This window comes from Camellia sinensis, chromosome 7 (genome assembly GCF_055761805.1).
Source record: "Camellia sinensis isolate YWXY chromosome 7, ASM5576180v1, whole genome shotgun sequence".
Lineage (NCBI taxonomy): Eukaryota > Viridiplantae > Streptophyta > Magnoliopsida > Ericales > Theaceae > Camellia > Camellia sinensis.
In genome coordinates, this window is record NC_138967.1 from 28055554 (window position 1) to 28127642 (window position 72089).

Consider the following 72089-nt stretch of genomic DNA (forward strand, 5'->3'; position numbering starts at 1 on the left):
AATCAGAGAAGTTCATTATCCAAAGTGGATTTCAAACATTGTGGTTGTACCAAAAAAGAATGGCAAATGGCGTGTTTACGAGGATTTTAAAACAGTCAACAAGGCGTGCCCAAAGGATAACTTGCCTTTACCAAGGATTGATTATTTGGTGGACCTAATTGCAGGTCATAACTGACTTTGCTTTCTAGATGCATATCGTGGATATCATCAGATCACTATGTATGAATCGGACTGGGAGATTACATCCTTCACAATTTCAAAGGGGTTGTACTGTTACAAGTCCATGCACTTTGGCCTAAAGAATGCAAGGGTAACATTTTAGCGAATGGTCACCAAGATGTTTGCGCCATTGTTAGGCAGAACAATGGAAGTCTACATCGATGACATGGAAATCAAGAGCAAGGATGAGTCAGACCATCTCAATGACCTAGCAGAGATGTTCCAAATTTTGAAGACTCACAAGCTGCGACTAAATGCTTCTAAGTGCGTGTTTGGCATGGAATCAGGCAAATTTTTGGACTTTTTGGTGACCAAGCACGGAATAGATGTAGATACTTCCTAAATTAAGGTCATTGGATTGGAAAGCTTGAAGGAATACTTGTCTTCTCCACTACTTTTGGCAACTCCAGGGCTTAGAGAAGAGCTCTACTTATACCTTGCAGTTTTTTAGCACGTTGTTAGTGGTGTTGGTGCGTGTAGAAAGAATACAACACTTGCCCATCTCTTATGTGAGCAAGACAATGTTGGGCGCTGAAACAGGATACCTTCCATTAGAGAAGGTTGCCTTAACTCTAATGATGGCATCTAGGAAGTTGTCGCACTACTTCCATGCGCATACAGTGGTAGTATTGACCGCATTTCTATTGAAGGCCCTATTTGAAATGGCGGACTTTTCTAGAAGGATACTAAAGTGGATAGTGGAGTTGGGACAATTTGACATCAAGTTCCAACCTAGAACAAGGCCCAAGTGTTAGCAGACTTTGTAGCAAAGTTCGCTCCAGGAAGTCATTATGTTTGCCCGGTTGACCTGACCGAGGAAATTGAACGAAGGGAGGGAGAGTCATGACAATAGTGTAACCCCCTACTACCCAGCAATAAGCTGACTTACTACCTCAAGCAGAGGAACCACGCAATGCGCTATTGAGCCTAATAATGGTTACATTGCCCATTGAGGTCAACAATACATTGCAAGGGGGAGATAAAGTAAGCCGTGCAACGATGAGCACAATTTGTGATGACGTACCTAAAAGGTAAATGGTAGGGCAACTAAGTAAAGAGATGGACAAACAAGCGATGGACAAAGACTTGGAAAATATAGTTGAAGTACTAGACCCCAAGACATATTCAGACCTATCTACTTGTTGGAAGTTGTTCGTGGGAGAGATGTGGAAGCTTTTCATGGATGGAGCTTCTAATAGACATAGAGTTAGACGAGGAATAGTCATTATCTCGCCAGATGGCCTAAGTATTAAGAAAACAATCAAACTTGGATTTCTAGTATCTAATAATGAAGCGTAGTATGAAGCACTCTTGGTAGGTCTGAAATTTTCCTTTAAGAGACTACCGAGCTAATGGTATATAACGACTGCTAATTGGTGGTTAACCAAATATCTAGCGAGTATGAGGTAAAAGATGATAGAATGACCAAGTATCAAGAGCTAGTCAAAACAGAGATCAAGAAGCATGAAGTCATTAGGATAAAACAAATCGGCTGAGATGAAAATAGCAAGGCAGATGAGTTGACCGGTTTTGCCTCAATGTCAGACAATTCCATTCCAAACCCTTTGTTGATTGACTTCCTGCCAAGGCCAAGTATTGAAGAACCTGAGGTGGCAGAAGTATTGGGCGCTGAGCTAGGACCTTCTTGGATAGACCCCATCATCACTTTCTTGAAAGACAAAATCTTGCCAGAAGACAAGAAGGAGGCGAACAAAATTCAAACGAAGTCATAGCGGTTTTAGTTGTCCCTATCTCTGGCTCTGTATAAAAAGTCATTCACAGGGCCATACTTGAAGTGTGTGCACCCCAGCAAGGTTAAGGCTTTCCTATTTGAAATTCACGAAGGAATATGTGGAAGTCATCAAGGGGGAGATCATTGGTCTACCGAGCTATTTCGCAAAGATATTGGTGGTCGTACATGCAGGCAGACACAGAGAAATATGTTAGAAAATGCAAAAAGTGTCAGAAGTTTGCGCATCAAATCCATTAACCATCCAGAGAACTCTTACCTCTGACCAGCCTGAGAACTCTTACCTCTGACCAACCTTTGGCCTTTTGCAATGTGGGGCTTAAACATAGTGGGACCACTTCCGATCGTACCAGGCAATAGGAAGTTCTTCATTGCGACAACTAACTACTTCACAAAGTGGATTGCAGCAGAGGCATTTGCTTCCATCAAGGAAAAAGACGACAAAAAGTTTGTCTGGCAGAATATCATAACTCAGTTTGGAATTCCCAAGGCTTTGATATCAGAAAACAACACTCAGTTTAATGGAAGAATCTTTAGAGGCTTTTGTAAAGAGCATAAGACAGAGTTCTATAACTCTACCCCAGCATACCCCCAGCCCAATGGCCAAGTTGAAGCATCGAACAAAATTTTCTTGGATGACTTAAAGAAACGATTGAAGAAAGCAAAAGGAAAATGGGTTGAAGAACTCCCCCATGTTTTATAGGCTTACCGAACAACCACGACGTGTTCAACAGGGGAAACGCCATTCGTATTGGCTTACAACATGGAGGTCGTTATCCCTCTAGAAGTTAGCCTTCCCACCATCAGAAGCGAGATTTTTGGCCCAAACTTGAACGGAGAAGCAATTACCTTGGAGCTCGACCTTGCAGAAGAACGAAAAGAGAGAGTCTTGATTCACATTGTTTCATATCAGCAAGAGCTGTCCAAAAAGTATAACAAAGTAGTTTATCCAAGGTAGTTCAAGATAGGAGATTGGATTCTGTGCAAGGTGAAGGGGAACACTTTGGTGCCTGGTGATGGCAAATTGGGACCCAATTGGGAGGGACTAGACAAAGTTATTGGTCTAACAGGAAAATGAGCTTACCATTTGGAAGATATGGATGGCAAAGCTGTTCCAAGACCATGGAACACAACCAACTTAAAATTACTTTATTTTTAGTCTCAGTACTTGTAATTTTTTCTTTCTTTTTGCTCAGCATTAATAAAATAAGTAGACATTTGTTTTTAGAGTTTGCCTTGTTGTAATTCTGTTATGTTCTTGTATTACTTCGATCTAGACTTTGGAAAATATTTACCTGGTTGGTTAGAACAACAAAGTAGGTTGGCAGGATTGACCAACTTTGGAAAATCATTGCCCGGCTAGCTAGCTCGGCAAAACGGGTTAGCAGGATTGACCAACTTTCTGGCAATCTTTGCCAAGTTGGTTGGCTCAGCAAAATAGGTTGGCAAGACTGACCAACTTTTTGGCAATCTTTGCCGAGCTGGTTAGCTCGACAAAGTAGGTTGGCAGGATTGACCAACTTTGAAAAATCTTTACCCAGCTGGTTAGCTCAACAAAGTAGGTTGGCAGGATTGACTAACTTTGGAAAATCTTTGCCCGGTTGGTTTGCTCAGCAAAGTAGGTTGGCATGATTGACCAACTTTTTAAAAAATTTTGTCTAGCTAGTTAACTTGGCAAAGTAGGTTGGCAAGATTCATCAACTTTGGAAAATCTTTGCCCGGCTGGTTAGCTCGACAAAGTAGGTTGGCAAGATTAACCAACTTTGGAAAATCTTTGCCCAACTAATTAGCTCGACAAAGTAGGTTGGCAAGATTGACTAATTTTTTGGAAATCTTTGCCCAGGTGGTTAGCTCGGCAAAGTAGGTTGGTAAGATTGACCAACCTTTTGGCAATCTTTGCCGAGCTGGTTAGCCCAGCAAAGTAACTTTGCAGGATTGACCAACTTTTTGAAAATCATTAACCGAACTAGTTATCTTGGCAAAGTTGGCATTCAAGAATAATTGAAACATAAAAATAATCAGGCGTGCAAAAAGTTGTAATTTTCATTAGTGCAAAAGTTGATTACAAAAGAAGGGCAAGTAGCCCAATTACAAAAAAAGAAGAAAAGCAAAAATAAAAGCAAGTCAATCTTTGGTCAAATTACAAGATCATTCAGTTCGGTTGAGGCACCGGTTTCACGTTAAGTCATCACAGCGCCAACACCATCTTCAACAGTTAAATCGACAATATGTTTTTTGGTGGCAGTGTTTGGTTGAGTTTGGCTAGTAGTCTCTTACCGAACTAAAACATCTAGTTGCCACGATGGGGCAGAAACTGCAAGGCTGGAGTAGCATTAAGCATCGGGCTATCTTCTCCATCCTTCACAAGTAATTTTTATTGCACGGTGCTGGCATATGCTGCCATGTAACTTGGAATGAAATGAGGAGGTGGATTCAAAAAGACATCTGAATTAAGGGCTTGGCCGAGCTTCCTGCTGCCACTTTCCAGCCACACTTGAAGAAGATGTCTTTAGTGACTTTACACTACTGAACATAAGCCCTCTCACCATCAGCATAACCTCGGTCCTCGGCATCCTCAACTTATTTTTCCAGCATCTTTATCTCGGCATCCTTGGCATCCTTAAGCTTCTTCAGCTCACACAGATATCGGGTCTTTTTGTCCGCTAAGGCCTTCTACAGGATTTTGTTGGCCATGCGAACTTGTTCGACTAACTGGTCTCACTCGATATTTATCTCGGCCAACTATGCCTTCAGTTCTTTCAACTCGGCATCCTTTGCATTGTTAACAGCAATGGTTGTTTTGGGAGTCTTCCTCAAGTCAAGCACGTTAATGCGCCACTTGATTCTTTGCACAGCCTACAAGACATAGTGGACATTAGGAAGACTGAGCAAATAGTTGAGAGAAAAAAGAGAGCGATTGGAGATTTATCACCTACCAAAACCAGAGACTTCGTGGTTGACCTGATGGCTTGCAGGTCAGTGAGTTACTCATGCCTCTCCATGTTGGCAGGAAGACAGAGGCCTTGTTTTGTTTTCTTTTGAGAAACAAATGTTGGAGAAAATTTTTAAAAATTTTGTTTGGTTTAGTAATTTTGGAAAAAAAAAATTCCAAAATCACTCTCTCTCTCCTACACATCAATCAATCACTTTTTCTCTCTCTTCTCTCCTTCTCAATCACTTTTTCCCTCACACACATCTACTCAATTACAACAAAACATCAAATCATCCCAAACTCCCATACTCCAAAACTATTTCCAAAATATACAACCAAATAAACCAAAAAAATTTCTAAACTCTCTCCCCAAAATCTTTTTTGAAAATTTATCTCCCAAAACCAAACCAACACACCTAGAGACTCTTGGCCAGGTTAAAGACCAACTGGTGGTCCTTGTTAGCACAGACCAAATCAGATGTGGTCACAACTCGGCCCTTGTAGGTCAAGACCGGTGCCCACACCAAGGATGGTGGAAGAGTTAGCTTTCTCAATCCGGCTTTCCTCTAGAGGTGTTTCCAAGTCAAAGTGATTGGTAGTTTGTTGCTTGGCTCTTCTTCATCCACCAGACATCATTTGGTGAGCGCAATTTGGGCCTTTTTGCTACGCCAAGATGAAGAAGCCCTAGCATCAGCAGGCATTGCAAAAGTTTCCTCAGTAATGAGGGCTCGAAGTGCTACAACAAGTTAGGTCTTGAATGACGAATTTTTTTTGTCTCTAAAGAGTTAATTTTGTCACTATAGATATTTGTGAGGAAATATTTTCGTCACTGGTTTCGTCATTGAATGTTTGTCACTAAAAACCATTGTGACGAAAAATAATTTTGTCACCAATGAAATTACTTCAGTGACGAAATTTTTTGTCACCAATAAAACATTTTGTCGCCAAAAATTCTCATTTTTGTCACCAAATAGTTATTCAGTACTATATTTATAACTTTAGTTGACGAATAAATTTGTCACAGATGTTGATCATTGATGAGGAAATAGTTTCGTCACAGTAAGATGTAAAGGTGACGAAATTTTTCATCTCCAAAAGTCATACATGGGTGATGAAATATATTTCGTCACAAATATATATATATATATATATGTGACGAAATTTTTAGTCACCAAACAACAAAATCAATGAAAACTTTCATATATAAGCTGCAACAAATTTTGTCACAAAAAATATTTATTAACGACGAATAATCACTTTGTCATAATAACAAGTACAAATAATGAAACAAATTCGTCACTAAACTTGTTCCATATTTTATATTTCAATTTAAATTATTGTTTCACAAATATCCCTGCTCATATCACAATTGCCTTTTAAATGTAACAAGAAACCCATTAGTTATTATACACCACTACACAAAAAAATTCAGTAAACAATTTATATTATAAATGAAAATATATCCATCAAACAAATTTAATAATGATCCATTAAGTTTAATAAAAAAAACCATCATAGCAAATTCAAAAATGAACTAATGTGAAATCCTCAAAAAAATAAAAATAAATAAATAACACTTGACTAGGTTTAAAACTAGAACTATGTATTAGTTCAGGAAAAGAAATTCAACAATTGATCTTGATTTGCAAGTATACTTCCAAACGTCATCAAAAACTAATCTGCAAAGAAAATTAACAAGGAAGACATTAATATATTATGAATTACATCTAAACACATATAAATAATTTTATTTTATAAACTAGTTTAGTAGAAATGCATATAACAATCCAAAACTTTAAAGAGTTGAGGTGATCCTTGATGATAAAGCAACACGGATAATAGAAAATGCCAAAAGATTGCAGAAATGCCATATATTACTATCACTAATGCCTGAATATATTTAATAGCTCAAAAATATAATATAGCATTGAGATACATTTGATTCGCGACAATGGGTCGATGACTTCTTCAATGAGGTAAATTTGATCAATGGAATTAAACACAAGAACCTTGTAAGATTTTTGGGTTGTACCATTGAATGTCCAGACTGCCTTCTTGTTTATGAGTTTGTACCTAACAAACAAAATGCAAGTTATTTGTTAATCTCTAAATCACGTAAGCTCTAGCTAAGCTTCATGTTTCCATTTTATTATTCTCTAAACTCAGGAAGTACAACTATATGTATAACTACACCAAACATATAGAGAGATAGAGAAAATGATAAAAACATACCTGAAAATAGTTCTCTGGAAAAACCCAAATGGACTTTGTCACTTGCCATTGCAACCACAAGAACCAATTTTGCCTTCGAAAATGCCATCTGAATTGTATCAGCCAAAGCTTTGGCAAATTCCTTGGTATCTGCTGGAAAACATAAATCATATAAGCTATAACCCTTAAATTTTGTTTATAAAAGATTGAGGCTGCGTTTGGATCTTTGATATTAGCCTCTAACCAACCCTTACAAATTTCGTTTATAAAAGATTGAGACTGTGTTTTTGGATCTTTGATTTGAGGAGGGATTTGTGAAGGGGAAAAAAAAAAGGCAGGGAAAAGTGGAAAAAAAATAATGTTATATTCCTTTTTCTTTTTGTTCTATAAATTCCTCCGCAAATCCAAGATCCAAACATATTCTGAAAGACAAAAAAAGTTTATATGGGCACATTCCCTTGATGCTCGTTCATACCACTATTTTACTTGACAAAAAAGAGAGTAAAAAAAGAGTGCAACTTGACAAATTTTTCATGAGTAGCATGCACAGTACACAAAATTTAGGTACACCACATAGACATCTCCATAAGGGGAAATCAAACCAGATCTAAACAATACATAGAAGAAAAAAAAATGAAAATGAAGGTGTAGACACCCCATTTTTGACCGTCCTCAAGACTTGGACGTCACCGTTTGAACACTCGGTGATCATCCATGTTTGTGTTCGTTTGGAGTTCCCGGAGGTCTCGGCAACGCGCCTTGCCTCAGGATCTCCGAACTCGACCGTTTAGTGTCTGGTTTTGCACCAAACACTTGCATTTTGCCTTGGAAGGGCAGGGAATGCCTTGTGAGGCATCCCCACACACCACCGGCAGTGGCTAGAGGCCACCGGCACTTTTTAGTGCCGGTCGGCACTCAATTTTGCCAAAATGGCATTTTTGGCCGGCCGACTACTGTGCATCTGCTTTTGCAGATATTTTAAGACAGCTGTCTTGCTTTTTCTCCCCTCCATACACGTGTATGGAGGGATCTCCCTCTTATGAAGCTTGTCTTGTAAGCTTTACAAGACAAAAAAAGCTCCATATAAGAGAGCCTTCTCTCTTGGCCTTAGGGTTAGAGACTTGAAACACTTGAGAGAGCTTAGACAGCCATTGTTAGGGTTTTTGCGTTCTAGGGTTAGAATCCATACACCTTCTATCTCTATATCTCCCTCTTGTGTGTGTTTTAGTGTGTTTAGTCCATACTATTGCACACAAACACCTAGTGTTTCACCTTCACTTAGCTACTGAGGTTCTAGGGGACTGATTTTGAAGTTTTGGTGTTGGATTCAAGCCAAGGAGGGCCATTGGAGCATCATTTGTGAAGGGGTCTTCAAGGGTGAGAATCTAGTCGAAATATCCCCCATTTTTGCATTGTATTTCTACCTATCTTAAAATCGTTTTTGAGCTTAGTGTATAATACAAAAAAGTTCTATTTTTAGACCCTCTTGATTGTTTATTAAGAGTGTTTTGTGGTTTGGAGGTGTTTGATCCCTCTTAGGCCTTGAAAGGCCCCTTTTTGTGATATTTTGTGCAAGTTTCGAGACTTTGGTGTTTGGGCCTCTTCACCACTGAAATCTTGAGGGATTTTAGTGGTAAAGATGGTGCCTTGAAGTCTCCAAAAGGGGAGGGCCACCCCCTTCCCTTGTTGTCCTTGAAATGGACCGTTTTTGGCCTCTTGAGAGAGCATCATGTTAAAGTCTGTATTGGCCATGTCTTGGCTGCTTTCCATGCTTCATATGTTGTAATATACCTCTATTTTTTGTTGGTTTTGGTACACCATGCATGCTTAGCATACCTACCATGTAATGCCATGATTTGCCTCAATACATGCATAGCATTTAGACTACCATGCTTTTGTGTTTTGGTCAAGCTTTGTGAAGCTTATATGCATGTTTTGATATGCTAAGGGACTGTTTTAAGTCATTTGAGTTGTTCATGCTTTGCTTTGTATAGCTACCATGTAATCCCTCTTGTATGCCTTAAGCCTTGGCCCTTCTAGCATGCCATCCTTGCTTTATTTCGGTGGTTTGGAACCATTTGACATGTTATTTCAGACCTCATGATGTGCTTATAAGCTTGCATTTGATGTCCCTTTAATGCCTTGTAAGGTTGTCATCTCATGCTCTATGTTTGTGCCTTCATGCATGCCACCATGTTTAGGCCCCTAGGATGTCATGTCATTGTGTTCTTAGCTTTGTTTTAACATGCTAAACCTCTGATTTTGGTCCTTCCTTTCATGCCATGTTCGATTCTGTTAAGTGTGGTCCAATATCCCCTTTAACTTGCCTTGAGTTTTGATCATGCTAGCATGCATTGCTTGTGTTAATTAGTTGGTTTGGCACCTCTAATTCATGCATTTTCAGAGCTTATGTTGCATGTTAATTGTCCATGATATCCCTTTTCAAGTGTGCTTGAGAGTCCCGCATTTGTGCCTAAGTGTTGGCCCTTAATCATATGTATGTGTGCATGTGTATTTAGTCCCTTGTTTTGGTCATTTTAGCCACTGTTTTGGGCCTATTTTGAGCTGCCCAAATCATGTTCAAGACCACCTTTTCATTGGTTGGCATTACCTCGTGTTTGCTTGTATGGTTGCATAAATGTCTTGCCATGCCATGTTGCACCCTTAGCTTGTATGCCTAGGTTGCATTGCATCTTGCATGCATGCCTTGTTCCTTGACATAATGATAGGAATTGGGCCTTGTTTTGCTTGATTGGTTTGCATTTCATTTGACATGAAAATTGCACACTTGGTTCTTTGGGCCATCATGCATGGAAATGCGTGATTGGTGGTCCGAGAATCGAGACACATGCCCCTTCGAGTCATTACTATGATAAGGGACATGATTGTTGCATATATGCCTTGAATTGTGCTGCCATGCTTTGTCTTGCCCTCTGTTGCTGTCATTTGCAGATTCTGCAGGAACACTCTGCCGACCGGCAGTGTAAAGTGCCGACCGGCAATACTTTCACTGCCGACAGCTTCATTTTGTGCCGGTGGCCACATCCCACTGCTGCTGGCAATTCCATGCAGCCGGTGATGTCTCCCAGGATCCAAGGAAGCAGTCCTGAGGTTTTGGCAGCCTCCAGAGGAGTGAAGGAAGGAAAACAGAGGCAGCCTATGCATGGCGGTGCATTTCCCGAGGCGATTTCCTGCTTTCTTAGCTTAAGTTAATTTGCTTAGTTGATTAGGCAATTTGTAATATTTAATTAGCTTGCGTAGTTAATTATTTGTAATATTTATTTAGTCCCTCCGAGTGAGGGCAAATCTGTAATAAGTGTATGTGAGTGGTGTATATGTCTTCCAATCCCCACTTCTTTCTTCCCTTATACTTACCTGCTTTGATGGTTAGTATTAGGGCATGTTTAATTTAGCATACCTTATGCTATGCCTGCGTGCATTCATGCATTTGTATTGCATGCATTTGGCTCGGTACATCGCGCTAACTGTATTTGTACTTCAATTCAAAATTGAATACGTGCATCAATTAGTTGATCGCATTTCATATGCCATGTTTAGGTTAGCCGAGCCTATTTAATTGCATCCTGTATGTGTTGCATTAGACAATTTAACATGAACTAGGACACACATGTTTTGCTAACTAGTTTACTGTTTTGGCACGGAGTACGATGTAAGTATTTATGTTTTAGCATCCCGTATGCGTGTGAGTGTTGCCATGACAGTATGCTTGCCATGCGGCTAAATGCTTATGTGCTAAATTGCTTGAATGCCTGTGGGTGAAGGTTGGATTGTTTGAGTTGGAAAAACTCGTTGAAATCTGTGTTTTAGCCTACTTGCGAGTAGCAAATTCCAAAAGTGCTTTTCAAAACAAACGGATATTCAATGCTTATTTCCAAATTAGGCAATCTAGTCTATACTTGTTTGCTGTGCGCATAACATAGTAATTCTAGGCTAATAACTGGAATAAGAACACATAACGTTTTCAAAAACGGATATCACAGTTAGTAGAGGCCGGTCTTCGGACCGGGCGAAAGGGGTTGCTCATAGCTGACCTTCCCCGATCGTACCTAAGCTCCCGAGCCGAGACAACTCTGGTGATGACGAACATGTGGCCTTCGGCACTGAGTCAGGGTTTCCTAAATTCTCCCATTAAAAATATTTAGGTGGCGACTCTGTATCTGGCAAAGCAGTCCATGTTTGGCACTACTTTTTCAAAAATCTGTTTCTCAAAACGATTTGCCAGATTTGGACTCTTTGGTTCAAGATTAAGAACCGTGACACAAATCGAGTCCGAGCTGTGGCACGTAAGGCCCCCTTCGCGGGCGAGTCTACAGTTTCTGGTGACTCTGCTGGGGATTTAGAGGGCTTGACTTGAACTCGTGATATCCTGTTTTGATTTCGCTTATGTGTTTCTTTGCATTGCATGTGCATTGGTGCGCCTTGGAACACAGTGTTTGCCATCTGCCATTCCTGAACGGTTTGCCGGAGGCTTGTCTTGTCAAGGCATGACCATAAGGCTGACCGGCTATGGGCTCTGACAGTATGGGAACACAAACCTCGGTTTTACCAGGGCACCCTTTTTGACCATTCGACCTAGTACATATTCGGATCCATAGTGGCCATTCCAAGCTAGGACAGGTTGCTTACCCGATGTTAGGTTGTTTGAAAACCGCTGCGTGCGTAGTGAAACCCTAGCTCCTGACAAAATAGGACAGGGAAACCCTACCCCAACATAGGGGTGTTTTGGCTCTCTTTATTTGCTATGTGCTTTTAGAATGTATTTCTACAGGGAAAGTACATACCAGTTTGCAAAGGTTGGGTATCGGGCTCGAGGGCACCAGTATCAGTGTTGTTGAGAATCGATTATATCTGCGGGTATCAGATTCAGATTTGGGGACAGTGATTCCGGGGGAATAGTGATCAGCAGTAGAGTGCAGTTATCTGGCTATACCCGTGTTTGATCAGTTTGGGCTAAAATGCTGTCTTTTTTTTTCCTTTCAGTTCAGAGGGTCAGAGAGTTGATACAGAATAGCCAGTGTTCCCCCTTGCCGAGGCAGGACTTATGACGACACAGGATTCAGAAGAGTTCATGGCTATGACGACTGCATTAGATCAAGGGATCACTCTGCAAAGTGAGACCAACATGGATATGCCACGTCCACCCAGGTCGCCTGTCGTGCACTCGGTCTGGGCCCCCCAGTTGTACCAGGCTCGTGAGCCCACCACCTTTGAACTAATGGGGATGATAGGTGATCTCCAGAGGTCTGTGGCAGATCTCGCCTACGGAATGTCAGCTTCACCTCCAGCCGCACCATATGCCGGGAGTTTTGTACCCCAGGAGCCCCTGCTGTTGGGGCGAATTGTGATCGAACTCAGTCAACCGGAGATGGCCTCCAGCTACGGCAATGACATGCCAGCATCAATTCAAACCCTCGATCAGGCTGAGGCCAGAGGAAAAGACAAAGCAAAGGTAGACGCCGATCCCATCGAACAACTGCTGTGGGCAATCGAGGCTTTGAAAGCCGGGGGGATGAATAAGCAACAGATATCCGCAATTATGGCAAAAACTATGGAGGATGCTTTCCCCACTCTACCTGAGAGTAGTTCAAGTCAGTCAGAAAATCGGGTTGGGCCCCGTCATGCCAGAACAGTTCCTCCTATTCCCAAACCTGCACTTGGGAAAGATTAGAAAGCTAAGGTGGCGCCTGCCGACCCTTTTGTTCGTGCGGCTAGTAAGACCGCTCAGGCTCTAAAGTACCTGCCCCGAGGGCGCAGAGCCTTTCATGCTCTCTACATGCCTCTGTCCAAGGCACTCCAGATCCTTGCCGAGAAGGGGCACCTTAAACCCTTGGAGCCTCGGCCACTCCCAAAGAATCTCCCAGCCACGCATGATGCTGCTCAGTACTGCGCGTACCACCAGCAGACAGGCCATCCAACTGACAATTGCTCCCGCCTCCGTCATGAGGTGCAAGATTTGATTGACAACGAGGTCCGCCCACCTCAGCCAAGTCTGTTACCACTCAGTTGTTGGATTTTGAGGATGCAGATACTACAAGTATGTAAAGTGAACCACCTGCGGGCGGCATTCAGTATATTTTGGATGTAGCGTCTGGCACGTATTTTTGAGCATCGGTGAAATCGAGTTTTGTAAATCCTGGCTTGGGTATCGAGTCAGTCTTTGTTTTGAGTCTGTCTCTTTGTTTTGAGTCAGTCTTTTTGCTTAAGGGTCTGTCTTGTTGTATCGAGTCAGTCCCCTTTGTATAGAATACCAGGTGATTCTGGGGTTGTTGTCCCGAACACCGTTTTTTCTTGTAATTATCTGTTTTTGTTTTTAGTCTGTTTCTGCCGAGGGGCCAGTTATACTAGCAAATCTAAATGAAACAGCTATTGCTATCTCACTTTCGTGCTTGCTTTCAGTACAAGTGCCAGAGGACTTGAATGGACTGACAGTACGTCTTGCCTGCTCTCCTGCGCGCCAAACTCATTGCATTAGCCTAAGTTTTTCAAAAACCCCTTTTAACGCTGCGGTGATAGAAACGAAGAGAAAGGAATTCCTCGGGTTTTGCAAAATTTTGATCACTTTGAGAGAAAGAGAAGCATGCTAAGTTTTTTTTTTAATGAAATCATGCTTGTTGGCGTGAGTACTGGGAAGGACCCTGGCTTGATCCAGATTGGTTCCACACTATCTTCGGCACGAGCGATTCGTCGTTTTCTTAAAAACTTTCAAAAACAAATGTTTTACACGGCCCTGTGAAGACCTGTGTGGAACCGTTCTTGAGATTGTGCAGCCTAAGATCGCTCTCAGCCTCAAGATTCAACCCATCCGTTTCAAACCTTGAACCCATTCAGAAAGTTCAACGGTCAAACGCCATGCAAGGTCTGTATGGCCAGTTTTGAAGCAGCCCTCGAGCAAGGGGCACCAAAGCCGAATCAGAAGAAGTAGATCCCGCCAGAAAAAGCTCGTGGAGCAACCGGGAAGGATTCTTCTGCAAATCATTGCAACAGTCGTTCTCCTAGACACAGAGAGGCTTCAACTCCAAAAACCATTTGGCATGGGCTTCCTACACTTTTACCCTTTGAGAGGCTCGCTGGGTCGAAAACCCGGAAGGGCGACCCAGGCAAAAGTTAGAGCAAAAGAAAAATACAAAAAATACAAAAAGAAAAGAAAAGAAAAGAAAAAATACAAAAAAAGAAAAGAGAAAAAAGAAAATAAAAGAAAAAATATATACAAAAAGAGAAGAAGAAAAGAAAAGAAAAAGAAATGAACGAAAGAAAATGAAAAGAAGCTCGCAAGGTCGACAACCCGCATCGGGCACCTTGGCAAAAGTTAGAGCCTGAAAAGTGAAGGTTAAAATACCCGAGTGTACCTTAACCGGAACTACGTAAGGCTTGATTCCCATGTTTGGGATACGTAGGCAACTTCATCCTGAAGTCCATCCCCCAACGCTTTCATAGCGTCTCAGTCCATGCTATGGTTTTGATTTCATCCAAAAGTCTGGTCGCCAACACCTTCTAAGGTGACTGTGTCCATATATTTGTAGTGACCGTCTTTGTCAGCTCTGTGTCCAAGAGTTCGGCCACCGCCAATGAAGACTGTCTGCGGATTGCTGCGGCACCATCCAAACAAGGGGCAACTTTCCGTTGCCACCAGTCGTCGCCAGCCACCATTCAAACTAGGGGCAACTTTCCGTTGCCGTGCGATGTTCTTCAAACTAGGGGCAATTTTCCGTTGCCTCCGATCCGAGGTTGCGCATCTCTAAGAGTAAGTTCCATGCTCGTTGAGCATTAGCCGTTTGCAAAAATAGTTTTTGAAAATTTTTACTGAGGTTGACTATTTTCTCGAAAACTATCCCATTTTCCAAAACTGGACCATTTTTCTTGGACCCAAAAAGGAAAATTTCCAGTGCTTACAGCCTGACTCGCATGGCTTTCAAATCAAAAATCGAACAAGTGCGTTAATCCGACTCTCATCTTGATCAAAACTGTTTTTAGTAGAAAGCAAAAACGAAAAAATGGTCAAAATGATGAACTAGGGGCACAGTTGAGTCAGGCATCCTGTCTTTTCCCCGTCGTCAATGTACTTGCCGGAAGGGCACTCTACCCACCAGAAGAAACAGCTGTGAGCTAATGGCATTGGGCATGAACCCACACCTTCCTATTCATTCATTAATCACCCTGGGGAGGGACAAAAATGAGAGAATAAAGAATAGAGAGGTGTAAGTTGAGAGAAAAAGTGAGCCAAAGGGTTTTGAGAGAAAAGCCGAGCCTGAAGGCCGAGTGATGCGAGAATCACAAATCAGAAAGGGTGGGAAACAATACCCAGAGAAACTGGTTCCTCGTGATCTGAGGTCCCCCGTCGTTGTTAACGCGTCTGTGTGTCGTGTCGTTTGTTGTGCTTACTTCAACCTTTGTTTTAGGTCTCTTCCGAGCGTGTCTCGCTATGTTTAGGTCGTGTACCCTTTTTGAGTCCTCCCCGCTGTGTTCAGTTGTAGGCTCGATACCCCGGTTTGAAAAACCTTTATTTAATTTCAAAAATCGTTTACGCTCAGAATGTTGTGCCATTCTCTATATTTGATTGTGTTTCAGCTTCAGTTGGTCTCACCTCCGTAGTCTGTCTTGTCAGATTGGGCTGTTTGTTCGGGAGTTGCTATGTGCAGAATGAACCGAATGCTGTGTTATGGGCTGTATGCAGATTAATCCCCAGTAGAGTGAGGGCTGTGTGTCCAGAATCAGGCAGTGGGTTGCTTGGGTTATTTTGCTGTGGGCTGTTTAGTTATCTGATTATTACAGTGCAAGTGTTCAATTTTCAGAAAACCAATCAATTTCGTTTACATTGAGGTGTAATATGGTGTGATGCGATGCAAAGTATGAAAGGTAAAGTTATACGAATGTAAACACATTTTCAGATAAAAAGCCTGTTTCATTTCATCGTCTTTGCAAATGTACAAGTTTTGGAAACAAAAATCTGCCTGCGGCAGTACAAGGTAATCTAACTACCTACAAAAAGAGAAAAGTACAAGAAAAAAAAGAAGAAGAATAACAAAAATCTGCATCCATGTCGAGCACTCCGGAAGGGGCCATCAGTCCGTCCTAGTCCTCTTCCTGGACGAGGGTCCAGGAGCATCATCAGTGTCGTCGCCAGAGCCCGAGCTAGTGCCGCCTCCGGTCTCCTCCTCTGATGACTCTGACTCCGCCTCTGCCCCCGCCTCTGACTCCTCGTCATCATCATCGTCTGGGACTGGAGCTCGCGAGCTACTCCCGACATGAGTGCGCCCCGCCTTCGTGCGGGGGAATGCTCTACCCTCCTCATCTCTCCCTCGAGCCGGGACGGAAGGTCCAGCTGGAGCACCTCCTGCCATGGGAATCTAGAAAGGAGGCTGAAAAAGTACACAAAAGGGAAAGGCATCAGTATACTATGAACAGTTCAACAGTACAGAATACAGTGTATGAGTACAGTGTGAGAATGCTGTGAGCAGTTTATCAGTGCAGTATATGAGTACAGTGTATGAATGCCGTGAGCAGTTTATCAGTGCAGAATGCAGTGTATGAGTACAGTGTGTGAATGCCGTGAGCAGTTTATCAGTGTAGAGTACAGTGCAGAATGCAGTGTATGCAGTGTATCAGATACTGTGAGATCAGTGTGTCAGGTGTCATGCCGTGCATCAGATTATGTGAAGCAGGGTATGAATGGTTTGAGGCCAGTGTCAGAAGAACATACCGGAATGCTATAGAGGGCCAGGAGATCAAAAGTCCGCTGAAGCATCCCTATCATCGAGGCATTCATCGCCAACGACTGACGGGTGTACCCAGAAGAAGCCTGCAAAAATATCAGATGCATCAATATTCTGTGGAATATCAAATAAGCTGAAATGAATGACTGTACAAAATGTAGTAATACATACCGGAGGCAAGTCGGGGACATCGATGAACTCATGATCAGCCGGCGGAGGGGCGAAGGGGATCTGATAGGTCGCCCCACCCTGCCCCCGGAAAGTCAGTGCAGCAGGCAGGGCGGGCCAGCCAGCTCCCCGTCCTCCCTGAACTCCGCCTTTGCCACGGACTCGGGCCCTCCTCGCAGCTCCTGCTCCAACTCCCGCTCCAGCCCTAGCCGCTGGCGCCACGGGCCTGGATCCCTCTGCTCGATGGCCGCCGCTCAGAGGTCGCATCAGATACGTCTGCACGTACTCTCGATAGTCGCCGACGCCTCTGAAGCGGGCCTCCTCCCAGCCAATGGTGTAATCATCCATCTGCTCGGTCGTGAGCCTCTCGGTCTCCCTCATGTCCGCAAGAGGGTGAACCGGAACTATCTGCTCAGGTAACCCCAGGGTCTGGCGTAGGAAACGCTCACCCAGGTACCAAGCCCGACAGACCGGGCCCTCCAACAAGATCCAGAAACGCGAGGTCTCCTCCGCGCCGGCAAATCGGTCCCGCGTCACCGCCGGCAACGGAGCCCACGGCCGCCAAGTGATCTGAAAGTGACATACAGTTTGTTATCTACTGTTTTTGAGATATACAGTGAAAAAGCAAAGCTTAAATGAACTGCAAGTAAAACATACCTCGGCGGGGGTAATGGTGTCGAAGTATCAGCGGAAAAAGTCGAATGTCTCTCGTGGCCTCCGGGTGCATCTCCCGTCAAAACGCCGTAAGAAGGGGACGACCAGAGGAGTCTCTGTGACTGGTACAGGGGCGAGCCTAGGAAAGTAGGCATAAACCCACAACTGCAAGATAAATATCAGTGCATTTCTCAGATGAAGCAGAATACAGAATAAAGCAGAAATGGCAGAGCCGTGTGTTGTGTAGTGTATTGTGTACAATGTACAGTGTGAGCAGTGTACAGTCGGTGTAAAGTAGAATGTATGTGTGTGCCGTGTGTACATTATACAGCAAGTATGAAGCAGACTACAGTGTGTGCAGTGTACAGAGTGCAGAAAATATAGGGCAGAAATGAAAAACGGAGAAGAAATGTACCTCCCAAGCCCGCCAATAGCCTCCAAGCAACTGGCCGCTGCCGCGGGAAGTTGAGCTCATATATCCATAGAGGGTGGCCAGAGCGGCGCCACCCCAATCATAATGCAGGATGTCCCGAACGTCCACCAGTGCGCTGAGAAGACAGAGAGGCACGGTGTTCGCCCGGTCGGCGAAGATGGTCGTCCGGAACAGGAACATGAGGAAGCCGCGAGCATACCTCTCCACGTCCTCCTGAGTCATCTGCGCCTCCTCCTCCAACACGAGCTGGACCCTAAACTGGACCTCGAACCAGGAGTACCGCACAAAACCTAGACGAGCTAGAGGTGGCGCCTCACCCAGTAAATGGACCTGAGCGGCGGTCCACTCATCCATGTCGATATCAAAGGGGATCGAATCACCCCCTACCCCGATGCCTGTGAGCATCGAGAAATCGTAAGGGGTCATCGTCATGTCCCCTGCAGTGGAGAAGTGAAATGAATTGGTGGTGTCCCACCACCTCACCGCCAGAGCGGCAAGGAGAGGTCTGCAGGTAGAAAGCCTGGAGAGTCCTCGGCAAGAGGCGCCAAAGCCCGCTCGATCTACTATACGCCGGACTGCATCAGGGAGCTCGTCGTACCACTCCCGCGCACTAGTGTTCCCATACCCGCGGATGGTATGGGAATCCTCCTGTAAACAGAAAATAACAATTGCAAGACAACATTCAAAATGCAGTTTTGAGAAACATACAGATATAGCATGCGTGCAAGTTTAACAGGTTTAAACAAATACCGGGTGCCGGTGTGCTTACAGTGGACTACAACGTGTGATGAGTCAGCGTGTTTGGGTGGTTCAGAGCAGATATAGCATGCGTGCAAGTTTGACAGCTTTAAACAAATACCGGGTGCCGGTGTGCATACAGTGAACTACGGTGCGTGATGCGTCAGCGTGTTAGGGTGATTCAGAACAGATATGGCATGCGTGCAAGTTTAACAGATGGAAACAAATACCAGGTGCCGGTGTGCTTACAGTGAACTACAGCATGTGATGTGTCAACGTGTTTGGGTGGTTCAGAACAGATATAGCATGTGTGCAAATTTGACAGGTTTGAACAGCTATCGGGCATCGGTGTGTTTGCAGTGAAATACAGTGTGCGCCGTGTGTTTGAGTGATTCGGGGCTAGTGCAGTGTGTGTGCATGTGCCAGTCTCAAGCAGATATCAGTTGTGTGTATGTTTACAGTCAACTATGGTATACAGTATATCAGAGCTAAAGCAGTTAAAGAATACAACTAGCTATGACAGTTTTTGTATCCTACATTGCGAAAAGTAAAGCAGAAGAAAGAGAGTTACCTCGGAAGCGCCGAAGGAAAGATGGGAGGTAGGCTCGCGCAGCAATAACTCGGGTGGCACATGCCTCTCGAAGCTCCAAAACTGGCGCAGGCCGTCGGGAGGCAGAACATGGATCGCCGGTCGGTAGGTCGCCGAGTCGAACGGGCGCTCGCTCAAAGGTAGGTGCTCGACCCCGGGATCTATCTCATGGTCCGAGGGAGTCCCGCCACGTGGAATGTCGTCCGCCATGTCAAGAGTGGTGAGAAAATAGCCAAAAGAAAGAAAACCGGGCCGGAATGCGAAGAGTCAACCGAAAAGTCAACTCCGGGAAAGTCAAAAATGGCCGGGAAGGCCGGAATGTGAAAAGGCACGGAAAGCAAGAGGAAAGCGAGGGGAACAAACCCCGAAAAGGTGGGAACGCCAAATGAGGCACCGAAACAAAGTTTTGTTCGGTTGAAAATGTCCGAAACGCGAAGAAAATCGCGAATCCGACGACGAAACGGGCGTAGAATGCGAAGAAACGGAGAAACGGGGAGAGAAAAACGCTCTAGAGAGAGAGAGTAAGGGATTTCGGCAGAGGGGAAGTGAGGAAATAGGGTTTGAAACCCTATTTTAAAACACCCGAAGTGAAAAGTCGAAACTGCCCCGAATCAGTAACTTTTTGCCGGTCGGCAATATTTTGTGCTGGCCGGCAGTATTTTGTGCCGATGGAGTTATTTTGCAGCCGGTGGCCTCCCCTTCCAGCCGGTGGTGTTCCCACAACCTTGTTTAGGCCATATGAGAAGTTTTTGGTCTTCATAGCTCAAGAAAGTGCAAGAAAGTGCATCTCCGATGCTCAACCGGCCTCCGTTTTGACTTCGGACCGCGTCTGCCGTGCGTAGCACTTCAACTCTTGCAAGGTTGTATCCTTTAGTATCCTTTTTGCCTCTTACGAGATCCAAAAGTTGCCCCGTGTGCGTTGCACGCGTTCATCGCACTATCTTGGTGCATCACATCGCGCTGTCACGCGCCTCATAGTTGCATTGTTATGCATACACTACATGCGTTGTAACACGCACCCCTTGCATTGTCATGCACATCTCTCATGCATTGTCATTGCATTTTTATTCTTTGCATTGTCATGCATTTTGAAACACGTGCGTTGCTACGCATTTAAGTCGTTTTACATTTCGTGTGGCATGCGTGTCGCACTTAGCATCGTTTTACATTCCGTGTGGCATACATGTCGCACTGAGCATCATTTTGCATCTTATAAGGCACACGTGTCTCATTTGCTACATTTTACATCTTGAGAGGCATGCGTGTCTCATTTATATCATTTGGCATCCTATGGGGCATACGTGTTTCATTTTGTGTCATTCTCATTGGCCTGTGCGCCTCATTTGCATAGAACATGCATTCACTCGCACTATCTTGTGCATTTACACTTTGCATCTCGATCGCACTATTTTGTGCATTGTATTTCAATCGCGCTGTTTAGCGCATCGCACTGTTTTGTGCATTTCAAACCAATCGTACTGTTTTGTGCATTGTATTTCAATCGCGCTGTTTAGCGCATCGCACTGTTTTGTGCATTGTATTTCAATCGCGCTGTTTAGCGCATCGCACTGTTTTGTGCATTTCAAACCTCGCGCTGTTCTGCGCATCGCACTGTTTTGTGCATTTCAAATATATCGCACTGTTTTGTGCATTTCAAACCTCGCGCTGTTCTGCGCATCGCACTGTCTTGTGCACTTCATGGTCTGGCGAGACCTTAAACACGTACGGTCTAGGAGACCTTAAATCCTTGTACGGTCTGGCGAGACCTTAAACACGCACGGTCTGGTGAGATCTTAAACACGCACGATCTGGCGAGACCTTAAACACGCATGGTCTGGCGAGACCTTAAATACGCACGGTCTAGGAGGCCTTAAATCCTTGGAGGGTGCAAAACCTTTGGCGCATTGATGTGCGCAGTTCGTTCGCATTGTCATGCATGTCTTAAGCCGCGTGTTGTCGCGCATTCCATGCAACATGCATTTCATGCATCATTTACATTTCAAAAAGAAAAACACAAAAAAAAAAAACATGCATTGTCATGCATACATTTTGCATCCCGGTCTAGGAGACCTTAAATCCTCTGAAGGTGCAAGTCCTTCGGTGTGTCGTGCCCGAACGACTTTCGGTGGTCTGGTAAAGCCGCCCGCCTATGTTTGCGGTGAGTTCCTAGAAGACCAACCGGGACGGTGGAAACTAGAGTTCGAATGGCTTATGCCTAGAACGCAAAGGTTCGGGAGTTCCGAGACTAGAGTCTGGTTTAAATACCCAGGGGTGTACCCTCGGCTTGAAATCTGTATGGAAGCCCCATAGATTGAGGCAGCTTGTCTGCACCTCAGTTCTGGATACTGAACCAACCTAGTATATCGCCCTGTTGGTAAGATAGGGAAAGCTGCAATCATAGTCATTGCATTACATGCATTGTCATGCATTTCCATTGTAGCTTGCATACATCCATTGCATTTTCCCCAGTAGGACGCATCATACTGCATTGTCATGCATTTTTGTAAATATCCATTCCATTGCATATTTGTAGATATTGCATTGTAGTTTGCATGCGTTCATTGCATCACCCTCCATCTATGGCTTGCGCCTTTCCAGGTTGAGCTTGGTCTGGTATGTGCCCTTACTGTTCATGTTAAAACACAGTTCTGCATGTGTATCGCGCCTATTCCACGCTGGCATGTTGGTTTAAGGGTTGCGGCACCTTTTCTGTGTTACACATGGCTCGTATGCGTACATGCCTTTCCTAGGCAAGATTTGGTTTGGCCCGCGTGCCATATCCATCGCATTGTAGATTGCATGCATTCATTGCATCACCTTCCATCTATGGCTTACACCTTTCCATGATTGAGCTTGGTCTGGTATGTGCCCATACTTCTCGTGTCGAAGCATAGTTCAGTAGACCGTTCTATGTTAAACATGGCCTGTATGCATACATGCCTTTCCTAGGCAAGATTTGGTTTGGCTCGCGTGCCATATCCATTGCCATATCCCCAACATTTTTTTTATTATTACATTGTAGTGTAATTTTTGCATCCGGCATTAGGATCATTGTCCTTTCCCCAGCGGGTCGTTTCCCCTCTTATGTCATTCCACCCAATACTTGTTCTTGCGTCTGTCTACAATGCTCATAGTTCAGTTGATCGTTCTATGGTAGACAGACTTGTTACTTCCATCAATCTATTTAACATAGGTGTGGTTTCGAACCACTCGTGATTGGATCGTGATTCAATTGCTTTGCATATAGCTTGCATTGTTTCAATTACATTGCATCTTCATTTGCATTGTTTATACATTGTTTTGTATATATTGCATATCGTTTTGCATCCATTTTGCATTGTCATGCATGTTGCTAACAATATTGTACCTGTTAAGTTTGTTTTCTTTGCAGGCACGATATTGTATGTACGGTTCATTTGAGGCTGGTGCAACCAGACGAACCGGACAGGTATTGTATCCTCCGAGTGAGACGTATCGAGAATTGCATAATTCTCTTACATCCTTTCTGCATTGTAGTGTAGTTTTGTGTATGCTAGCTTAAAATTGTCGCATGTGTGCTTCATTACAGCTTTCTTTGCATGATCATAAGTTATGCTCGGCTTCGTCCATTGTTTTGCATTTTGCCCCTACCTTCGGGCGCATACCTTGTTTGTCTTGCATGTTTGTCTAAGTCTTCGGCCTTGTCAAAAATGGGTCGTCTCTGGCTTTGACATTCACTCCCGTCATTGTTATGACTTTCGAGTTCTGTCAAAGAGGGGCAACTGTAGACACCCCATTTTTGACCGTCCTCAAGACTTGGGCGTCACCGTTTGAACACTCGGTGATCATCCATGTTTGTGTTCGTTTGGAGTTCCCGGAGGTCTCGGCTACGCGCCTTGCCTCAGGATCTCCGAACTCGACCGTTTAGTGTCTGGTTTTGCACCAAACACTTGCATTTTGCCTTGGAAGGGCAGGGAATGCCTTGTGAGGCATCCCCACACACCACCGGCAGTGGCTAGAGGCCACCGGCTGGTTTTTGCTATTGCCGGTCGGCACTTTTTAGTGCCGGTCGGCACTCAATTTTGCCAAAATGGCATTTTTGGCCGGCCGACTACTGTGCATCTGCTTTTGCAGATATTTTAAGACAGCTGTCTTGCTTTTTCTCCCCTTCATACACGTGTATGGAGGGATCTCCCTCTTATGAAGTTTGTCTTGTAAGCTTTACAAGACAAAAAAAGCTCCATATGAGAGAGCCTACTCTCTTGGCCTTAGGGTTAGAGACTTGAAACACTTGAGAGAGCTTAGACAGCCATTGTTAGGGTTTTTGAGTTCTAGGGTTAGAATCCATACACCTTCTATCTCTATATCTCCCTCTTGTGTGTGTTTTAGTGTGTTTAGTCCATACTATTGCACACAAACACCTAGTGTTTCACCTTCACTTAGCTACTGAGGTTCTAGGGGACTGATTTTGAAGTTTTGGTGTTAGATTCAAGCCAAGGAGGTCCATTGGAGCATCATTTGTGAAGGGGTCTTCAAGGATGAGAATCTAGTCCCATTATTCTCCATTTTTGCATTGTATTTCTACCTATCTTAAAATCTTTTTTGAGCTTAGTGTATAATACAAAAAAGTTCTGTTTTTAGACCTTCTTGATTGTTTATTAAGAGTGTTTTGTGGTTTGGAGGTGTTTGATCCCTCTTAGGCCTTGAAAGGCCCCTTTTTGTGCTATTTTGTGCACGTTTCGAGACTTTGGTGTTTGGGCCTCTTCACCACTGAAATCTTGAGGGATTTCAGTGGTAAAGATGGTGCCTTGAAGTCTCCAAAATGGGAGGGCCACCCCCTTCCCTTGTTGTCCTTGAAATGGACCGTTTTTGGCCTCTTGAGAGAGCATCATGTTAAAGTGTGTATTGGCCATGTCTTGGCTGCTTTCCATGCTTCATATGTTGTAATATACCTCTGTTTTTTGTTGATTTTGGTACACCATGCATGCTTAGCATACCTACCATGTAATGCCATGATTTGCCTCAATACATGCATAGCATTTACACTACCATGCTTTTGTGTTTTGGTCAAGCTTTGTGAAGCTTATATGCATGTTTTGATGTGCTAAGGGACTGTTTTAAGTCATTTGAGTCGTTCATGCTTTTCTTTGTATAGCTACCATGTAATCCCTCTTGTATGCCTTAAGCCTTGGCCCTTCTAACATGCCATCCTTGCTTTGTTTTGGTGGTTTGGAACCATTTGACATGTTATTTCAGACCTCATGATGTGCTTATAAGCTTGCATTTGATGTCCCTTTAATGCCTTGCAAGGTTGTCATCTCATGCTCTATGTTTGTGCCTTCATGCATGCCACCATGTTTAGGCCCCTAGGATGTCATGTCATTGTGTTCTTAGCTTTGTTTTAACATGCTAAACCTCTGATTTTGGTCCTTCCTTTCATGCCATGTTCGGTTCTGTTAAGTGTGGTCCAATATTCCCTTTAACTTGCCTTGAGTTTTGATCATGCTAGCATGCATTGCTTGTGTTAATTAGTTGGTTTGGCACCTCTAATTCATGTATTTTCAGAGCTTATGTTGCATGTTAATTGTCCATGATATCCCTTTTCAAGTGTGCTTGAGAGTCCCGCATTTGTGCCTAAGTGTTGGCCCTTAATGATATGTATGTGTGCATGTGTATTTAGTCCCTTGTTTTGGTCATTTTAGCCACTGTTTTGGGCCTATTTTGAGCTGCCCAAATCATGTTCAAGACCACCTTTTCATTGGTTGGCATTGCCTCGTGTTTGCTTGTATGCTTGCATAAATGTCTTGCCATGCCATGTTGCACCCTTAGCTTGTATGCCTAGGTTGCATTGCATCTTGCATGCATGCCTTGTTCCTTGACATAATAATAGGAATTGGGCCTTGTTTTGCTTGATTGGTTTGCATTTCATTTGACATGAAAATTGCACACTTGGTTCTTTGGGCCATCATGCGTGGAAATGCGTGATTGGTGGTCCGAGAATCGAGACACATGCCCCTTCGAGTCATTACTATGATAAGGGACATGATTATTGCATATATGCCATGAATTGTGCTGCCATGCTTTGCCTTGCCCTCTGTTGCTGTTATTTGCAGATTCTGCAGGAACACTCTGCCGACCGGCAGTGTAAAGTGCCGACCGGCAATACTTTCACTGCCGACAGCTTCATTTTGTGCCGGTGGCCACATCCCACTGCCGGTGGCAATTCCATGCAGCCGGTGATGTCTCCCAGCATCCAAGGAAGCAGTCCTGAGGTTTTGGCAGCCTCCAGAGGAGTGAAGGAAGGAAAACAGAGGCAGCCTATGCATGGCGGTGCATTTCCCGAGGCGATTTCCTGCTTTCTTAGCTTAAGTTAATTTGCTTAGTTGATTAGGCAATTTGTAATATTTAATTAGCTTGTGTAGTTAATTATTTGTAATATTTATTTGGTCCCTTCGAGTGAGGGCAAATCTGTAATAAGTGTGCGTGAGTGGTGTGTATGTCTTCCAATCCCCACTTCTTTCTTCCCTTTTACTTACCTGCTTTGATGGTTAGTATTAGGGCACGTTTAATTTAGCATACCTTATGCTATGCATGCGTGCATTCATGCATTTGTATTGCATGCATTAGGCTCGGTACATCACGCTAACTGCATTTGTACTTCAATTCAAAATTGAATACGTGCATCAATTAGTTGATCGCATTTCATATGTCATGTTTAGGTTAGCCGAGCCTATTTAATTGCATCCTGTATGTGTTGCATTAGACAATTTAACATGAACTAGGACACGCATGTTTTGCTAACTAGTTTACTATTTTGGCACGGAGTACGATGTAAGTATTTATGTTTTAGCATCCCGCATGCGTGTGAGTGTTGCCATGACAGTATGCTTGCCATGCGGCTAAATGCTTATGTGCTAAATTGCTTGAATGCCTATGGGTGAAGGTTGGATTGTTTGAGTTGGAAAAACTCGTTGAAATCCGTGTTTTAGCCTACTTGCGAGTAGCAAATTCCAAAAGTGCTTTTCAAAACAAACGGATATGCAATGCTTATTTCCAAATTAGGCAATCTAGTCTATACTTGTTTGTTGTGCGCATAACATAGTAATTCAAGGCTAATAACTGAAATAAGAACACATAACATTTTCAAAAACGGATATCACGGTTAGTAGAGGCCGGTCTTCGGACCGAGCGAAAGGGGGTGCTCATAGCTGACCTTCCCCGATCGTACCCAAGCTCCCGAGCCGAGACAACTCCGGTGATAACGGACATGTGGCCTTCAGCACCGAGTCAGGGTTTCCTAAATTCCCTCATTAAAAATATTTAGGTGGCGACTCTGTATCTGGCAAAGCAGTCCATGTTTGGCACTACTTTTTCAAAAATCTGTTTCTCAAAACGATTTGCCAGATTTGGACTCTTTGGTTCAAGATTAAGAACCGTGACACAAATCGAGTCCGAGCTGTGGTACGTAAGGCCCCCTTCGTGGGCGCGTCTACAGAAGGCTAAGTTTCTAATCAATAGATGGGTATGCTTTTAGTGACAAGCACAAGATATAGGTCGAGCTTATAATAAAGGCACTAAAAAGAAGGAAGACATCCAAATCAAACCTCCATCAATTAATATAGTTGCTCCAGACAGTCCTAGTGCCTCGGCTTCCTTTGATGTTAAAAACTGACTTCTCCTAAGCAAATATGTTTGCTCTAAACCAGAGCAAATGGATACATCTGAAATTGTCTAACCTGAAATTCCCAATAAATCACCCAAAAGGTTAATCAAACTCAACAATGTTTTATTCCAAGTCAATTGAGGTTGGCTACAATAAATCTTTTTTGCCATTTTCCATATCGTACTGATACCATGCGAAGGTAAAGTCATTCTCAAGAAGTGAAACCAGATTCAAAACATGGGCAACAAAGTCATCAAAATAGTAGTAACTTGGATGAGTGCATGAGTTATAACTTATAGGTAGGCAATAAGTGCATGGCACAAAGTGAAATAATTAGACAAACAAATATGCTTAGTAACAAGCAAGCAGGTGGACAACTGTAGCTTACAAGAAATATTACAACTTGAAATTATTGAAGAATGTGATATGATTCGCGTTGCATGGACATGGACACAAATCACATATTTGACACAAGTTGGATATAGCAAAATTTTGTGGTAGTATATATAGCAGTTTTACAAGTTGGATACAACAAAATTTTGTGGTAGTATATATAGCAGCTTTGTTCTAATGTTCTGGGGAAAATGGAAAATAGAAACATAAGGTCCGTGCTTTGATCACGAAGGTAGAGAGACGCACAAGTGGCAGTTGCAGCATTTTGGCATTGGTGAGATCCAAGCATTGAGAGTTTTACATCGAACAACTCAATGGCTTGCTTAATTTGATATAAAGTTCATAGTTCATATAACAACCAAATATGTCAATGAACATTAGACATATAAGAAAACAAAGCATTAAACTACTTCATGAAGTCCAAAAAATTGTGTACCTGTTGAAAGTCTTCAATTTGAATCACTATATCACAAGATTGGTAATGTTTGCCACATAAATTGCTCAAGCCCTTTATTGCACTTCTATTTCCAGGATCACATGCAGATACAACAGTCGCAGACATAGAACATGCTTTATCACGAAGAATATGCTCAATATGTGGAAGAAATGGCCCACCTAACACCACCTGAAAAGATTAACCAATAAGAAGAGCTAAGTTTGAGCACCAAGCACCAAAAAATGAGAATATGAGTCCAATACAGACATAAGATGAAGGCCAGCTAAAAAGTGTCTGCTTCAGGCATTGGTTTCCTGATGAGAATCACAGTTCCAGCATGAACAGAAAGGAACAACTCGTGACATTAGTCTTGAACTCTTCATACTAAACGCGGACCTCATTCGTGCAATGCTTTTGCTCCACCAAAATGCAATTATAATAATAATAATAATAATAATAATAATGAAAAAAAAATTCTATATTTCCTAAAATCCAAGCACCCATTGGTGAATAATAATCTTAAAGGATTTACACTCTAAACCAAGGACACTTTCTTATCTTTTTTTTTTTCTTTCTTTCTTTCTTTCTTCATCTTTTTGTATGTGTGTGTGTGTGTGTGTGTGACAAGTCTAAAAGAAGGAAGTCAAGTATGAGATAATACTACTTTTAGAAACCTATTTACATTTATTCAAATGTGGCTGGATGTCACACAAGAATATAAACTTCACAAACTAAAAAGGTTAGCATACCACATTTGTTTGTCGAAATTAAGACAGCAAACAAGGTATTTCTTAGTAAGGAGTAAAACTAACTTCAACCTTTTTAAATGTATCGGTATTTTTGTGATAACTTTTTATCCTAATATCAGTTTGAAGTAATTTCTGTGGCATTGGAAAAAAGATTCAAAGTTTACAAGTTCATATTTCACAAAGATTTCATGAGCCTATTGATTTTTATTCCTAAAATGGACTATAAGTGGACTGAGTGCAAAAAAAGCGAGGTTGGGCAGATTGGTCTTGTCTCTCACAAAAGGAGTTTATCCAAGTAGAAAGCTTAAAAATGAAATTATGGCATGACCAAATCAAGAAAGAAATTGTGATCGCGTGACATTAAGAGGGTGAAAATAAGCAATTGGAATGCTGGTGGTTTAAGTTTCTAAACATGTTGCACTACCAAAAAAATCTAACAACTAATCACCAGAAAATATGCAATAAAAATGATAATCCCTACAATATAATCACCTATGGAAAAATGATCATCTGAAAAATATAACAAACAAGAAAAAAGCATCACCACTTAGCAGAATCTTTCAAAGCAAGAGAAATATTTCACTAAGCAGAATAAATAAGTAATATAGACCAAGGAACTGCATACATACCTCCACCACCACTCATGGTCTTCAGCGGCAAGTTGAACATATGTCAAAGCCACAGTGATGAAAGCAGTAACAATTAGGAGAATGATGAGGACTATAAACAAGATGTTGTATATAGTGTAAATCCTGTGACCCCAAATATTCACAAATATGTAGTAGACACTGAAAGGTAAAAACCCAACCATTTCCATCTAAGGAAGTGCTCCATGATACCAAGGCAATGGCGGGATCTCTCTAAGATATTTCGTGGTGCGAACAGGAGCTTGAAACTCAGCTTTGCTATTCTTTCCTACGATACCATCCAATACTAGCAAAGGTGATGTGACAAGAGTCCATATGAGAACTATCACCACAATGGTACCAAATGGCAGTGCTGCTGTGGCACTATTAAAAATTGCAACAGTGTTGAGGAAGCAGAATGTGAAAAGCAGAGGTCCACAAAACAGGATTCAAGTCAATAACAAATTTTTGCAAAGTCAGGGATTGAAAATTAGATCAGCATTTGATATGCAAAAAGTAGAACAAGGGAAAATCAAAAAATAGTAGAAATCCCGATTGTCTACATCTCTCTGATCATCATGATGTACTGCCATCATGCACCACATAGATTGGGTGAAGAATATATTATTGTTGTCCCAATTCAAAACAACTTCCAAAAGAAAAAAAAAAAAAAAGAGAATTGAATTTTGATCATTTCCGACAATTTGGGTTTATTATTAGCAAAACAGAATTAGGGATGGCAATGGATAACCTACCCTGTGGGTATCCATGGAGACCCAACCCAAATACATGGATTTTCCCCTCTTTTTCTTATCCATTGGGTAGGGTAGGTGATATTCTTTAAATATCCACAGGGGATGGGTTGGGAATGGGTACCCACTAATTTCCCCATATGTTTTTTTTTTTTTTTTTTTTTTTTTTTTTTTTGTAAGATTCACAAGTAAAACTAAATATACATTCAATCTTTTTTCTTTTTTTTATTTATTTATTTTTTCAGGTTCACAACCATTTTTTTTTTTTTTTTTTTTTTTTTTTTTAAGATCCACAACCAAAGCTAAATATACCTCCAATCTTTTTTTATTTTATTTTTAAGGTTCACAACCATTTTTTTTTTTAATTTTTAAGATTCACAACAAAAGCTAAATATACATTTAATTTTTTTTCCTTTTTTTAATTTTTTTTAAGGTTCACAACCATTTTTTTTTTTTTTTTAAGATTCACAACCAAAGCTAAATATATATATATTTTTTTTCTTTTTTTTTTAATTTTTTTTTTAAGGTTCACAACCATTTTTTTTTTTTTTTAAGATTCACAACCAAAGCTATACATTCAATCTTATTTTATTTTATTTGGCTCAACAATAAAATCAAATACACATTAATTAACATTGTCACATTATTCTTGTCAAATTTTATGCATATCTAGAATTTTTTAAATTTATTTAAAAAAAATTAAGGACATTGTCTAGTGTAGGTTTCGGTTTGCTTTTCTATGTTATTTTATTTTGTTGTGTATTGTAATTTTCAGAATGGTTTGCTTGTTCTAAAATTTCAATTAACGAGTATGAATCTATTTGTTTTATGTTATCACACAATTTATACAACATATATATATATATATATATGAATGTATTTGAAAATAAGGAAATTGTAGAGAATCAAAACAAGCATGAGTTGTGATTGGTTAGAAATGATGGGTACATAGATTTATTTGCTAGAAAAACAAAAAGGGGGATACAAAGTCATACTAAATAATTTTTTTTAAATTAAAAGAATTTTTCTTAGTTATGAACAGATTTAACTGAAATCAGCTTGTTTCCCAATGTTATGCTTCATTTATTTAGATAGAAAATATTTTTTTAATGAAAAATATTTTTTATAAAAAAAATTCAAAATATATTTTTTTATATTTGGTGGTGGTGGTGATGGTGATGGAACGAAGGTGAAAGTAGAAATTGTTACATAGTGGTGGGGTGATGGCGGCAGTGATGATGGTAGTGGCTATGGTGATGGTAGTGTGACAGTGAAAGTGAGAATAGTGGTGATGGTGTTGTGAAATTAGTAAAAAATTAATTGAAAAAATATTTTTTGTTTTTTAAAAGTAACAAACAACAAAATTCGTGGGGGACTAAAGGAAGAAGATGGAGGATGGATTGAGTGTGGTAATGCATAGATATCTTAAAATGAGTGGTTCAGATTTGTTAAAGGTATAATTAGATTTTGGATAAATTAAAATGAATTGTTTAAATTTGCTAAGAGAAAGATGGTTTAATGTCTAAATTGTTCGTGGCTAACAATTCCTTGTTTATGCCCTGATGCAATTTAATATGAGTCTTATAACACTTTCTTCAAACAAACTTTTTGATTTTCTCAAAATTATATATTTGATTATTATAAAACAAACTTTTTAATTAATTAATTAATGTGTATTTGATTTTTTTGTTGAACCAAATAAAATAAAATAAGATTGAATGTATATTTAGCTTTTGTTGTGAACCTTAAAAAAATAAAAAATAAAATAAAAAAATAAGTTGTTAACATTAAATATATTAAAAAAGAAAGAAAAAAGATTGAAGGTATATTTAGCTAAAACCTTTATAAAAAAAAGACAAAAGAAAAACAAGAAGGTTGTTAACATTAAATATATTAAAAAAGAAAGAAAAAAGATTGAAGTTATATTTAACTTTTGTTGTGAACCTTAAATAAAAAATAATAAAAAAATAAAAAAAAAATTGTTAACATTAAATATATTAAAAAAGAAAGAAAAAAGATTGAAGGTATATTTAACTTTTGTTGTGAACCTTAAAAAAAAATAAAAATAAAAAATAAATAAAAAAAAATTGTTAACATTAAATATATTAAAAAAGAAAGAAAAAAGATTGAAGGTATATTTAACTTTTGTTGTGAACCTTAAAAAAAAATAAAAAATAAAAAATAAATAAAAAAAATTGTTAACATTAAATATATTTAAAAAGAAAGAAAAAAGATTGAAGGTATATTTAGTTTTTGTTGTGAACCTTAAAAAAAAAAAAAAAAAAAAAAAAAAAAAAAAAAAAAGTGGTTGTTAACATTAAATATAAAAAATAAAAATGGGGATTAAAGTGGGTTGGGAAAAATCCATACCCATTAAAAAATGGGGAGGGTGGTACCCATGGGGAATGGGGAATGGAGAATGGGGAAAATTTATTATAGGGGAATGGGGATGGGGAATTAATATCCACCCCATTGCCCCCCATTGCCATTCCTAAACAGAATACGCGTGTGATGAATTTCGTATTATTCACTCCAACATGAAGTAGCCAAACCTCATTTTTAAAAATCAGTAGGAATGGCTACTCTACTTTCATCATCCCAGGTAATGTTTAAAAGAAATCTACAAAAAAAATTTACATCTTTCTTAACTAGACAAAATATCAAAGAACAATTATCTATGTTATGCAAACTCCAATGCAAAAGTAGATTTCCCTAGTAACCATTTTTTTATAAGCTTTGCCATGGTACCAACTGAAGTTGTACAAAAGTGTTTTATAATAAAATTTTCCTTAAATTTTCATTTTTCAAGATATCAAATTCTCTCCCTCTATTTCTCTCTTAGATACACTAATACAAAAAGCCAAACTCTCTGCAGGTGTGTGTGAAAGAGAAAAACACCAACCACTTTGATTGGTCAAAAAACACAATGTAAGTACATACTTTATAAGAATACAATATTTTCAAATGGCAGAACATAAGGGAGCACTTTTATTTCATGAAAGCCTTAGTTCTCTAATTCTTCAATTCCAAACAAAACAGGTTCTATATATTCAAATGATAATGAACAAATTTTTTTTTTCCTATTCGCTATGTTCAAATAGAATCCTTAAGAACCAACAACCTTAAAGCCAATATATTATAAAGGTACTGAAACAAGATACAACTACAAGAAATGAGGCTATACAAAATCTCCAAAACTTGGAGACAGGAACTCACGAGTCTTGGCAATAAATCTACACAAAATCATAATAAAAAGTAGAAGTAGAATCCAAGGCCACATACCCAATTTATTCCTTCCAGCTGGCAATGGAAAGAGGCTGTAGTATAGCTTGCAATCCTAGATGTAAGAGCCTTTCAAACCTTCAAGCACACAGTGCTGGCAAAGTTGAAATTGATAAACCGATCGGAGATGCAATCAAACGTAGTTTTTAGATCGTTACAGTGAGAAGCTTCGATGAGGCACTGCGAGACCTCCGCTTCGCACCAGAAATTCAGATCATTTCCGATCGTTGCAATCGATCGGTTGAGAGAGATTAGGACCCGAAATTTAGATAATTTCAGATCGTTACAATCGATCGGTTGAAAGAGATTAGGGTTTAGAGAGAGAGAGTGAGTGAGAGAGTCGATCGATTTCCCTCAAATTCAAAATAAGGATGCTTCACAATAAGAATATGGTAATATTATAAAAATAAAATTTGATAGGTGTGAGTAAAATATTAATTTAATTTTTTTAATCACACTTTAATTAAAAGTATTGTGTTTTAATTTCCTTAAGTGTGATTTTTAAATATTTTTGTAGTAGTGGATGAGGGAAAAACTGAAGCACAAAAAAGACGGGGGAATTAGTAGGGTACTTTTTTTAATTGCGGCAAAATCTCAAAATTTTTCCTTCAAAATTGGTGGTAAAATAATTTTGTTACTAAAAATTTTAAAATTATTGACGATAAAAATATATCTCTCATCAAATAGTTTCAAAATATTTAAAATTAATTTTTTCAAAAAAAATATTTAAAATTATCAGTGACGAAAATATATTTCTCACTAATAATTTTATAATTGGTGACAAAAAAATTTTCTCACTAAAAGTCTCAAAATTTTAGCGTCACCCAAAAAAATTAGAAAGAAAACCTTTGGTGATGAAATTTAATTTTTCCTTACCTAAAAAGAAGTATTTATTGACGAAAATAAATTTCTTCCCCTATTATTTTTACTCTTTTTTATTATATGTGACAAAATTTTATAATTCATCACGAATTATTCTTATTTAGTGACAAAATTTATTTTCTTCATTACTTTTCGTCACCATAGGTTACTTAGAGAGCTAGTTAACTTGTGTTTTGTTTTGAGAGAGAGAGAGAGAGAGGGCGAGAGGAAAACTGATAAACAAAAATAAATGGGGGAAAAAAGTTTGTAGTCTATTTTTTTTCATTACCACCCAATATGTCAAAATTTTTCCTCCAAAATTAGTGACAAAATAATTTCCTCACTAAAAAGTCTCAAAATATTAAAAATTATTAGTGACAAAAATATATTTCTCACCAAATGGTCTTAAAATATTTAAAATCAAGTTTCTCAAAAAAAATATATACAAAATTATTGGTGACAAAAATATATTCCTCACTAACAATTTCATAATTGGTGACAAATTCTTTTCGCACCAAAAGTCTCAAAATTTTGGCGCCACCCAAAAAACAAAAATAGTGGAAAAACCTTCGGTGACAAAACTTAATTTTTCCTCCCCTAAAAATAAAAAATTGTTGACGAAAATAAATTTCGTCACCTATTATTTTTATTTTTTTATTATATGTGACAAAATTTTATAATTCGTCACAGATTATTCTTATTTAGTGACGAAATTTATTTTCTTCACTACTTTTCGTCACCATAGGTTACTTTTGTTGTTGTTTAGCCATATCTTGTTCTTCAGTTGATGGGATGAGGTTGATTTCAAGAAAATTCAAATTAGGTTCTAGTGAAGGCTCTAAGAGGAAATCTGTAACCTTACTCTTCCATTTGCCACTATACCGATAGGTTAGTTCAAAGTTGAGTAGATCAGTCCAGGCTATTTGCTTATATCTTAGTGCGGCGAGGAGAACATCTTGGTTTGCATAGGCACAAATCTGTCAAGGAAGAATCAAGTGTCAGCTCGATGAAATCAATATAAATTCTTTGCATATAGAAAAAAGGTTGCACTTGTTATACCAGCTGATCCATTTTTTTAGTTTATATACTAGCCCCGTATTGGAGTCTTAACATCTTCATAGTTGCCAGCAACCCATAAGAAGTCGTCATCATGCAAGTCTTTGTTCGACTTTCTTTTGATGATATTCCCACGACCTCTTTTCACCTTTAAGTAATAACACCAGTCCTCGTCTGTCTGACCAAGCAAATATTGGTGGAATATCTTGGCTAGGCCTAAATTGAGGCTTAGGCAGCAATTTAGCTCAACTATACCATTTATTATTCGATTCATGTTTATGGACAATTGTGTTGGGCAAAGTCTGGTTTGCCTCAAGAATTCACATAGCAAGGGTTGGACTGGGAAACACATTTCACCCTCAACTATGGATATCAAGGTGAAGGGGCAAAACCCCGTTCGGTCCCAAGGCTGCATGTCTTGCTTGGCCAGTTTGAATTGAACATCATCTGGGATATTGTAATCTCTGTGAAATTCGGCTATGGCACTTGGGGAGCTAACCATGAAGCGGTACTTGCCCATGGGAATTGTTCTTAAGTTAATAATTTAGTGGGTTTGCTCGGCTTCTCAACGCGGCCACAAGTTGGTGTTTGTTTGCTTGGCCAAATGGGGTCCAGGAGGGGCAATTGTTATAATGTGCCTAATCAATCCTAGTTCAGTTTTGCACGATCAGAAATGAATATTATTATGCTCAAGTGTTGACCGAGCTAAAACAATGTGTAGCTAAATTAAGTATAAGATGTGATAAAGAGTAGTTTGGTTGAAATGGGCATGCACATTAGAGTTCTATTGTTAGCTCGGTCATTGAGCTTGGTGATTCGATCTGTGTTTAGCTCAGTCTAACCAACGAGCAAGGTTTTAGCTCGTTTAAAGGTGTTAACAAGGTTTTAGCTTAGCTGGACTCAGGGGCAAGGTTTTAGCTCGTTCTTATTTGTAGACAACATTCTTAGCTTGGTTTAGGGATCTAACATGGGTTTTAGCTCGACCTCATAAGCGAGTAAGGTGTTAGCTCTGCCACACAAGCAAGTAAGATATTAGCTCGATCACAGGGACGTGTAATAATCTTAGCTTGGTTGATCTCTTAAGGGTTTCACAAACATGTAGTTTGCTCGTCTCATGAATGATCTTGGATTAAATCACTACTTTGTAATGAGTCTTTCCCAGGTCACTTGACGTTCATCTTGGAGAATGGAAATTTCAGGGGTGCTCTAGAGTCTAAATCGGTTTTAGGCTTTAAGTATCACCCATTTCAATTATTCTCGAAAGCATAGTGTCATTTATGGAGTATAATGTGCAACAAACACTAAAAACATGAAGACCAACACGAAAAGTATGGAAAATAAAAGAGATGGTTTGAAAAACTTACGATTAAAGGCCTTCAATTGGGTTCCAATCGACAGGAAAATATCTTCTTGCAATTATGAGCTCCCTGCTACAATAGATGTTTTAATAACTCTGACCTGTGATTAGCTACTAAACCCTACTTAATAATACTTAATCAATAATTAAGATAAAATTTTGAGTTAAATGTATGTGATATGTGTTAATTGTGTTTATATCTATCCATGGTAGGAATATATGTCTGTGTTTTTGTTTCGGTATGTGAATTAAAGGCCTTATCGGCGCCTGAACGCGAAATTGACTAAGTTCACATGTAATTTGGAGTTTTTAAAAATTTATGGTAGGTTTAATTGAAATTTGATTCAAAGTCAAATAATTAGAATAAAATAAAGCCAATTGATTAGTCTTAAGTTAAGCTTAATTAAGCTCCACTAATTAGCCTATATAAGGTCACTACCAAGCCCAAGACTTCCTTTTCCTTATCCATTTTAAGCTCAAATGTGTAGAAGAAGGAGAAAAGAGGGAGAGAGTGAAATTCAAAGAGAAAAAGAGGAGCTTAAAGGAAAAAAATAAAGGAATTGGCTTAGGAATTCAAGGAACTTGCTTCTTAGAGTCCAATTGAGAAGTGTGGGTAAGATTTAAATCATAAACCTTCTACTTAAGGCATCAATGTATGAAATCAAGAGATTTATATGTTAAAATCATGAGAATTGAGCTTAGAAAAATGAATTTGAGAGTATTCCATGCATACATGTGCATTTCATGAAGTGTTAGAGTTGTTTTCAAAAGAATTCTTCCATGCATGTGGTAATTCTAGTTTGGTTTTAAGAATTCAACATGTTCTTGTGCTTAACATCTCAATTGATCATGTTTTGGAAGGTTGGAGTTCATACCATTGCATGCATGTTATGTTTTCACAATTTCAAGTTTGATTTTGAACAATTGGCATGCTTTTGGGCCTTGATTTTGTGAAATGATCTTTAATTCATGTTGTTTTACATGTTTAGACATGTTTTCTCAAGTTTTGGGCCCAAAGGATGTGCTTTGAAGCTTTGAATTTGAGTTTTGGAACTTAGAGAGCAATCTGGAAATTTTAGAATTCGCACTCTTCGCCCAAGTGGTGAGAGTTGCGCTCGAGCGAAGAATGCAAACTCCCAGTAATTTTGCAGATTTTTGGGGTTAGCTCGAGCGGTATAATCTGCGCTCGAGCGACTACCCTTTGTTTTGCACCTTCGCTCGAGCGACCGAGCGTAAAAAATGAGCTCCCAGTACTTTTGCAAACATGGGCCTAGGCTCGAGCGACAAAACCTGTGCTCGAGTGGCCAGCCTTTGGTTTCCATCTTGGTTTGAGCGACAAAGCTCTTCGCTCGAGCGTAAAATGAGAGCTCTCAAAAGTTTTGTAGACCAAGGGGTCTACTCGAGCGACCAAATTTACACAAGTGAACTGTCTTGTTTTTGAATATTTGACTAAATATTTCAACTTACATTTTGGCATCCCCATTGCATCTTAGGCATTCCTAAGCCTTAATTAAGACATAATAATAAAGATAAGGATTAGAAACACACCAAGATAGAAAAGAAACGAGTTAAGTGTTTTCTGAGCGTATGTTTCAATGTGTATCCGTTATGTGTTTGTATAGGTCGCGTGCCATAGACTGTCTGATCTGTTTGTTCTTCTATTGGAGCTATCTATGAGTAATAACTTAGTAAAGCTATGTTCAATTTTACTTATTTTCTAAATGATATGCTATGATCAACTTTCTAAAATACTAGATTCTGTAAGAATGACTGATTGTCCGCACATTATCATTCATTAAAACCTTTACGCTGTTATTATTCACTAGGCTCCAACTCACTGTATTATTTATGTATGTAGGTAATCAGGCGCATGACCAAGCTTAGTGATGATTGCCTAGAGATTTGTTTTGTCAACTAGCCATTGTGCCTTCCGAGGAGGTTCCCATTTTGAGAAGTGTTCAAGTTTTTGTGAACAACGTGTAAGACTTCTTTTGTATTTGTTTTTCTTCTGTTAAAATCCAAACATGTAGTTTTTTTGTTTATTTGTATATGGTGATGCAGAGATGACATCTTAATAATGTAAATTAAGTTTTAAATTTTCTATCTCATGTATGTTTACACAGCTCTATGGACATTATATTCTGATATTTGCTTCCGTTCACCCCTTAATTTTGTTTAATCTGTTTAGAGGCCTTCGATAATCCTAGGAATACTAGTCGATTGCGATATTAAACCTATAGGGTAGGTTTGGGTCGTGACAGATGTGTCTCAATCTAAGGCTGTGATGTAGAAATATGAAGGGCTTGGGCTCTGGTTTTGGAGTTACGGGTGAAGAAAATGAACAGTGGAAGCAACAAGGCATGAGAATAGGTTATATATATGAAAAAAGGCAAAAAGGCAAAATAAATCAAAATTTTAGGAAATGTGCATGACGGTTGTAACAGTGCATAGCACAATGGGGGCTTGCCAACGTGTAACAACCCCGACCCATGAGTAGCCAATAGACCATGATTAATTGTGCCTAATGAGTAATTACGATGAAATTCTGAATTAATTGCAAGTGCGTTGCATCATTTGTGTTTCTATCTGTTTGCCGTAGAAATATCTATTTGTGTTTCTGTTTCGTTCCGCGAATTGAAGGCCTCATTGGCATCCGATCACAAAATTGACTTGAATTATGTGTTAGTTGGAATTTTTAGAACATTATGGTAGGTTTAATTGAAATTCGATTCAGAACGAAATAATTAGAATCATTAATGCTCAATTCAGCCTAATTAATGAATTCCTTAAGCTAAGCCTATATAAGGCACTAGTGGACCCTTGTATACACTTTACACTCTTATTTCTTCCTTTTTGAGGCATCAAATGTGAGTGACAGAGAGAGGGATCAAGTGTTGAGTTAGAAATCTAAGGGAGAAAGAAAATTTGTAAAAAATTCAAAGTGTTGAACTAAGTGACTCAACCATTTGGACATCTAGGACACAATTAAGCTTTTAAGGTAATAATTTTTATCTTCTAGTTTGCAATTTAGTTGGTTGCCACATGACATCAAGTGGGATAGGAGAATTAACATGAGAATTGAGCTTAAATAGATGAATTCCATACATGCATGCATATATCATAGCATTTTGATTTTGAATTTCACATAAGTCTCACATGCATGTGTCTATCTTGACCTTGTTTTGAGAATTCATCACATTTCTTACCATTTGAACTTCATTGATCATGTTTTGGAAAGTTTAAGTTCATGACAATTCATGAATGTCATGTTCACATCGTAATCGTAAGCTTCAAGTTGAATTTTGAGCAATTAGCAAGCTTTTGGGCCTTGATTTGGCGAAATGGTTTTGAATTCATGATGTTTGACAAGTTTAGACATGTTTTCTTAAGCTTCTAGCCCAAAAAGAACATGATTTGTGTCTTTGAATTCGAGTTTTGGTGCTTGGGAGTAAATTTGGAAATTCCAAAATTCGGCTCATCTGCTCGAGCAACAGAACCTACGCTCGAGTGACCACGCACACGTTTGTACTTCAGCTCAAGCGACCAAAAGTTGTGAGCGTAAATTGCATGCTCCCAGAAGTTTACATGTTTTGCAGACTACTCGAGCGACAATAGTTGCGCTCGAGCGAGGACCTCAGTCTCACGCTCAAGCAATCGTTGAGCAAAAAAATCAAGCAACTAGTACTTTTGCAAAGTTTACAGACTGCTCGAGCAAAGGAAGTTGTGCTCGAGCGACCATTCTCATGTTTGGACATCCGCTCAAATGAGGGAAGTTGTGCTCAAGAGAGACCCATGTTCCCAGCATATTTGACTAAGTGTTTTCAAGTGCATTTTCGCATCCTCATTGCATCTTAGGCACTCCAAAGCCAAGATTAAGCTATAATAATGAGGATAAGACTTAGAAACACACTAAGAATGAAACGTAATGAGTTAAGTATATGCCGAGCATGTGTTTCAATGTGTATCTACTATATGTTTGTGTAGGTCATGTGCATAGACTATTTGAATAGCCCGTTTTCTCTATTTTGCTATTGGAGCCATCTGTGAGTAATAACTCTGTAAAGTTATGTTTGACTTTAATTATTTTCTGATGATATGGAATGATCAGTTTTCTGGAATGCTATTTTTATATGAATGAATGATTGTCCAAGTTCCGAAATGTATTCGTGACATCTTTAGCATCATATGATATGCGTCCCTTTATGGGTCATCGGAATGCCTTCATGGTTGTTACTTTATGGGTCATCGGAAATATCTATGTGCACATGAGTCATCAGAATGCCTTATGGTTGTCCCTTTATGGGTCTTCGGAATGCCTTCACGGCCGTCTCTTTATGGGTCATTGGATTTGCTAACGCTAATGGATGTATCAAGTACTATCATGTGAAATCTATGAACTGTGAAGACGAATATGATTATGTATACAAATCTGTTTCTACTTTGACATCTGATTATATACAAGACTATGTTTTTGTATGGACATCATTCAATAAAACCTTTACTCTGTTATTATTCGCTAGGCTTTCACTTACTATTTATATTATGTATGTAGGTGAACAGGCAGGTGACCAGGCCTAAGCTGCTGCTTGGAGCCTGTATTTTGTCAGCCAACTTTTGTGCCTCCCGAGGAGGTTCCCTTTTGTGATCAAGTCAAGTTTATATGGCACATTATGTATAAGTTTCTTTTGACAATTGTATCTATATTTCAGGCTAAGTTCCCTTTTGACAATATCTGTATTGTATGTAACATAAGGCTACTTTCTTTTGACGTCATAAATTTGTATATAAAGTTTTGAGATTATCTATCTCATGTATGTTTGCACAGCTCTATGGACTATGTATGTTTTTATATTTGCTTCCTCAGCCCTTATTATATGATAATCTGTTCAGGGGCCTTTGGTAATCCAAGCATTACTAGCCGGTTACGATGCTAAACCTATAGGGACGGGTTTGGGTCGTGACACCACGTGTCCTAGAAAGGACATCATGCCAGATTGGTTGGTGAATGTACTATACAGCTTCAGATCGAGCGAGTTGTGCAACTGAACAGCTTGATTAGCTCGACAAGTATGAGTAACATAGCTCAGTTCTATAGAGTAATCCTAATTATGCAGTGCAGATGGAATTAAGAGGCAATTGAAAGGGTAATTTGTGTAGACAAATTGGGCCGAGCTAGTTGGAAGTGATTTTGAGGCTTGGGTCGCAAGTTGGGCCGAGTTATGAAGACCTTAGCACGGGTTGAACAATGGATGAAACCGGGCAAAGAAGTTTGACCGAACTACTAGAAGGCCCATATTCTTGGACCTAGCTACCTTTTAATGGCGGTCAACGCCTTGACCAAGCTACAAGGAAGGCAGTCAAACAAACTAAGAATAGAGGTTTGACCAACCTAGGAGATGAGCTGTGCAATGTCAGCATGGTGTCTGGTTCAATGCCAGTGGCGAACAGAGCAAAAGTAGTTCGATTGCATGGCAAAAGCCAAGCAAAGAGTTGTGTAATCTCACTTGGCTTGCAGTGAGGAGGGTTTCAAAGGATAAGCATTATCCTTTAGGAATGTGATTCTTGGGAGGACTCTACAAAGGAGAGTTAAAATCCTACTAGGATTGTACCATGCGGAATCTACAAAAGCTCAAGTTAAACCCTAATCTGAGGAATTGCATTTCTTATTCTCGAATTCACAATATTCGCTGACTTAGGCATCAGAGAGGTTTCCAGCATACACCCGCCGACTAGCTCATGTTTGTGATTTTAGGTGATACAACGATGTTTGGAGGAACGCAACCTTGATCAACAAGTTATACAAGTGAAGATTATTTCGTGCTCGTATAGTAAGCTTTTAGATTGAGAATTTTTTTTTGTTGTGGTTAAAAAAAATTTAAATTTGAACCTACTGGTCCAATAGTTACAAAAGTGAACCTCTTGCTATTTAAAAATAAAATGTATTCACGTAATTGTTTTTTTATAACAATTAATAATAAAATAAAATTTTTCATTAATGACGGGCTTAACCAGTAGCCATTACAAGGGAATTTATATGGTACACACACAAATGCACCTTATTACATATTTTTTAGCAAATATTAGGTCTTTTTTGGATAGAGTTACAACAATTTGTGATTCAAAAATGAAATTACATATTTTGTAATAATGTTACAAATTTTTTTATCTAAACATTTTCTAATAAAAAAAAATATAATCTCACTACAAAATGCATAATTTCATTACTAGACCATAATTTATTGTAACTCTATAAAGAAAAATATATAATATTTACCATAAATACCATAGCATTGCCCCCCATTGCAATGGGATTTATTTATATTTGATATGTGGTTATTTCAAACTATGCAAACATGCATGTAAAATTTACTCCTTAGTCAAAGTAAATTTTTTGAATAAAATAGGTCCACTAAACTGAGCTACAAAAATTAATAAAATTAGGAGAAATGACTATTCAGGAGAAGTTTTGAAAAATTATTATATAATAATAAAAAATTATAATTATTAATATTCATAAAATTTATTACTTTTTTTGTAAAAAAAATTCTTACTCACTACTGGTGTATAATTCTCCCATAAAATTACATACATACGTTGGTTTACTTGTGAGAAAAATAATCAAAGTTTCATCACGACCAAAAATTTTTGTCTTATTTTATGATTGATCACCTAAAATATAATGAAACTTACAGGTTTATTCCAATTATATTTTACAACAAAAAAAAATTTACAAATTATTTTATCATAATATATATTTTATTTTTTATTTTTGTAAAAAATATTTTCTTATATTTGGTTGTAAGATTAAAATTAATATACTAATTGTTGTATTAGTGGTTATGGTAGAATGATAGGGGTGGTGGCGGTGGTGATAGTTGGGATGTGGTGGTGGTAGACAGATGGTGATTGTGGTGGTGACAATGATGACAATAGTGTGGTTGCATTGGCAAGCTTTAAGTTAAGAAAATGTTTTTAACCTTTTAAAAGAAAAAAATATTTTCGACTCAAATAAATTTATTTTTCAAAAATGTAATATATATATATATATATATTTGCAAAAACAAAGAAAGTAAAGTACTCTGCCAACATGAATGACTTGTTAAAATAGTCCACAAAGCTTCAATTTTTTTGTGATTAGTAAAAAGAATTTTATTGATGAATTCAACATGTATTACAAGAGAACAAACATCAATAAAGGAGAGGTAAAAGCAAAAAATATAATACAAGGTTTCAATGACACACAAATACACGTGCAAATAGAACCTTAATTATATTTAAGAAAAATTTTGAGGTTCCAAAATTTCTAAAAAGAATTTTACCAAATGTCTTATGTAAGTGTGAATCCCAGAAACATGGATATGGGTCCTACAATATATGTTTCTGCAAGATTTGGGATGATTGTTGTGCGGGGGTGCACAATAACCACTGTTATGCAAACAAATGGACCCATTTCGAGGTTCATTTTGATAATCCGAATCGTTCACTTTTTAAAATACATCAAGTAGAACATACATGCAAACAATCAAATTAATCAGAGATCGTTTACCCTTCCATCCACTCTGACGCAGCATAATAAATCACACGAGACAAGAACACCCTTGAATCCACAAGGAAGATAGAAGAAAAGCTCTTTAAAATATTATTGAATGAATGAAATATATATGCTTGTAGACTTATTTATAATAAACTAAACCTAATACTTGTAGGAAAAGTAATTCCAAAATAAACTAAGAAACTAAAATCAACACAAATTAAGAAACCTAAGAGAATAGGAAACTAGGAAACCTAAGAGACTAAAAATTCTAAACTATTTAAAATCCTAGTCAAAAATCTAATTCTAAATAATAAAATTAAGAAATATAAAAATTATAGAATTTTGTTCTACATCTTTCTTGCCTTTTGTCTGTCCAATTGTTCCAAGAAATCTTTGGCTACTTGTTCTGCATCAATCCCTTCTTCTTGGAGAGAACTCGACCTCGAGTTCGATTCTGGATAGGGTTCTTCAGCATGATACTCATATAAACCAGCTACATTAAAAGCCTTGGAAATCTTCATGTCGTCTGGTAGCTCAATCACATAGCATTGTCATTGATTTTCTTCAACACCCTATATGGACCATACTAGCAAGGCTTCAATTTGTTGTATGTGCCAACTGGAAATTTGTCTTTGCACAGAAACACCATTACTGAATCTCCTTCCTTGAACAGTTTGGAGCGCCGATGGTTGTCTGCGGCTGCCTTATATTTGGTATTTGTTTCCTCCAGGTTCTGTCGTACTTCTTCTTGTACTGCTTGGCCTTGTTTGGCCATGGTTTCGGCAGTAGTACTCACTCCTGGACCCCGAGGCAAACAGAGCAAATCAACTGCATGTTTTGGAGGCGTGACATACACCAAAGAGAATGGTGACTTTCCTGTGGCACTATGAACTGTGCTATTATATGCGAATTCTGCTTGAGGCAAAGTAAGATCCCATTGCTTTGGTTTGTCTCCACAAATGCTGCGAACCAAATTGCCCAAAGTCCTATTAGTCACTTCTGTTTGACCATCTGTTTGAGGATGCGTGGTTGAACTATGAGTCAAGGTTGTGTTAAATATCTTCCACAAAGTCACCTAGAAGTGGCTAAGGAACTTGACATCACGATCTGAGGTAATGGTTTAAGGGACTCTGTGCAAATGAACTACTTCTCGGAAGAATAATCGAGCCACATGAGAGGCGTCTGAAGTCTTTTGACAAGGAATAAAATGCGGCATCTTTGAAAACCTGTTAACCACTACGAACACAGAATCAACTCCACGTTGGGTACGAGGGAGTCCCAACACAAAGTCCATCGACAAGTCTTCCCAAATGCTGTTAGGAACAGGTAGAGGCATATAGAGGCCAATATTCTGAGACTGCCCTTTGGATACTTGACAAATGTAGCACTTCCTCTCAAAATTGCCAACATCTCGCTTTAACTGAGGCCAGAAATATCGTTCTTCTGTACTTGCAATAGTCTTGTCTTTGCCCAAATGTCCACTTAAGCCACTACCATGGAGATCCCGAATTAGTTTCTCTCACAAAGAGCTACGGTGAATACATAAACGATTTCCTCGAAATAGATAGGCATCAGTGATGTGGAAATCAATGACTGGTTGCCTTTAAATACACTTTGCCCATATCTTCTTGAAGTCATCATCACCAGGATAAAGTTCTTTCAGGAACTCAAACCCCACAATCTCATGTGTCAATGTGACTAATAAACTAGCCCGTCGACTCAAGGCATTCGCAACTCGATTCAAAACCCCTGATTTGCGGCGAATAGTAAAAGGAAATTTCTGAAGAAAAGTAGACCATCTTACATGCATGTTATCCAGGTGCTTCTGGCTGTTGATAAACTTTAAGGCTTAATGATCAACATACAACACAAACTCTCTTTATATCAGGTAATGTTCCCAATGCTTCAAACCTCAAACCACTGCATAAAATTCTTGGTTATAAGTGCTCCACTTTTGCCGAGCTTCACTTAATTTTTCGTTGAAAAAGGCCACTGGTTTATGTTCTTGAGATAGGACAGCCCCAATGCCCACACCACTAGCATCACACTCTACTTAAAAAATCTTCTCAAAATTGGGCAAAGCTAGCACTGGTGCAGTGCACAACTTCTCTTTGATCAACAAGAAGCTCTCTTTTACATTATAACCCCACAGGAATTTTCCTTTCTTCATGCACTCTGTTATTGGTGCCACAATAGTGTTGAAACTTCGAATGAAACACCGATAAAACGTAGCCAACCCATGAAAACTCCGAACATCACTAATAGTCTTGGGTGTTGGCCACTTTTGGATGGCTCAAACCTTCTCTTGATCCACATGAATGCCATCTGAACTAACCACACAACCCAAGAACAGCAAGCTACTTATGAGGAAACTGCACTTCTTAAGGTTAACGTGCAACTTGCTTACCTCTAGTGCTATCAACACCTCTCGTAAATGGGCCATGTCGTCCTCCTCTGATTTACTGTAGATTAATATATCATCAAAATAAACCACGACAAATTTTCCAGTGAAAGGTCATAATACCTAATGCATAACTCGCATGAAGGTGCTGGGAGCATTAGAAAGGCCGAATGGCATAACCAACCATTCATACAAACCATCCTTAGTCTTGAATGTTGTTTTCCATTCATCCCCAGGACAGATTCGAATTTGATGGTACCCACTTCGCAAATCGATCTTTGAAAACCACTTTGATCCTTCCAGTATGTCCAACATATCATCTAGCCGGGGAATGGGAAATCTATACTTGATGGTAATCTTGTTAATGACTCGGCTGTCTACACACATTCGCCAACTTCCATCTTTCTTTGGCGTTAATAATGCTGGAACAGCACATGGACTTAGGCTTTCACGAATAAGTCCCTTTCACAGCAATTCTTCGACTTTGTCCTGCAGGATCTCACTCTCTTTTGGACTCATTCTATAGTATGGTAGGTTTGGCAGACTTGCTTCTGGTATGAAATCAATCTGATGTTGAATGTCCTTCATGGGTGAAAGTTCATCTGGCAACTTGTCAACAGTAAGCTCCTAGAATTCCTCCAACAATGGTTGAATTTTTTGAGGGATTGGTGTGACTGTGTTCTCCTTGGCCGTAGGTACCATCGTTTTCACAACCATGACATATAACTGTAGACGCGCCCCCGGGAACTCCCCAACATCCTCGCACGTCTGCGAGGGCGGCGGGGATCTCGTTTTGTTCTGAGCTACTACAGTTCGGACTCAATGTCACGGTTCTGAATCTAATCTCACAATATGTGATGTGAGACCGATAAATCACCAAAGAGCCCAAATCCGACAAATTGTTTTAGAAAACTGATTTTAATAAAGAAGTGTCAAACATGGACTGCTTTACCAGATACAGAGTCACCACCTAAATATTTTATTTGGGGGGAATTCAGGAAACCCTAACTCGTGCCTAAGGCCACGTGTTCGTCATCACCAAAGTTGCCTCGGCTCGAGAACTTGGGTACGAGAGGGGAAGGCCATGCAATGAGCACCCCCGATTGCCCGATCAAAGATCGGCCTGTACTAAGTATGATATCTTGTTTTTGAAAACACATGTGTTCTTATTCCAGTTATTTGGCTAATCTTACTACGTGATGCGTACAGCAAACAAATATAGACTAGATCGCCTAATTTGGAACAAAACATTGCATGTTCGTTTGTTTGAAAATGGTTTGAAGTTTGCTACTCGCAAGTAGGCTAAATTGCGGATTTCAATGAATTGTTCCAATTCAAGCAATCCAACCTTCACCCACAGGCATGCAGGCAGTTATATCACATAAGCAGTTAGCCTCATGGTAAGCATGTTTTCATGGCAACATTAACACACATGCAGTATGCTAAAGCGTAAACACTCACAATGTACTCCTAGCCAAAACAGAGAACTAGTTAGAAATCATGCATGATCCTAGTTCATGTTAAGATGGCTAATGCAACACATGCGAAAATGCAACTAAGATATGCTCGGCTATCCTAAGAGTGTCATGTGAAATGCAACTTGGTACATGTATTCAAATTTGAAATTAAAATATAATGCAGTTATTATGATACGCCGAGCCTGGTGCATGCAAGACAGATGAATGGATGCACACATGCAAGCATAAGGTATGCTAAATGAAATATTCCCTAAAACTAACCATCGTAAGCGGTTAAGTAAAAAAGAGAAAGAATAGGGAGTTGGAAGACATGCATCACACACACGCACAGTTATTACAACAATACGCCCTCTCGACGGAGGGACCGAATAAAAAGCTAACTAGCTAATTTAAGCTGATTAAACTAATTATTACAAAACAAACTAATTATTACAAAACAAATTGAAATAGCTAAACGCATTAACTATTAAAGTACGAAACGAATGCTTAATCTAGCTATCTAAGCATGGCAGCTAAGGAAAGCAATAAAACAGTGGAAAAGTTCTCAGAGGGAGAAGGCTGGATGCATGTTCGGTCGCCTCATTCGGAAATCCAATGTGATGCCCCGATTTGCCTCTGTTTGCAATTGTTTCCAGAACACTGCACAAAGCTCTAGAAAGTTGAAACTCCATCATGGGAACCTGTGGGAGGGCTGCCGACCAGTTGTTGAGGAAGGAGACCACCTGCCGACCACTTTCTGTGCTGAAAAACCAGAAAAAGTGGTTGACCAGCTAGAAATACTGGTCGGCCGACCAGTTGCTGCTGCCAGACTCCACTTTGCTGCAACAGAGAGCAAGAAAGGGCATGGCAATGTATTTGCAAGATATGTGTGCACAACCACCCTCCCTATCATGTCATGAACTCCAGGGAGTGCGGTTCTCGACCCTCGGGCCACCAATCGCGCATTTCAATGCATGATGGCCGAGAGGCAAAGTTGCACAATTCAATGTAAAAATGAATGCACAAGTAAACGCATAAGGCTTAGAACTCTATCATGTAGGATCAAGAGCGTCGACGACCGGAATTTAAGGCACGTTTCATCACTTTAAGTATGAAACATCTCTCATTTCCCATGTTTGGACTAACACCTATTCCAAACACAAAAGCAACACATAACATGGCATGCACAATGCTATGTAACTTAAGCATGCAAACATCTAATGCCAATGGCATGCAGACATGCGAGGGACAATCATGCAAACATGCAATGCAATGTAACTTAGCATACATAATGCAAATGAACTACATGGCAAATACAATGCAATGATCAACTGGCATACACAATGCAAATAACAACTAGCATACACAGTGTACAATGGACTTAAACCAAAATGGATAGGCCTCAGCCATGCCCAAATTAGTGGCCATAATGATGAAACAAAGGCACAAAAAGGGAAGGTAGGCATGCACAATGCCATGGCCAACCAACTAGGCCTAAGAGCACAACTCTCAAGAGGGCTCAATGAGTGATAAATGCGGAAGTGTAACAACACTAAATGCACTGAAATTAAGCAAGAAATGATGCCAAATCATTCAAACAAACACAAGTATAGCATGCGAAGGTCCTAAAGCATGAAGCTAGTAAAGAGGACTACAAAGGGGCATGCAATACATGGAAAATATGCATGAACTAAGCATAGACAGAGCTGAAATAGGTCACAACCATGACCAAAAATATGCTAAGATGGAGGCTCAAAGACCTAGGCAAGATAGCATACATGCTAGGCCATAAAAGAAGCAACCATGCACAACACTCAAAGGCATTCAAAGCATGAAAGAAATGGGAACATGGAAATGCTATAAGCTCTAAAATGAAGTATTAAATGATGCCAAATCCTCTAAATAGCTCAAAGATAGCATGCATGAGTCAACAAAGCACAAAGATAGCAAGGCCAATTGCACTACGGCTATACAAAGCATGAAGCATGTGACCAAGGCAACCTAAAACAGTCCTAGAACATGTCAAAATGAGACTAAAACATGCATGGAAGGAAGCCAAAACAAGCTAGCATGAGGGGCATAAGGCATGATGCATACAAGGCAAATAAGGTGGATTTCACTACACCTATTAAGACCAAGCATGGGATGACTTAACCAATAAAAATCAGAGTTATATCATGGAAAAATAACCCCAAATAAGCACCAAAATGATGGCTCGCAAGCTAATGCATGAAGGCATACGCAATGGTTCATGTTAAGGCATAAAAGTCCAAACCCTCCAATGCATTGAATGGATGATAAATTCAAGTGCATGAGCATGAAACATGGACTGAAATCACATAATAAATGATGCCAAACCATTTAAATAGTCCAAGTAAAGCATGCTAGTGGACTTGATGCACAAAGCTAACAAGCTAGATTGAACTATAGCTATACAAAGCAAGGCATGCATGGCCAAAACAACCAAAATCGGAGCTAGAGCATGCTAAAACATGGACAAAAGCTTCTTGAAGTTAAGCCAACAGCATGCTATAATGACATGTTACAACATGATGCATGTTAGGCTATTTCATGGAATTGCACTACAAGTGCATGAGGCATGCAAGGGCCAACCAAACCAAACCAAAATAGAGTCATGACATGGCAAAACATCACCAAAAACATGCTGAAATGGAAACAAAACAACCTAGAATAACATGCTACTTCATGAAGTATACAAGACTAGTTTGTGTGATTTACACTACAAGTGTATTAGGCATGCAAAGGATGACCAAACCAAGCAAAAATAGATCTGAGGCATGTTAAAACAACACCAAAAACCTACTGAGATGGCACCAAAACAAGCTAGAAAGACATGCACAAACATGAGACACATAAAGCTAGTTTGTAAGATTTACACTACAAGTGTATTATACATGCAAGGGATGACCAAACCAAGAAAAAACAGTGGTAAACCTTAGCAAAATAACCACAAATACATGCTAAGAACAAGCCAACACAAGCTTAAAACACATGCTCAAACACGAGGCATATATGGCAAGTAAACACAATACAAGGAGAGGGGATGACCCTCTCCTATTTAAGACTTCAAAACCACCTTTTCACCACTGAAAATCCTCTGGATTTCAGTGGTAGAAAGGTCATGCAAAAGCTATAACAATGGCCTAAAGGGATGGCTCAAAACAAGGCTTAACAAGGCCTAAGAGGGGGTAGATCACCCCCAACGGAAAAGTGACCTTAAACAAACTTTTTAAGCACACAAAAATAGAACTTTTTCCATTTAAGAGTTAAGCTTAAAATAGTATGCAAATAGGCTCAAAAGCTTAAGCAAGAATGGGGGTTTTAAGGGTTAGAAACTCACCCTTGATGACCACCTTTATAACTACAACTCTAGTAGGTTTTTCAAGCTCAACCCAACCCAAGAACACCAAAACCAGCTCCTAAGCACCTCAGTTGCAAAAGGATGGTATTTGAGTGTGTGTTTGTGTTAAAGTAAGACAAAACTACACTTTAAGGCACAAAAATGAAGAACCAAGGCAAGATAGATACAAAGCTATATGTATAACTCAAACCCTAATTTTTCTGACCTTAGAGGAGGGAGGATGTGGTTCTCTCTTATAAAGAACAAAAGGCAAAGCTTCTCCAAGAAGCTAAGGCTCAAACCAATCCCTCCATATATGGAGGATGGCCCTGGTGCCCTCCAGCTGGCAGCTGGAGGAAACTATCTCCAAAAAGGTGACAAAAAATAGTCGACCACTTAAAATGGTCGGCCAGCTACTTAAAGTGGTCGGCCAACCACTTTAAGTGGTCTCCCAGAACAACAACTGGTCGGCCATGGTGGGAGAGAGTTCAGGGGATGAAAACAAGCAAATGGTATGGTGGCCGACCACTTTTGATGGTCCAAAGATCAGGGAGACCAGTTGTCAGACCAAGAAACTGGCTGGCAAGAAGAAAAGTGGTCTCTAAGGGGAAACACTGGTCTCCCACCCTTGTACCACCTTCCAAACATGGAAAACAAGGTTTATACCAAAAACAAACCAAAACAGACGCAAAACTAAAGTTCGGGAGGCAAAGCGTGCAACCAGAAGCCTCGAAAACTAGCTGTCGAGCACCAAAAGTAGTTCACGACCACAAAAGTGGTCTCCCAAACCACAGTGGCCCTCTAGGCCAAGGAAACAAGGTGTGGTTCAAAAACCACGCCAAACGGAGAATGTTAAGCGGTCCCGAGACAAGGCGCGTGGTCGAAGGCTCAAAAAATCAGAAACTGGTCTCTAAACGGGAAAAGTGGCCTACGACCACAAAGAGATGGTCTACTAGACCACCCCCTCCCTCCAGGGAAGAGAAACAAGGCCTGGTCCGCAAATCGAGCCAAAGCACAAAGAGTTAAGAAGCCCGGGGGCAAGGCACTCGACCAAAACTCCAGAAACCTCGAAATAAGCACAACATGCACAATCACCGAGCGCTCAATTGATGACGTCTGAGTCTTAAGGTCGGTCAAAAATGGGGTGTCTACAATAACTCTTGTGAAGTTTTCGCATCTGCCACAAACTCGGCCTCTGAATTGGTTATAGTGAGGAAAGACTTCGCTCCGACTTTCGGAGGCACTGTGTGTTGCTTTAAAGGACTCATAGCAATTTTATGAGACCCCCAATTGAACACGTAAGTGTTGTCTCACCCTCTAAATGTAACATCCACATCAAATTTCCAAGGTCTTCCAAGTAATACATGACTAGCATCCATATCAACCACATCACATAATACATCAGATTTATAACGTTTGCCAATAGAAATAGGTACCTTACATACTTCGGTTAACTTAACAGCAAGTCCTTTTTTGATCCAGCCAATACTGTAGGGAGAGGGGTGTGGTTCATGAGACAACTTCAGGTGCGTTACCAATAGTCTAGCCACAAAATTTTCACAACTTCCACTGTCCACAATAAGGTCACATACCTTTTGATTTATGGTACAACAAGAGCGAAAAATACTATGGCGTTGATTGAGGTCCTCAATTTTTGGTGTAAATAGAACCCTTTGAACTACACAGTTGACTCGTTCTCCTTTTTCTCTGGGGAGTTTAGCACCTTCATACTGATCACCCTCATATTATGCATCTCCATCATCTCTAGTTTCATTTTCTTCTTCAACTAAATTAGCAGTCCTTCTTTCTGGGCACACATTAGAGCGATGGCCAGGTGTACCACATCTATAACGCTTATCCATTATTGGTTTGGCATAAGGATTTGTGTTTCGAGGTGCCTCTTTGCTACTTGATCCAGTCATCTAGTTTCCTCCTCCATCAGCGGTACTCCTCTACTGATTTACTAAAACTGTTGGTTGGGCAGCCCCTTTTCCTTTTTCCCTAGTAGGAAACGACGAATCAGGAAGGTTCCGACGATATCCAGAATATGTTGTCTTGAGCTCCATTAGCTCGGCTTTGAGAGCCATATTATGTGCTTCATCCACAGTCCACACTACTGATAACCCATCTTCTCTCAAATGGTTAATTTTAACCCATTGAGACACCGAGCTGCATGTTGTCCTTCGGTCTCATTTAGATTATTGCAATCTGAAAGTCGAAAAAATTCAGTTGTATAATCAAATATAGATCAGGTTCCTTGGGTGCAATTTTGGTACAACTGAAACAAGTATTGATCATAATCTGGTGGGAAAAATCTGTCTTGAAAGAGTTGTTTCATCCGATGCCAAGTCAGTACAGATTCTTTTCCTTGTCGATGCCTATTTTTCTGTAATTAATCCCACCATACCGCAACACCTCCTTTTAGTTTGTACGCCACCAATCTCACCATCTTTGATTCTAGAACATCCATCATCCCAAAAAATCGCTCCACCTCTAAAAGCCAGTCAAGAAAATCCTCAATATGCAGATTTCCATTGAACTATGGAAGATCTATTTTCATTCGGTACTCATCGAACCCTTGTTGTTGTTGCCTTTTGGGTTGATAGTTGGATGGAAGTGGTTCAAACTCTGGTTCAAACTCCTTCTCACTATCAAATGGACAACGAAGGGGACGTCCAGGAGCATTCTGAATAGGTTGACCTCGGGCGAATCCTTCGGTGCGCACTCTGTTTTGGTTAATAGGTTAGCCTTGGGCAACTCCTTCAGCACAGACCCTATCAACCACTGGTGGCCTGTTGTTCGCATTGAGATTCAGGCCAATAAACAGATCACGAATTTCGTTTAACTGTTCTTGTTGTTTCTCATATGCTACCCATAAGGCCTCGACCCCACGATCACCGCCAGCAGGGTATGCATGATCTACTCTGTCTTGTGCCATTGAGCCAGGTGACTCCTTGCTCTGATACCACTTGACATAGCGAAATAAATCACACGAGACTAGATATCGTTCTAGTAGACAAGAATTCTTGAATCTACAAGAACACCCTTGAATCCACAAGGAAGATAGAAGAAAAGCTCTTTAAAATATTATTGAATGAATGAAATACATATGCTTGTAGGCTTATTTATAATAAACTAAACCTAACACTTGTAGAAAAAGTAATTCCGAAATAAACTAGGAAACTTAAATCAACACAAATTAAGAAACCTAAGAGAATAAGAAACTAGGAAACCTAAAAGACTAAAAATTCTGAACTATTTAAAATCCTAGTCAAAAATCTAATTCTAAATAATAAAATTAAGAAATATAAAAATTATAGAATTTTATTCAACATCTTTCTTGCCTTTTTTCGGTCCAATTGTTCCAAGAAATCTTCGGCTACTTGTTCTACATCACACTCACATTTATATATACAAAAATAAATAAAAATTGTGATTTAAAGTATTAAAATGAATACAAATGTGAGTGGATGAAAGTTAAACGATATCCAATTAACTTGATTTTTTACAAGTATATTCTACTTAATATGTTCTAAAATGTGAATGGTTCGGGTTATAGCAATGGACCCCGAAATGTGCCCATTTAGCTACACAACAGTGACTACTGTACATTCCGGCACACTCCGAAAAGTCAATTTTAGCAACTAAAATATTGGTCGCCAATTGTCTATTTTTTGGTCGCCAATGACATTTTGTGATCGAAAATTTTGGGTCACTACATTTGTCGCCAAAACCCTGTCGAGAAAGGTCTTGGAGGGTTTTGTCGACCAAAAAACCTTTGGTTGGCAAAAAGCAAGTCTTTAGTGACCAAAATTTTGGTCACCAATAGTCAATTATATTTCTTTAAAATTATACATTTACCGACCAATGTTTTAGTCGCCAATAGTCAAGGAATTGCCGACCAACACCTTTAGTTGCCAAAAGCTTCAAACGTGAAAAAAAAACAAAACAAAACAAAAAAACAAAAAAAAAATTATTCAGAACAATTTGATCTACTCCTGTGGAGACTCAAACCGCCAACCACCTACACCATAACCCTTATGTACCACATTCTTCCTACAACACCTCTACAACACCACATGATTGTATACGTGACATATATTATTTATATAGTACATACACCCATATTAATATAAAAGTATATGTATAAACATAATTATTTTATTACATAATTTATATAAAATAAACTATTTAGTAGCAAAATAAAAATAAAAAATTAACTTTTAGCGACCAAAATAATTTTAGTCGCTAAAAATGACCACTTTTAGCGACTAAACTTATTTTTTTGTCGCCAATTGTAGACTTTTGGCTACTAAAATTTATTTAGCCATCAAAAAACTTTACTTTTAGCTACTAAAAGTTTTTTATTTAGTAAAACCCATATAATCAGAGACCAAACTTATTTTTAGTCGCCAATTATAGACTTTTGGCTACTAAATTTTTTTAGTCGCCAAAAAATTTTACTTTGGACTACTGAAAATTTTTTAGTCACTAAAACCCAAATAATCAGCGACCAAACTTATTTTTAGTCACCAATTGTAGACTTTTGGCTACTAAAATTGTTTAGTCACCAAAAAGCTTTACTTTTGGCTACCAATGCTGTTTTGGTCGCTGAAAGCTATACTTTCAGAGACCAAATTTTTTTCAGTCAGGAAATTTGGTCGTCGAATGTGCTTTTTCCTGTAGTGACAGCAATCATCCCAAATCCGGTTCGGCACCCATGTGTAGACGTCCCCGAACGTCCCGGGAGGGAATCCTGTTTCGTTCATTGGGCTTACTACAGTTCGGACTCAAATTGTCACGGTTCTAAATCTAAACCAAAGAGTCCAAATCTGGCAAATCGTTTTTGAAAACAGATTTTTTGTAAAGAAGTGCCAAACATGGACTGCTTTGCCAAATACAGAGTCGCCACATAAATATTTTTTATGGGGGAATTTAGGAAACCCTGGCTTGTTTGCCTAAGGCCACGTGTCCGTCATCACCAAAGTTGTCTCGGCTCGGGAACTTGGGTACGATTGGAGAAGGTCAGCAATGAGCACCCCCGCTCGCCCGATCAAAGATCGACCTCTACTAAACATGATATCTAGTTTTTGAAAACACGTGTGCTCTTATTCCGATTAATTAGCTAATCTTACTAGGTGATGCGCACAATACACAAGTATAGACTAGATCACCTAATTTGGAACAAAGCATTGCATATCCGTTTGCTTGGAAAATAATTTGAGATTTGCTACTCGCAAGTAGGGTAAAACACGAATTTCGATGAATTGTTCTAATTCAAGCAATCCAACCTTTACCCACAAGCATTCAGGCAGTTTATATCATATAAGCATATAGCCTCATGGTAAGCATGTTGTCATGGCAACACTCACACACATGCAAGGATGCTAAAGTGTAAATGCTTACCTAGTACTCCAAGCCAAAACAGAAACTAGTTAGTAATCAAATGCATGATCCTAGTTCATGTTAAGATGGCTAATACAACACATGCGAAATGCAACTAGAATCGGCTATTCTAAGATGGCATATGATGATGCTACAGCTAACACGTATTCAACTTAGAATTGAAGTACGATGCAGTTAGTATGATACGCCGAGCCCGGTGCATGCAAGACATATGAATGATACAAACATGCATAGCATAAGGATGCTAATTGAAATATGCCCTAAATCTAACCATCGTAAGCGGTTAAATAAAAGGGAGAAAGAAATGGAGGGGGTTGGAAGACATGCATCACACACAAGCACACTTATTACAACATTGCCCTCTCTCGAAGGGTTCGAATAAATAATACAAACCAAATAAATAATTAACTACTCTAGCTAATTAAATATTACAAAATTCTAATTAATTAACAAATTAATTACAAAAGGAGGTGGCCACAGCCCTGCCTCAGAATGATGGGACGATGCATGCTCGATTTGCCTTGCTCGGAAACCCGTTGCCATGCCACATGTTGCCTCTGTTTACACTGCTCTGCACCTCTAAGAACTGCACAAGTCCCAAGGATGCTTCTGAACCACCTTCTGAGCACTATGGAAGGTCACCGGCCAAAAGAAAAGGCCACCAGCCATTGGAAAATGGTCATCGGCCATAAGTGGAGCTCTCGGCCAACAATACATGGCCGGCCGGCACTGAAGATGGCCGACCGGCCATCTCTTCCTACAGAATCCTGTTTGACAGTAGCAGAGGACAGACAGAGCATGGCAATGCATTTTCAAAGCAAATGTGTGCACAACCACCCTCCCTATCATGTCATGAATTCAAGGGAGTATGGTTCTCGACCCTCAAGCCACCAATCACGCATTTCCACGCATGATGGCCCAATAAGCCAAGTGTGCAACTTCAATATCAAATGAAATGCACACAAAACACATCAAAGCCCCAACCTCTATCATGATTGGTCAAGAGGCAAGGGATGCATGTTCAATGCTATGCAACCTAAGCATGCAAGCAAACTAATGCAAAATGAGTATGCTAGCAAGCAATATGCAATAGGCATACAACCTAAATATGCAAACATGCAACCTAGCATACACAATGCTATGGACTATATGGCACACGCAATGCTATATGAATTATGACATGCTCAATGTAACTAACCACCTAGCATACACAATGCAAGGAGTGACATGGCATACACAATGCTAACAACATAACATGCACAACACATTGTAACACGGCATACACAATGCAAGATGGACTTAAACTAAAATGAGTGGGCCTCAGCCATACTCAAATCAGTGACCATAAGCACCAAAATCAAGGCACAAAAAGGTAAGGCATGCAAGCATACACAATGGCTCATGTTTAAGGCATAAAACACTAACTCTCCAAAGCATGGAATAAGTGAAAGATGCAAGTGTATGGCCACACTAAATGGACTGAAATGACATAATAAATTGCTCCAAATCACTGAAATGAGCCAAGTAATGCATGCTAAAGGATTCAATGCTCAAAGCTAACAAGCAAGATTGAACCAAGGCTATACAAAGCAAGTCATGGATGACCAATACGACCAAAATCAGAGCTAAATCATGTGAAAACATGGACAAAATCAATTTAAGGCATGGCCAAAATATGCTAGAATGGAGGGCCAAAACAACATGCAATGTAAACTAGTAAGCATGGTTTACACTACAAGCATATGGAGCATATGAGGGACCACCAAACCAGCCAAAAAAAGATTCATGGCATGCCAAAATATGACCAAATACCCACTGAAATGTGCCTAATACATGCAAGAATGAGGTGCTCCTTTGAAAGGCCATGAAAGGAGTTGTTCTACACATGCAAGAAGGACATCTAATATAACAAAACCAGCTCTTGAAAGAGCTTATGCAGGTCCTAAAAATCGCTGAAAAAGGCCTGAACGATGCTTAGGAAACATGCAAGTAAAGGCTCCTTTGTAAGGCCAAAAATGCAAGTAAACAAGACAATAAGGAGAGGGGATGACCCTCTCCTTCTTAGGACCTCAAAACACCATCCCCACCAGTGAAATCCAAAGGGATTTCAGTGGTGGGAGGGCCAATACAAGGTGGTCCCGAAGCTCACAAAAAATGCACAAAAATGAAACCAAACAAGGCCTAAGAGGGGGTAGACAACCCCAAACACAAAAGTGGTTTTAAACAAACTTCAAAATGAGCTCAAAATAAGACTTTTTTCAGTTTATGACAAAGCTCAAAAATGCTTACAAGTAAGGCTAAAATATGAAGAAAAAATAAAGACCAAAAGAGGGTAAAGTGTGCTCACCCTTGTAGCTCAGCAAAACAGCCACTTCTCTAGACCAAAACCAGCTCCTTAAGCCCTCTCAAGACCTTCCAAGAACCTTAGGTTGATGGTGGAAGGGTTAGGCTATGAGGTAGTGTACAAAGGGCCAAGAATCTCACTCTTTCTAAGCCTAAGTGTGGAGATACAAGGAGAGATATATGTATGGAGCCTTAGACAAATTTTTTGGAACCCTTGCAATGGAAGAAGAGCTCTTCTTTTATAGAGGAACAGAGGTCCAAGCTTCTTGGAGAAGCTTGGAGCAAAGGGGCCAAGCTTCCTCAAGAAGCTAAGCAAAGGGTTCAAGCTTCTCTAAGAAGCCAAAACAAAAGGGTCAAGCTTCTTAGAGAAGCTAAAAAAAGGTCCAAAAGGTTCAAGCTTCCTCAAGAAGTTAAAAACCAAGGGTTCAAAAGGTTCAAGCTTCCTCAAGAATCTAAAACAAGGGTTCAAAAGGGTCAAGCTCCCTCAAGAAAATGTCTCGGCTAGAAAAAGTGACCGATTGATCAAAACAATGGCCGGCCGACCAAAAAGAGGGCCGACCGGCCATCACCAATGGCCGGTAGCAACAAAACAGGTCCGGTGGCCTCAAGCCATGGGCGGTGCGGTGTGGGGATGGTTAACAAGCTATTTTCCACCCTCAGAAACAAAACAACAAGTGTTTGGTGCAAAACTAAAACACAAAACAAACGAGTCGAGAGGTCTTGAGGCAAGGCGCGTAGCCCAAACCTCCGAGAACTCAAGACGAACACAAACATGGATAATCATCGAGTGTTCAAACGATGACGTCCAAGTCTTGAGGACGGTCAAAAATGGGGTGTCTACACCATGTGAAACATTTGTTAAAATATTTGGTATAATTTTATTTTTTTTTTATTTTTTTTTTTTATCCTTATCATTACTCGTTATCTAAAAGGCTAATTAATGTTGACAAGTGTCTTCGTGCACTTGATAGGGTATATTTATTATGAATAAAGTTATACACATTAATTGATATATTAATTAGTGTATTAACTGATAATATAACATAATTTTAGAGGGTTTAGGTCTTTATAGTTTATATAATGGTGTGGTTCATAATTTTGAAGTTGTAATATCACAACACATATTGATACACTAATTAATATATTAATTAGTGCATATAGCACTACTGATTTATTATTGTATTAATTTGTTTTGTATTTAATAACTTGTTAATGCATATTTAATGTTGTATTAAACAGTCTTGAGTTTAATAACATTCTATTTTTAACTTATTAATTAAATTAGATGTATTTAATAAGTTTTTATTTTTAACTTATTATTTAAAATTTAATAAATTTCAATGCTCGTTAAATGAAATAAAGTATTATTAATTACTTTTTATGAAGTGCCTTAGGAGTACTTGTTAGCATGACCCTTTTGATCAAGGATTTTGCTAGCAAGTGTCCTAGGGGCATAAGAAAAAGATAAAATGAGTGTGGAACCAATACATTTTTTACTAATTTTAAATATTTTTTAATTTTTTCACTATTTTTAAAACACTTTTTACACTAATCTCAACATTAACTAATATATCACTACAAGAAAAGTGGGTTTATGAGACGGAACTATTTGCGACGGCACACTTGCCGTCTCAAAAAGTCACTTTTTGCGACGGCAAAAAATGCCGTCTCAAAAAAGCAGAGTATTTGCGACAGCAGAAAATGCCGTCTCAAAAAAGCAGAGCATTTGCGACGGCACAATTTGCCGTCTCAAAAAATGAGAGTATTTGCGACGGTATTTTCTGCCGTCGCAAATACTCTCATTTTTTGAGACGGCAAATTGTGCCGTCGCAAATGCTCTGCTTTTTTGAGACGGCATTTTCTGCCGTCGCAAAAAGTGACTTTTGTGTTTTTTTTTTGTTTTTAGTGAATATTTTTAAATTTTTAAATATTTTTTTTAGATACACCTTACTTAGATGTATCTAAAAAAAATTATGAAAAATATTTTTAAAAATTAATAAATATATAAAAATACAAAAAAAAATGTATTGAATTATTGTATTTTTGGTATTTAGTGAATTTTTAAAAAAAAAAAATTACAATTTTTTAAATTTTTAGGTGTATTTATGTTAGGTGTGTCTAAAAATTAAAAAAAATACTTAAAATATTAAAAAAATTCAGTAAAAACAATATAACACGGAAAACAAGAAAGTATAATTTTCTCAAAAGAGATTTTGGAAAACTCTAACCTAGCATAGTGATTGTGGTTTTGAGACAACTTCATATATATACAGTCACAAAATGGTTTGAATAAATTCTAGGACTTTTTTCTATCGAAAAAAAAATTAAAAAAAACAATATCGTCTTACTCTTTTGATATAACATTTCTCTTTTCATTCATTTTTTCATCTTCTTGTCTCTCTGTCTCTATCTCTATCTCTTATCTTTATCTTTTTCACTCATCACTCTTTTTTCTCTGTCTGTCTGTTTCTCTCTCTCATTTTCTCTCTGTGTCTCTCGTCTATCTCTCTTCTCTCTATCTCTCACATCTGTTTTCTCTCGCTCATCTTTATTCTCTCTATCTCTCTCATTTCTTTTCTCTCTCTCTTATCTTTCTATCTCTCTCGCTCATTTCTCTTCTCTCTCTGTCTCTCTCTTTTTCCGTGTCTCTCTCTCGCTCATCTCTTTTCATTCTATTTCTCTCTCTTTTTGTCTATCTCTCGCTCATCTCTTGTTTCTCTCTCTTTTTCTATCTCTCTCCCTCTCTCTTTGCCTCTCTCTCACTCATCACTCTTCTCTCTCTCTCTGTCTACTTGTCTATTTGTCTATTTCTCCCTCATTATGTTTGTCTTGCTCGTTCTCTTACTCCCATCTTCTCTATTTATCGAGCTCATTCTCGATTTATCGATCTACTATAAACGACGTCGCCTTACTCTTTTGAACATTTCTCTTTTCACCCATTTTTTCATCTTCCTATCTCTCTGTCTCTGTCTCTGTCTCTCTTCTCTTTTTCTCTCTTACTCATCACTCTTCTCTGTTTGTCTGTCTCTTCCTTTCTCTATGTGTCTCTGTCTCTCTTTTCTATCTCTCTCTGTCTCTGTCTCTCTCTCTCTCTCTTTCTCTCACTCATCACTCTTCTCTGTCTGTCCGTCTCTCTCTTTCTCTCTGTGTCTCTGTCACTCTTCTCTTTCTCTCTCTCACTCATCACTCTTCTCTGTCTGTCTGTCTCTCTCTTTTCTCTGTGTCTCTCGTTCAGCTCTCTTCTCTCTATCTCTTTTATCTCTATCTCTCTGTGTCTCTCACTCATCTTTTTCTCTTACTACTTATCTCCTCTACCACCTTCACCACTACTACAAACGCCATTTCACTACCACCACTACTACCACAGTCGCCATTTCAACTTTACGACTACCATTATTACTACCATCGCCACCACTCCACTACCACCACTACCACTATTGCCACTACTACTACTACCATTACCTCTCTTTCACCATTGCCACTCCATCTATTCTACTACTACCACAACTTCACCACTAATCCCCTTCGCCATCACCACCACCACCATCGTCTTTTATCCACCACCTTCACCGCTACTGCCACTTCCTCTCCTCTACCACAAAATATTACCTCTCTTTTCTCTCTCACTTATTACTCTTCTCTATCTGTCAGTCTTTGTCTCTGTCTTTGTCTCTTTCTCTTTCTCTCTTTGTCTCTCGCTCATCTCTCTTCTCTCTATCCCTCTTATCTCTCTATCTCTCTCGCTTATTTATCTTCTCTCTATTTCTCTCTCTGTCTCTCTCGCTCATCTTTCTTCTCTCTCCGTCTCTCTTTTTCTATGTCTTTCTCTCGATCATCTCTTTTCGCTCTATTTCTCTCTTTCTTTGTCTATCTCTCGCTCATATCTTGTTTTTCTTTATTTTTCTATGTCTCTCTCTCTATCTCTTTCTCTCTCTGTCTCCCTGTCGCTCTCTCTATATCTCTTTCTCTCATTGGCCACAAAAAATTAACTTTATTTTAATGGAAAATATTATCCCTACTTCTACCAAATAAAAAAATAATAATAATTTTATATTCATTAAAATAAATATGAAACAAATAAATTTTTAACCTTACTAAATGAAAAAATAAAAATAAAAATAAAAATTCATTAACTATAAAAAAATTATTTTAATAAAAAATAATTTTTTTTAGCAATGACATCCTCCGTTGCGAAAAAAAAATTCCTTTTATTATTTAAATATTCATTTGTAATGAAAATTAGAAAAAAAAAATTCAAAAAAATAAAATTTCATAAAACAATCGAAAAGAAAAAAATTCATTTTTTTTTTTCCCTCTTTCAAATCTAACCGTCCATCTCTCACTCACCATCTCACTCACCTATAACAAACAAAACAAAAGAAAAAAAAAACCCTAATCTATAATCGGCTCCCTCACTCTCTCTCTCTCTCGCTCTCTCTCAGTCTTACCATCACTCACTCACCATCTCACAGTCTCTCTTTCTCACTCTCTCGTTTCTGGCAGCCGATCATTCAACATGGAAACTTTCTGCACCGATCACTCTCTTTCTCATCTCATCGCTCCGATCATCATCGCACAGCCGATCAATCTACTTCACAGGTAAACTCTCTCAATCTCTGTCTCTCTCTCTCCCGATCGTTGATTTTTTTTGTTTTATATATATATATATATCAGATATATATATATATCTGATCTGATCTGATCTGTCTCCCTCACTCTCTCATCTCATCAGTCTCACACTCACTCTCTGGTTTTGCATCTCTGCATCGATCGACTCACACACAGGTAAGCGTCTCTCTCTCTCTCTCTCTCTCCCTGATCTCTCATCTCTGATTTTTTGTGGACCAACAGATCTGATTTTTGTTGTGGACCAACAGATCTGATTCGAAATATGATCTTTGTTGTGATCTGATTTTTATGACCTTAGTTCGAAATATTTATGATCTGATTTTTGTTGTGGACCAGATCTGATTCGAAATATGATTCAAAATATGATCTTAGTAATATGATCTTAGTTGTGATCTGATTTTTGTTATGATCTGTATAGGTCAGTAATTCTTACTTCATATTTCACTTGTAAGTTGGTAGATTCAGGCTTCATGATTCACCGGTACAGAACCAGAGATTTTGCACATTGATGCAGCGTGTTCTCCTTTTTCTGGTAAACTAGATAAAAGTTTGTAGAAAATAGTTAGTACCATAGTGTCTAAAGCTGTATGAGCTGAGAATGTTTTTGCCATCATAGTTACCGAACTGTTCAACTAAATATTTTCAGTGTCATAATGCCAATTTTTGTGGTTTAAGCAGTGGTCTTTTGCCTTCACTAGTTGGGATAAGTCATGTTGCAATCCAATTTCCAGCTTATGAAAAGATCAAGTCCTACTTCGCGAAAAGGGGTAAGGTTTTCTTCTTGCCATTCTTTCTTTTCCTCTTTCCTTTTTGAATCGACTGTAGATGTTAATCGAATGTGATTATGAGATGTGATTGATGATGATCATACTTGATGGTTCAGATAATACAACCACCAGTATGCTAAGTCCCGGGAAACTTGTGATTGCCTCAGCAGTATCTAAATTAGTTGCCTCTGTAATGACTTACCCCCACGAGGTAAGTGTCTGGATTTTCTCATCTGTGATAACCAAGATTTCTATCTTCACGTGTATGAATATATAAATATATATATAGATATAGACATGTTGACATAGAGGTTGTGCAACTAACCTATTTAGAACGACTCCATCTGCTGTTATAACATTTACCAGCTACGAGATGATACATAGGTTTTTGCAGCAGATTTTACCTCCAGAGGAGAGGAATTCAGTGGCCAAACCTGAATCTGATGGCCATATTAAGCCTAAGGAGGAAAATTTCACGACTAGAGAAAATGAGGATACAAAAATTTTACGGAAATCGCAAACCCATCTAGTAAGATAACCACAACAGTTCCTTTTGGGAAGCCCTGATAAAGAGCTATGGGCTGAATAGTGACAATTGTTTGTCTGCCATATTATGGCACAGTGAGGAATAAAAGTAGTTTTGCAATTTTTTTATAAACTTGTGGTTTAATTGTAGTCTTCTTTTATAATGTGTTTTAAGTTTCTTTTTATAAACTTGAATTTTTTTATTTTTGGGGATATTGTACAAGAACTTTGGCTAGTTTAATATGGTTAAATGAGGAAGCACCTGTTTGGTGCTTGTGAGAGAGGCTAGAATAGGAGTAAATCCACATGGAATTTTCAACACATCATTGATAAAAACTATCAACATTTGTCACACCCCAAGGTAGTTGTTTCTTGTTTATTGTTAGATAGATCAATAGTTTACGCAATCCTTCTCTTTGCCTTTTCAATCTTCATATTTATCTTCTACGATAAAGACATTTTCCAACATGAGCAGATGAAACCTCTATCTTCTGACGGGTCTCAATCTCAACAGGTTTGTCATCTTCTTCCGAATTCCCTTCTCAGTTAAATTATGATGAAGATCTCGTTTTTTGTTAATTTGGAGAGCTGGGTTTTGTTTTGTTTTTTTTTTTTTTTGTTTTTTTAATGTTGTTTGTGTTGATGGGTTGTTGTGATTTGGTAAAAAAATTGGTGTGTTGAAAAACATCCTTAACTTGGTCATTTAGAGAATTGCGTGTTGGATATGTTGATTGGTAAAAAATTAGGTTTTTCCTGAAGGCTGTGTTTGGATTTGGATTATGAATTTGAGTAGTGATTTGGAAAGGGAAAGGAAAAGGAGAGTAAAATATAAGATATTTTATTTATTCATTTTTTTCTGTTTCTTTTCATTTTCCAAATCCCTACCCAAGTTCAACCCAAATTCTTGATCCTAAAGCTGTATCATGGTGGAGTTAATGGTTTTCATGATTTTTTTATTTTTTTTCCTTTGGTATTTGCTAGTTTGGGCTGTCTTTTGGAATTAGGTCATTGTCTTCGCATATGTTAGGTTATTGTTGTTGACTTTTGCCGATCATTGTCAATTTTAATTTTAATTTTAATTTTTTTAAAGTCAGAACTGCATAATTGGATAATCAGGAATCAGGATATGTTGATATTTTACTCCATTTTCTTATACTTTCGGAACCAGTGCCGCCAGGAAGTCTCTAAATCTTCAAAGAGAGAAAACTATAAGGAGCAACAGATTTTCTATTACCTATGTAAAATGAACAGTCACATTGGAACTGAGTGCAGTGTGTCAAACAGGGTTACTTTAAGATATTTATATGAACATATATATAAGCTGCAATGTGTGTAGATTATGTGATAAAATACCTTAAATTTTAGTTGTTTTACTTGTCTGAAAAAACATGTCTGTTTTTAGCGTTTGTCTCATGTCCATGGAAAATTCCGAAAACATGGTTAATGAATCCATATCGGTTTTGGAAGTTACATGTGTTGCTTCCTGAACTTCAGGCATTTTCAAACATGGACCAATTCTTGTTAAATGAGAGTTACATGTTTCCTCTTGATGGTTTGTCCTTAGTTTAATTAGGGGTAATTAGTCTGCTGGGGCAGAAGGGAGGGTCAAGAGGGGTGGGGCAGTAAAAAGAAGGTGATAGGGAATTGGAAAATTTAAAATATTAAAATTTAGTTGTTTTACTTGTGTGGAATAACATGTTTGTTTTTAGTGTTTGTCTCATGTCCATGGAAAATTCTGAAAATATGGTTAATGGATCCATATCTGTTTCGAAAGTTACATGTGTTGCTTCCTAAACTTCAGGTATTTTCAAACATGGACCAATTCTTATTACATAAATTGAAAGTTACATGTTTCCTCTTGATTGTTTGTCCTTAGTTTAATTAGGGGGAGGGTCAAGAGGGGTGGGGCAGTTAAAAGAAGGTGATAAGGAATTGGAAAATTTAAAAGCTGGTATTAATTATGATGGTAGGTCAAAGGAAGCTAGGGTTAAAGAAGTTTTCTAAATGAAGATTATTAGTTGGAATGTCAGAGCTCGTAGCTCCATTAAGAAACGGGGTGGTTAAAGAAGTCTTAGTTGGTAATCCTACAAGAACCAAAATATTCTGTCTTGACAGGAAATTGATAAATAATGTTTGGAAATCTAGGTGTAGGAAGTGGGTTGTTTTAACTTCATGTAGTACTTTGGGTTTGTTTTAATGATGTGGGATGAGAAGGTTCATAGTGAATGTTAAAACAATAATGTGAGAATTTGTAGTGTTTGTGAGATTTAGGGAATCTTGATAGTCACAAATGGTGCTGGGGTGTATGGTCCTAATAAACCCCATATATATATATATATATAGTTGTTTCTTGTTTATTGTTAGATAGATCAATAGTTTTAAACTATTTATATTACAAAAAAAGAAAAGAAAAAAGAAAGTGTAATTAATACTTTAAATCTGAACTCATGGTTAACTTACCAACACCCATAGCTTTAGTCATATTGTTACTATTTCAATGGGGGATTGGATTGGAGCTTGGAAGCCATGAGACAGGCTGTTATTTTGAGTCATTTGAATAGGCAGTTGGGCTTTATGAGGTTAATATGTATGTTGATTTATCAGTCAAAATTGTCATGTTAAGAACAGTTAACGGTGAACATTTTTTCACTGTGTTTTCATTCGTACATTTTCAATGAAATTCTTGTAAATCATTGAAGCTTTATTTCATAAAGTTTCACTTCTCATAGTGTTTATTGCAACCAAGAGAGATTATTTTTTGTATTCCGCCATTGCTTTCCCTATCTCAGTTGGAGCTAAGATATTGTGTTTGGTTAAACATATAGTTTTGGTTTGTCTGTATATTATATTTTTCTTTAATTATTATTTCAAATTATGACTATTAAGTTCAGTTTCACCTATACATATTTACTCAGCTTGGAGATTTTGTTTTGGTGCAGTAAGGAAAGGGATAATGGTTTTTGCTCTGCATGAGGAGCTTGATCTCACAGAGCTAGTTGGGGATTTCAAAGTTCATATTCAGATCACCAAGGAGACTTTCAATGGTATACCAGCTAGACTCTTTCCAATCCATAACCGACAACACCACCACCAAAATTAGCTCCACCTTCAGTTTGTTCTTCATTTTTTTAAGCCAATAAGCTTTCCACTTCGCTCATGATGGGACCTGAGCTTTGTTCCTAATTTACAAGCATTGGAGAGCTTTGTTCCTAAATATCCAATGTGCTGATTGATGAATTTTAGATTTTATTTTATTATTTTATTTTTTTTAGGATTTGGGTGAATTTTATAATTTAAATATGCTTTTATGAACATGTACAGTTTAATTGTTCTTTGTAAAATATTGAATTTGATGGTTTGATCAATTTTTATTTTTGTTTTCTGTTATGATGTTTTTGTGAATGGAATGTAAATAATCAACTCTTAGAGAGAGAGACGGCACCACCGTCGGAAAAAATAGAAAATTTTAATATTTTTATTAATTTTGTTACAGGTTTTACTTTTTGCGACGACATTATACTGTCGCAAAAAATAGAAATTTTATTATTTAAAATAGAAATTTTATTATTTAAAATAGAAATTTTATTATTTTTTAATATTTTTTGCGACGGTATTACACTGTCGCAAAAAATAGAAAATTTCATATTTTTTATACTTTCTGGGACGGCACCACACCGTCGCAAAAAAGTGTTTTTTTTAAAAAAAGAAGATTATTGGTGACGGTATTTTTTGTCGTCTCAAATAACATTTTTAGCGACGGTAAAATAGAGCCGTCGCAAAAAAGTCAAGAAATTTCAAACGTTATTAGCGACTGCACGGTGCCGTCGCAAAAAGGCAAAAAATGCCGTCGCAAAACATTAGCGACGGCACTTACCGTCGCAAAACTCTTTTGCAACCCCTGCAGTTGCGACCCGCCTCTTGCCGTCGCAAAAAGTCATTTTGCCGTCGCAAAAAGTATTAGCGACAGCATTAGGAGTATTAGCGACGGTATTTTACCGTCGCAAAAAGTCAATTTTTTTGTAGTGTATAAGGGGTATTTGTTAGTATTTGCCTTTGATTAATGCTCATTTATAAATATCCATAATTCACAATTCACAATTCACAATTCACAAAGACAAGACAACAAGATCTAGCAAAGCGTAATACCTGAAAATGGCCCGGTTCTTATGCCCAGGTAAAGATTAGTTGGGGCGTGCACTTTTTCTCATAAAAATGTACATATTATTAAGTTTAATTCTCTACTTTGAGTTCATAATTTCTTTTTCTTTTTTTGTACCTATTAAAGAAAACAAAAGATTAGTTGATATATTGTTATGTTGTGACCGATAATGATATGTTTCCCAATGAGCTATTTAAAATTATGTGTAGAAGGTTAATACAAGTTGTTATATTTATGCAGGTAAGGTTTCATGGCCTGAGCTCCTTGGGGCAGACGGAGAAACAGCGGCAGCGACAATTGAGAAGGAGAATTCTCTAGTCAAAGCCGTGATCCTGCTGAAGGGATCCCCTATTACCGATGATTTTGTCTGCACGAGGGTTCGTGTTTTTGTTGATAAGAGTGGAATTGTTGTTTTGGTTCCTAAAGCTGGTTAGAGTACTTTGAAGTGATTCATTGTTGCTTTGCTTGTTGATTATGATTTACTATAAGTGTGTTTGGTTTGAATTTTCTGGATTAAGTTTTTTGAAAATTAAATTTTTTTATTTTTGTATTTTTTTGTTTCTAGTGAATATTTTTAAAATTTTAAATATTTTTTTTACTTTTTTAGATGCACCTTACTTAGATGTATCTAAAAAATAAAAAAATTGTGAAAAAATATTTTAAAAAATTAAGAAATACATAAAAATATAAAAAAATGTATTGAATTCTTGTATTTTTTTTGTATTTTTGGTATTTAGTGAATTTTTAAAAGATTTTTTTTACAATTTTTTTACTTTTTAGGTGTATTTATGTTAGGTGTGTCTAAAAAGTAAAAAAATTGCATAAAATATTTAAAAATTTTAATAAAAATAAAAAAATACTTAAAATAAGAAAATAGAATTTTCTGAAAACTGTTTTTAGAAAATGGGAACCAAGCAAGCTGTATGCTATTTTAAGGAAGCCCCCAAGAAAATAAAGATTAATGGAGTTTGTATTCTCCATGTAATTTTAATAAGAGTGGCTTACAAGAGAGTCAACTATGGTGTTCTTCTATTTTGTTTTTTTTTTGTTTTTTTTGGTCTCTCTCTCAAAATTTTAGTACCCCAACAATGCTTTGAATTTTATTTCTTTTGACATTTTGGGTTAGGTTTTTATTTTTTCGTATGCCCTAGTATAGTTGGCTGCAGGGCTGGCCTTGAATTTTTGGGGGCCTAAAGCGAAACAAAAACGGACACCTATATTCACAAAGAAAAAAAAAAATTATCCTATTTCGCATCACTACCATCGATTGATACCAAAATAGATGTCAAAATGTATTATACAAAAAAAAAGTTGCCAAAATTAGGAAAACTTTAAAATGTATTGAATTAATTGTTATTTATTGAATATGTTGTGTATAAGTGTGGTTGAGTGTGGTTGTATTGTTGTTTATTGAATATGTTGTGTATGAATGTGATTGAGATTGAATTAATTGTTTATTCCATTAAAATCTGATAAACAAGAAAAGTAAAAAAAAAAATAGGGTAAATTTGTTTATTCTACTATAATCTGATAAAGAAAGAAAATATTAAAAAAAAAATTAGGGGCCCTATTTTGGGCTACTAACATTTTGTATGTGTATATAGTGTTTCTCATTCAAGGACCACCAATATTTTACATATATTTTAATTTCAATTGAGCCAAATCGCACTTATAAACAAATATGGGCTCAACATAATATTTTTGAGTCCTTTAGATTGGTCCTAAAACAACAAAAATAGTTTGGGTCTATTTATATTTGTAATATACCATAATATTTTTCTAAATTTGGGAACCCTACTTTGGGCCAATTTTTTGGACAAGCCTCAATGGCTTTAGCCCAGATCCAATTCTGGTTGGCTGACTAACAATATCTGCAATTGGTGGAAAAAGAATAGAAAAATTATATTATGTAATGGCTAGACTAATGCTGTGTTTGGTTGAGGGACTTGAGGAGCGATTTGGAAAAGAAAATGGAAAAAGTATGTGAAATGTTAATAAAATATGCTTATATTTCATCTAGTTTCACACACTTTTTCTCTTTCCCTTTTCAAATCCCTTTCCAAATCCCCCAACCAAACACAACATAACAATTTTTGGATTAAAAGAAGGAACAAGCCTACAAAGACAAAAACTGATCCTATAGACACTACTAACAAAACTTGGTAAAATCTTGTCTACTCATGGTGTGTCCAATTTTGGGATAAACTTTTGGATTCATAGAAGAAGATAGAAGAAAAGTCAAGTGGAAATGGTTAATTGCATTGTTGAACTTATTTTAAATTTTTATTTATATCAGAAAATAAAATTTATTAATACTAAAAACAGGGCACATTGGATGGGATCATGCAAAATCTTAAACATGAATTCTCGAATAATAAGTTTAAAAAAAATCCTAATATATTGATATTGTTTTTAACAAGAAAATAAAATAATGTAAATATATGTACTTTTAAAATTGTCCTCGACAAGATTACATCTTTTGGGATATGACTTTTGATCTAGTTGGGGCATCTGTATCATCAGTATCAAATATGTTCTTGGTTGAACTAATTAAAAATGGGAAAATTTTCAAAAAAATATCCCGAATTTGATCCTTGTAACAAAAGTCTTGAGTTTTTAATTTTGTTAATTTAAATCTTAATCCTTTATTGTTTTTAATCTAGGGGTTTTTTTTTAAGGTCCCTGGTATTAACATTTTCTAGCATAAAGGACACCAAATATTTTCATAATGTCTAAGGTCCCTCAGGTTGATCCAGAGAAAATTGGTCCAAAGAAAATTAATCCAGAGAAAATTGGTCCAGAGAAAATTGATCCAGAGAAATTTCATCCAGAGAAATTCTGAATTTCTCTGGATTCAACCCAGAGAAAATTCAAATTTCTCTGGGAATTGTGAATATATATATATATATAACTATGACTGCCAATTAG

The 72089-nt window shown here is 38.4% G+C and overlaps 1 protein-coding gene, 1 long non-coding RNA gene and 1 pseudogene across 2 annotated transcripts; 1 reads left to right on the forward strand and 2 right to left on the reverse strand.

Annotated features, from left to right (window-relative positions):
• Positions 1-6696: 6696 nt before the first annotated feature.
• Positions 6697-28786, reverse strand: LOC145795694 (dihydrofolate synthetase-like). The gene is made up of 5 exons (XM_082880560.1): positions 28709-28786; positions 27897-28085; positions 27707-27782; positions 7134-7262; positions 6697-6791 (listed from the first exon to the last, which is right to left on the reverse strand). The coding sequence occupies exons 1-5, from the start codon at positions 28784-28786 to the stop codon at positions 6697-6699; spliced, it is 567 nt and encodes a 188-aa protein (XP_082736686.1).
• A 231-nt stretch (positions 28787-29017) lies between these two features.
• LOC114265276 (transmembrane 9 superfamily member 3 pseudogene) lies at positions 29018-44634 on the reverse strand (annotated as a pseudogene).
• An 18741-nt stretch (positions 44635-63375) lies between these two features.
• On the forward strand, positions 63376-65135 carry LOC145795014 (uncharacterized). The gene is made up of 4 exons (XR_014335106.1): positions 63376-63680; positions 63814-63866; positions 64389-64477; positions 64594-65135. It is a non-coding gene; the product is annotated as an uncharacterized LOC145795014 (long non-coding RNA).
• Positions 65136-72089: the final 6954 nt, after the last annotated feature.

Bases quoted from the DNA above. Each gene is read 5' to 3' on its own strand.
- LOC145795694 (XM_082880560.1), bottom strand. From the start codon at position 28,786: ATGCCACAGAAATTACTTCAAACTGATATTAGGATAAAAAGTTATCAC. The intron at 28,086-28,708 runs GTTAGTTTTACT...TAATCTTTTCAG, and splicing joins ATACATTTAAAAAGGTTGAA to GTGGTGTTAGGTGGGCCATT. The intron at 27,783-27,896 runs GTACACAATTTT...TATCAAATTAAG, and splicing joins AAATTGAAGACTTTCAACAG to CAAGCCATTGAGTTGTTCGA.